Genomic DNA, 72,089 nt, shown 5'->3' with positions numbered 1-72,089 from the left:
TCAAATCATACACAAAAACCATCGACCAAATAAAAGGTCTTTACAGAGATGAAAGAAATCCGAATGAAAAATAACAACATAACAAACAAACACAACGGAATATGCTGACAACTTAATTAGAACTAAAACGAAAGAAAGGAAAACTTACCCAAAAAGGTTTGAAATCAAAACGACCCAAATTCTGATTCAACTTCGAACTCTTGAGGCCGAACAAACTTTAATCAGGGTGTTCTCACATGAGAACACCTTGATTAAGGTCTTTTAGACCTCAAACCCTTGTCCAGACCGGCCGGATTCCCCAGGTGCATGTGTTCTAAGGTCTGGATTTCCAGATCTGATTTTTAGGAAGTTGTGGGTAGATTCGGACCAAACCAAGCTTGGTTTGGTCACGAGGAAGGTCAGGGGAGTGGCTGATACAAAGATGGTGAGGTTTGGTGTAGATCGAGTTTTGTCTCGAATCTTCAAATCCAGATTCGAGACGATAGGAGATGATTCGAGGTTCGTGGTTAGTGGATTCGTGTTCAGGGGAGTGAGGGGGTCTTAGGGTGTTCAGGGGGTGGTCACCGGCGTTCGTGCCGCCGGCTTTAATGGCGAAGGAGACTAGGGCGGCTGCTAGGGTTCGGGGGGTTTCAGGTTTGAGTTTGGGGACGATGAAGGGTGGGGTTGGTATAGGGGGTGCGGGGTAAGGGCTGAGTTTATATATGGGGAGGTTGATCGGATCTGAGCCGTTAGATCATATGATCTCAACGGCTTGGATCTGAGGGTGGGAAATGAGACGGGGTCGTTTGGTAGTTAAACGGGGTCGTTTGGTAGTTAAACGGGGTCGTTTGGTTTAAGTGAGGGGTTGGGTCGGATTGGTTATTGGGTCGGGTTTGAACACGGGTTGCTGAAAATGATCCTGGACCGTTGGATTGGATTGATTGGAACGGCTGAGATGGATTGGCCTGAAACGGTGTCGTTTCAGGAGGTGTCTGGGCAACCGGATTTGGACTGGGCCTGAGTGCTGGTTGGGCCAGTTATTTTGTTTAATTTTTGGCCCAAACCGATTTCCTTCACTTTTGTTTTCTAATTTCATTTTTTTCTTTTAAAACAAAAAAAATAAAAATAAAAATAATAAATAACGAAATTAAAACTAAACAACAATGCAACATTTTAACACAATTACCACAAAAATTATTTAAGTAAGTTAAAAACCTAGAACAAACGATGCACACATATATATCTATTTTTTTGAATTTTCTTTTACTGACCGAATTATGGTTTAATCATCCTGACATACATATTTTGTTTGTTAATGATTAAATGCAAAAATGGACAGATCCACAAATGACTAACAACACATGTCACGAAAACTCAAACATTTGTACAGCGAAACCATTTGTTACTATTTTTATTTTCTTTTGGAGCGATTGCTCGTAAAGCAAAAATCACGTGCTTACAGCTGCCCCTCTTTGCACGAAGACACGAAGGGTTTTCGCGCAAAGATAAGCGAGCGATTTTTGCCCGTCCGAATACTCCGTGTGAAGCATTTTTTGAAAAAGATTTGACCGAACCTTTGCTTCAGAGGTTTCCTACATATCCTGGGCTGAAACAGGAATCAGGTCAATGTAGTTCGGGAAATTTTGGTAGCTGGGACTACCGTGTGACTGTATTGCTTGCTGCTGTTGTGCGCTGTCGCATGCTGCTGTAGGATGCTACTGCTCAACCGATCTCCCTGTTACATTGCTCTAAAAGGAAAAACAAGAAGTTAAGCTAGAGTATGAGATCTCATCCATCTCCAACTTGTTCTTGTTGTCTTGCTTTCTTGTCGGCTAACGCTTTCTTCTGACGCCTTTATTTTGTGAACTTGGAGATGATGCTGACCCTTCACCTTTTCTGAATGTCAGTTCTCATCACTTTGCTTGATTTGCTGGGAACATAGATTTCCTCCTTAAATTTTTCAATGGTTTCTTCAGCGGTATGGCTTTTCATCAGAATTGTCATGTTGGGCATGCCATAGCATTCTCAAACTGCTTCTTTTGAGACGCATTCCCTTTTCCTTTTGAATTGCGCGCTTGCCTCTGCAGTTGTCTGCTTCTCGGTGCTGGGGATTTTATTGTTTCCCGTTTGGGGATATCTGTTGTACCCTTCCGTCTTCAGGTGGGGTGACTGATTCCAAAATCTAGAGCTAGAAGTATTCCCGCATTATACTGGTGGGCGGCCTAGAACTTAAATGTATTCCCGCATTATACTGGTGGGCGACCTAGAACTTAAATGTATTCCCGCATTATGCTGGTGGGCGACCAAGAACTTAAATGTATTCCCGCATTATACTGGTGGGCGACCTAGAACTTAAAAGTATTCCCGCATTATACTGGTGGGCGACCTAGAACTTAAAATGTATTCCCGCATTATACTGGTGGGCGACCTAGAACTTAAATGTATTCCCGCATTATACTGGTGGGCGACCTAGAACTTAAAAGTATTCCCGCATTATACTGGTGGGCGACCTAGAACTTAAAAGTATTCCCGCATTATACTGGTGGGCGACCTAGAACTTAAATGTATTCCCGCATTATACTGGTGGGCGACCTAGAACTTAAATGTATTCCCGCATTATACTGGTGGGCGACCTAGAACTTAAAATGTATTCCCGCATTATACTGGTGGGCGACCTAGAACTTAAAATGTATTCCCGCATTATACTGGTGGGCGACCTAGAACTTAAAAGTATTCCCGCATTATACTGGTGGGCGACCTAGAACTTAAATGTATTCCCGCATTATACTGGTGGGCGACCTAGAACTTAAAAGTATTCCCGCATTATACTGGTGGGCGACCTAGAACTTAAAAGTATTCCCGCATTATACTGGTGGGCGACCTAGAACTTAAAATGTATTCCCGCATTATACTGGTGGGCGACCTAGAACTTAAAATGTATTCCCGCATTATACTGGTGGGCGACCTAGAACTTAAAATGTATTCCCGCATTATACTGGTGGGCGACCTAGAACTTAAAATGTATTCCCGCATTATACTGGTGGGCGACCTAGAACTTAAAAGTATTCCCGCATTATACTGGTGGGCGACCTAGAACTTAAAAGTATTCCCGCATTATACTGGTGGGCGACCTAGAACTTAAAAGTATTCCCGCATTATACTGGTGGGCGACCTAGAACTTAAATGTATTCCCGCATTATACTAGTGGGCGACCTAGAACTTAAAAGTATTCCCGCATTATACTGGTGGGCGACCTAGAACTTAAATGTATTCCCGCATTATACTGGTGGGCGACCTAGAACTTAAAAGTATTCCCGCATTATACTGGTGGGCGACCTAGAACTTAAATGTATTCCCGCATTATACTGGTGGGCGACCTAGAACTTAAATGTATTCCCGCATTATACTGGTGGGCGACCTAGAACTTAAAAGTATTCCCGCATTATACTGGTGGGCGACCTAGAACTTAAAAGTATTCCCGCATTATACTGGTGGGCGACCTAGAACTTAAAATGTATTCCCGCATTATACTGGTGGGCGACCTAGAACTTAAAAGTATTCCCGCATTATACTGGTGGGCGACCTAGAACTTAAAAGTATTCCCGCATTATACTGGTGGGTGACCTAGAACTTAAAATGTATTCCCGCATTATACTGGTGGGCGACCTAGAACTTAAAATGTATTCCTGCATTATACTGGTGGGCGACCTAGAACTTAAAATGTATTCCCGCATTATACTAGTGGGCGACCTAGAACTTAAAATGTATTCCCGCATTATACTGGTGGGCGACCTAGAACTTAAAAGTATTCCCGCATTATACTAGTGGGCGACCTAGAACTTAAAAGTATTCCCGCATTATACTGGTGGGCGACCTAGAACTTAAAAGTATTCCCGCATTATACTGGTGGGCGACCTAGAACTTAAATGTATTCCCGCATTATACTGGTGGGCGACCTAGAACTTAAAAGTATTCCCGCATTATACTGGTGGGCGACCTAGAACTTAAATGTATTCCCGCATTATACTGGTGGGCGACCTAGAACTTAAAAGTATTCCCGCATTATACTGGTGGGCGACCTAGAACTTAAATGTATTCCCGCATTATACTGGTGGGCGACCTAGAACTTAAATGTATTCCCGCATTATACTGGTGGGCGACCTAGAACTTAAAAGTATTCCCGCATTATACTGGTGGGCGACCTAGAACTTAAAAGTATTCCCGCATTATACTGGTGGGCGACCTAGAACTTAAATGTATTCCCGCATTATATTGGTGGGCGACCTAGAACTTAAAAGTATTCCCGCATTATACTGGTGGGCGACCTAGAACTTAAAAGTATTCCCGCATTATACTGGTGGGCGACCTAGAACTTAAAAGTATTCCCGCATTATACTGGTGGGCGACCTAGAACTTAAATGTATTCCCGCATTATATTGGTGGGCGACCTAGAACTTAAAAGTATTCCCGCATTATACTGGTGGGCGACCTAGAACTTAAAAGTATTCCCGCATTATACTGGTGGGCGACCTAGAACTTAAAAGTATTCCCGCATTATACTGGTGGGCGACCTAGAACTTAAATGTATTCCCGCATTATACTGGTGGGCGACCTAGAACTTAAAAGTATTCCCGCATTATACTGGTGGGCGACCTAGAACTTAAAAGTATTCCCGCATTATACTGGTGGGCGACCTAGAACTTAAATGTATTGAGATTGTTTCCCCGTTTTTTTCGAGAAAATTTTCGACAATCGGCAAAAATTTTTCTGCCCCGGTTTTTGGTGACTTCCATGGCGTTGCATCTTGCTGCCCTCATCAATCCTCTGTTCCCCTGCAACAGACAAAAGGATTTGGTCAGTTTTAATCGTGGTGGTAGAGGGTGCCTTTCTGGCGAGCAATTTTTCTCTCTTCCTCTTTTCTTGCTCTTTGTCCCCATAATTGGTTGGCGGGCAAAGTTGCCTGTTGGGGGTCTCTAGCCTGCTGGGGATTGGTTTTCAATTTATCCCCTTTTCTGCTTTCTCTTTAAACACATGATGTGGGAGTCTGCTTCTAACTCCCGAAACCACTCCCTTTTGGAGCTTACTTCTTCCAAAATTTCCGGGCACAATCACTGCATTGCCTGGGACCGGCCCTTAAGACTGTTTGTATTATCCTGCATTGGGATGAATTCCCCTTCGGTTTCTGGTAGTAAGCTTTGAAAAATCCTTTCAAGACACATTTTAGGAAAAGAAATAAAGATATGGAAAAGAGAAAAACTTTCTGAACCAATATTTTGTGGGAGGAGACAATCCAAAGAACTTATCTGGAGGACACAACTGGTCCCCGTGATCATGGCGTGCACCATAGATTCCGACCCAGTCTATTTGTATCAATTGATCTGCTCGATGGTTTGACTTGCTGGGGATGATAAAGGAGTGTTCATTTCGTTTCGAATGTGGTAGCTTTGCTGATCTGTCTTGTCGCCTCATAGTGCCCTTCGAGGGGTTTTCACTAATGAGACTCTCTCTTTTCTCTCATCTCCCGGCGCCTTATGGTGCCTGTGAAGGTTTTCACCAATAAGACTCTCTCATTTCATATCCCTCATCTTACATCGCCTCTCGGTGCCTGTGAAGGTTTTCACCGATAAGACTCTCTCATTTTATTTCTTTCGAGGATCCGGGGTGTTGTAGATACGACCCTCTCTTCCGGGGATTCTTTTGACTATCAACTCATTCCCAGTCTTACGATCCTCTTCTTTGCTGGGGATCAGTGTATTATTCTCGGCCTTATTTGCCGGATTTGGCATCTCTCGAACATTGATCGGGAGGTCTTTTGGATGTTGATGTTGGTTTTGGTGTGGGATTGAAGAAAGGCTACAAAAATGAAAACAATTTGAAGGGTGATGTGCTACAACTTTTGGAATCAAACCTTTGTTGGAACTTAAAACATAACCTCTGCCCCAGTTTTCTTGCTTGGGGAATTTATTTTTTATGCTTATGTTGAGCTATGTGCGTTACGCACATTGTGCCTATTATGCACACTATGTACATTATGCATCCTATATTTGCTATGATGCATACTATGACCGAGCCGTGAGGCGCCTACGTATCCTCTTTGAGGAATCAGGTCAAACGTAGTTCCCACGGTTTTATATTCCTTGATTTTTCTTTTCTTTCTTTTCATTTTCTTTTCCTTTTCTTTTTCTTTTTCTTTTCTTTTCCTTTCTTTTCTTTTTTTTTTTCATATCTTTCCCATTAGTGATTCCAAAAGAGGGGTATTGAAAGAATTGCTTAAGGCTCAAAGGGGGAAGCGAGGGTTAAAAGTGTTTGGATAGAAGAAAGAATTGCCTCCGTCATCTCATTATTCAACAAATGCCAAATACAAACAAATAAACCAAAAATTGCCATAATTAAAGAAGTTACGCATAATATCTCTTGACTGCATCTGAATTGATAGCCATGTCGACACATCTACCTTCGACATCTGTCAAACACAAAGCACCGTTGGACAATATTCTGGTCACGATATAAGGCCCTTGCCAATTTGGGGCGAATTTGCCTTTTGCCTCGACCTGATGTGGGAGGATCTTCTTTAATACCTGCTGCCCTACTTCAAATTTCCTAGGGCGCACCTTCTTATTATACGCTCTTGCCATTCTCTTCTGGTACAGCTGACCATGGCACACTGCTGCCAATCTTTTCTCATCTATCAGGCTCAACTGTTCCAAGCGAGCTTTGATCCATTCATCATCATCAATTCCGGCTTCAGCGACAATTCGGAGGGACGGAATTTCGACCTCCGCTGGTATCACGGCCTCAGTTCCATACACCAACAAATAAGGAGTTGTGCCTATGGAAGTCCGGACGGTAGTGCGGTAACCCAACAAGGCAAAGGGTAATTTCTCGTGCCATTGTCTGGACCCTTCCACCATTTTTCGCAGTATCTTCTTGATATTCTTATTGGCTGCTTCGACTGCTCCATTTGCCTTAGGACGATATGGGGTGGAATTGCGGTGTGTAATCTTGAATTGTTGGCATACCTCTCTCATCAAGCTGCTATTAAGATTCGCACCGTTATCCGTGATGATCACTTTTGGGATCCCAAATCTGCAGATGATATGGGAGTGAACAAAGTCCACCACTGCCTTCTTGGTTACTGATTTGAAGGTTTTAGCCTCAACCCATTTGGTGAAGTAATCAATGGTCACTAGAATGAACCTATGACCGTTGGACGCTGCTGGCTCGATGGGCCCAATGACATCCATGCCCCATGCTACAAACGGCCAGGGTGCTGACATCGTATGTAACTCTGTTGGCGGAGAATGAATCAAGTCTCCATGTATCTGGCACTGATGGCATTTCCTCACGAAAGTGATACAGTCGTGTTCCATGGTGAGCCAATAACACCCTGTTCGAAGGATTTTTCTTGCCAATACATATCCACTCATGTGTGGCCCACAAACTCCAGCATGTACTTCTGCCATAACTGTCGTTGCCTGCCCGGCATCTATGCATCTCAACAATCCCAAATCCGGGGTTCTTTTGTACAATACCCCTCCACTGAGGAAGAAACCATTCGACAACCGCCGAAGGGCTCTTTTTTGGTCTCCAGAGGCATGTTCTGGATATATCCCCATCCTGAGGTATTCTTTGATATCATGAAACCAGGGTTCGCCATCCGCTTCTTCTTCTATGGCATTGCAGTAGGCGTGCTGATCACGGACCTGGATGTGTAGAGGATCAACATACATTTTGTCAGGGTGGTGCAGCATTGATGCCAAGGTGGCCAAGGCATCCGCAACCTCATTGTGAACTCTCGGGATGTGTTTGAACTTTACCGATCGAAATTGCTTGCTCAGATCATGCAAGCATTGTCGGTATGGTATGAGCTTTAGATCTCGTGTTTCCCATTCACCCTGAATTTGATGTACCAAGAGGTCCGAGTCTCCCAAGACCAAGACGTCTTGGACATCCATGTCAGCAGCCAAGCGCAGACCCAGAATGCAAGCCTCATATTCGGCCATATTGTTGGTGCAATAGAAGCGTAGTTGAGCCGTAACAGGATAATGCCGTCCTGTTTCAGAAATGAGTACTGCTCCTATTCCAACCCCTTTTGCGTTTGCAGCTCCATCGAAGAAAAGCTTCCAACCCGGTTCCTCAGGTAATTCCAACTCATTCGTATGCATCACCTCTTCGTCAGGAAAATACGTTCTTAAAGGCTCGTATTTTTCATCAACGGTATTCTCTGCCAAATGGTCTGCCAGTGCCTGGGCTTTCATGTCCGTCCTTGTTACGTAGATGATATCAAACTCTGTGAGCAGAATTTGCCACTTTGCCAACCTTCCCGTGGGCATAGGTTTCTGAAAGATATACTTCAATGGGTCCAAGCGGGATATGAGATAAGTAGTATATGAAGACAGGTAGTGCTTCAACTTCTGAGCTACCCAAGTTAGGGCGCAGCACGTTTTCTCGAGTTGAGTGTACTTGACCTCATGCACTGTGAATTTCTTGCTAAGATAGTAGATGGCTTGCTCCTTCCTCCCTGTGTCGTCATGCTGCCCCAACACACAACCAAATAAATTTTCCAAGACCGTCAGGTAAAGAATTAAGGGCTTCTCGGGCTTAGGCGGGACCAATACAGGTGGATTAGACAGATACCCTTTGATTTGGTCGAAAGCCTCCTGACACTCTGCTGTCCAACCTACCGCAGCATCCTTTCTCAGCAACCGAAATATGGGCTCGCAAGTTGCTGTGAGTTGAGCGATGAACCTGCTGATGTAATTGAGTCTGCCCAGCAAACTCATTACCTCTGTTTTGTTCCTTGGCGGTGGCAAATCTCGGATGGATTCAATTTTGGATGGGTCTAACTCAATCCCCCGTCGACTGACGATGAATCCTAGCAACTTTCCTGATGGAACCCCGAATGCGCATTTGGCCGGGTTAAGCTTGATATCATACCTCCGGAGTCTTTGGAAAAATCTCCTTAGGTCTGCTACATGGTCCTCCTGACGCCAAGATTTGATGATCACATCATCGACGTACACCTCAATTTCCTTGTGTATCATGTCATGAAACACCGCAGTCATTGCTCGCATGTATGTTGCCCCAGCGTTCTTTAACCCGAACGGCATTACCCGATAGCAGTAGGTTCCCCATGGCGTAATAAACGTTGTCTTCTCAGCATCCTCCTCATCCATTAGGATCTGATGATAACCTGCATAGCAATCCACAAAGGATCCAATCTCGCGCCCTGCGCAATTGTCGATTAAGATATGAATGTTGGGCAGCGGAAAATTGTCCTTGGGACTTGCTTTGTTGAGGTTGCGGTAATCAACGCACACCCTGATTTTTCCATCCTTCTTTGGGACTGGTACCACATTGGCCAACCACTCGGGATATCGAGTGACCCGAATGACCTTCGCTTGTAACTGCTTAATCACTTCTTCCTTGATCTTTACACTCATTTCTGTTTTAAATTTCCTTAGTTTTTGCTTGACCGGAGGGTATGCCGGGTCAGTGGGTAATTTGTGAACCACTAAATTGGTGCTTAATCCAGGCATATCATCATATGACCAGGCAAAAACGTCTTTGAATTCCCTGAGAGTTTTGATCAATTCTGCTCTGACATTCGGCTCAATGTGGATGCTAATTTTGGTCTCTTGGACGTTATCAGCGTCTCCTAGATTCACAGCCTCGGTGTCATTTAAGTTAGGCTTGGGTTTCTCTTCAAATTGGCACAGTTCTCTGTTTATTTCTTCGAAGGCTTCACCTTCGTCACATTCAGATTCATCGTCACAAACGACCTTTTGCATCATTGAGTCGGTTTCAGATTGATTTATTAGACTAGGTCGAAGATCCGCTGTGCATGCCATGTCATTAGAACCAGTAAAAAGAGAACTGTTCAGAAAGAAAAAGAACAAGACAAAAATTAAAATGAGACAAAAGAAGAGAACTTTATTAAATTTGCGGGATAAAAGGGTTCACACTTTTACAAAAACGAAAGTAAAATTTGGATTACACCCTTGAATAATCCGATCAAACAAACAAACAAACAAAACATTAATCAAAGCCTACTACCAAGACTCCCCTCGGACAGGAAGAGGAGTAACCGTCCAATTGTTGGTCTTGGCCTCAGGCCCCACAAATTGTATCTCTGCTCTGCTGGAACCTTCTCCAGCTTCCACCATACTGACATCCGTGAATAGCCTCTCAAAACTCTGATTCAGGTCTTCATTTATACCGATCAAAGGTCCTCGAATCTTTGGGATCGCTGACCCCTTGGCACTTGCTTTAACAAAAGACCTTGAGAGGCGTGGCACTGGTTTAGGCAGAAACCAGACCCTCTTCTTCATTCTTCGCGCCTCCTTCCTGTCTGCTGCGGTTGGTTTGAACCCCAACCCGAAGGTTTCCAGATTCTTAGGAAGGGAAACAGGTTGGACTATCCCTTGAAGTTCAACTCCCAGGCCTTTTCCCGGCACAAATCCATTACCCAGCATTTCTGATACCATCATGACTGTTGCGGCAGCTACCCTAGGGTGCGGGATGATTTCTCCTTCAGAAATTTTGTTGGCCGACCCTGTATCGAGAATCTGGTAGACCCAGGGACCCTTGTCATCAGTGGTCTCTATGAAAGGCACAATGGTTCCGCTCATGGTGCATGTTGTATCCTCGCCGTGCAACACGACCTCTTGTCTTTCCCACTCGAACTTCACTGTCTGATGTAGGGTGGAAGGCACCGCTTTAGCTGCATGAATCCAGGGTCGTCCTAACAGCAAGTTGTAAGATACCGTGGCGTCCAATACCTGGAATTCCATGGTAAACAGGACCGGACCAATGGTCAGTTCAAGTACAACATCCCCCACAGTGGCTGTTCCGTTTCCGTCAAACCCCCGGACACAGATGCTATTCTCCCGGATTCTTCCACGGTCAATCTTTAACTGGTCCAGGGTGGATAATGGACAAATATTGGCGCTTGAGCCGTTATCCACCAATACTCGGGTTACCACCGAGTCTTCACATTTGACAGCTAGGTATAGAGCTTTATTGTGCTCCGTTCCTTCCACCGGCAGGTCATCATCTGAGAATGTCACTCTGTTCACCTCGAAAATCTTGCTGGCAATGGTTTCCAGGTGGTTTACAGAAATCTCACTGGGTACATGGGCCTCGTTCAATATCTTTAACAGGGCCCGACGATGTTCCTCGGAATGGAGGAGTAATGACAATAGTGAGATCTGGGCAGGTGTTTTTCTCAGCTGCTCAACCACAGAATAGTCTTGTACTTTCATCTTCCTCAGGAATTCTTCAGCCTCTTCTTCTGACACTGGCTTCTTGGTTGCCACTGGGTTGGTTTTTCTTAACTCCACCGGAGCAAAACATCGACCTGATCGAGTCAGCCCTTGCGCTTCACAACTGACTTCTTCCACCTGTTTTCCTTGGTACGTCACCACTGCCTTTTCATATTTCCAGGGCACAGCCCTGCTGTCAATCATCGGCAGTTGGACCACCGGCTTTATGGTCACCCGTTCTCTACATACCCCTTTCAACATGACTGCCGGTGTGGGCAGGATCCCTGGTATTACCAACTTGCTTGGCTCGGGTTTGCTTGCTATGATGGACGGGCTCTTCCCCAATATCACTACCGGCTTGACGCCTTCTCCCTGCGACTGTACACTTGTTCCTCCACTGGTTAAGACTTCTTTCGGGGCGGCTTGGATCATCATCACTGTTTGTGAGGGTTTTCTTAATTCTCCTCCCTCACACACCAACTCAATCATGTGAGTTTCGTGGTGCGCTGGCAGTGGGTTTTGGTTGATGTTAGGAGCCTCCGGTGTCTGGACCTCGATCTTATTGGTGTCAATAAGATCCTGTATGGCATGCCTTAACTTCCAGCACTTCTCGGTATCGTGCCCGAGCATCCCTGAACAGTATTCACAACTGATTGAACGATCCAAATTCTGAGGCGGGGGATTTGGTTCCCGAGTATGGACAGGACTAACCAAACCCAATTGCCGCAGCTTGTGGAACACAGCGGTGTAGGTTTCTCCCAGTTCGGTGAAGGTTCTTTGCTTCCGCAACCTGTCATTCCTAGCATCTGGATTTCCCCGGAAACCTGCCCCTGAAGGGTTTCTATATGCCCTTGGTGGAGGGTAGGTGTTTTGTGGCGGTGCATATATGTTCTGGGGAGCCGGTGCGCGCCATTGTGGGCGAACCGGAGGCTGAGTGTATACCTGGGCTTGGTGTACGGAACAATGTGGTTCTCGAGGTGGATAGAAATTTTGTGGTGGGTTGTATGGGTAGTTTGACCTGTGAGGCCTGGGTTGGTTGTAGTGCGGCCTGCCAGCCCTGGACCAACTGCCTGCCTCGATCGTGGCAACCTCTTCTTTCTTTCTTCTTAGCGCACCTCCCGTGCCGCTTTGAATAGCCTGGGTTGTGGCCTTAAGTGCCGAATAGTTTAAGATCTTGTCCGACCTCAAACCTTCTTCTATCATGACCCCTATTTTGACCACCTCATTGAAAGATTTTCCAACCGTTGTCACCAAGTGACCAAAGTAGGTTGGATCCAATGTCTGCAAAAAATAGTCCACCATCTCTCCCTCTCTCATGGGAGGATCGACTCTAGCTGCTTGTTCTCTCCAGCGGAACCCGAACTCGCGAAAACTTTCCCCGGGTTTCTTCCCAGTTCTCAATAACGTGAGACGGTCAGGGACTATCTCTAGATTGTACTGGAAATGACCTGCAAAAGCCTGCGCCAGATCATCCCACGTGTACCACCTGCTGAAATCCTGCCTGGTATACCATTCCAGTGCAGATCCGCTCAGACTTTGGCCGAAATAAGCTATCAAAAGCTCATCCTTGCCTCCTGCCCCTCTCATTTTGCTACAGAATCCCCGCAAATGTGCCATGGGATCACCGTGCCCTTCATATAAATCAAACTTGGGCATCTTGAACCCAGCCGGGAGTTGGACATCTGGGAAAGGGCACAGATCTTTGTATGCCACGCTGACTTGATTGCCCAGCCCGTGCAAGTTCCTGAAGGATTGCTCCAGGCTTTTGAACTTTCTCAACACTTCATCCTGTTCAGGGGCCTTAACCGGCTTCTCAACCTCTGCCGGTACTTCCAAATGGGGATTGTAAGCCTGTGGTTCGGGTGCATGGAATGTAGGCTCAGGGGGATAGTATTGTGTATCATGAGCCTGAAACAATGGCTCACTGGTCGTTCGCTGCAAAGGGGCTGATGCAGGTCCCACAAAAATGGGAATATTGGGTGTTGGGAGAGGTTGATGGGGTGGTGGAGCTTGGGAATCATGAGGGCTTCTTTCTTGATGATAGAGGGGATTTGGGCGGCTTGTGGAAGGGCCAGAGTGAGGGTACTCCGGCACGTGTCCCAGTGTCTCAGGGCTCTTTTGCGTTTTGGCCAGGGCTAGCTGCATTGCATGCATCTCTAGTCCCATCCTTTCAATCTTTTCCATTGCCTCTTTTAGCAACTGGCTCATCGGCCTTTCTTCCTCATTGCTATTCTCCGAAGTAGTCATGCTTGTTGCTACCGGTCCTTTGGATCTGGTTTGGTATGAATGTGTTGCCAGAATTCTTTAACAACTAACTGTCTGATATCAGACAACAACAAACTTTGTTAGTGTTAGAGCTTAACAGATTTGATCATAACACAGAGGATGCAATGCACCTAGGCAGTTAACCGTTTCTACATGCTTTGCTTCAAACCACATGCATTATCCCGGACCCTGCGTTTTATTTTATTTACATTTTCTTTTCTTTATTTATTAAAAGCGGTCGAATCTTATGGGGATTGCCTACGTATCACGTCCCCGCGCGAATCAGACCAGGCGTAGTTCTGCCTCAAAGCAAAGACACACAGTAATTCTTCTGGAGTCACTTAATTTCATTATCAAAATTTGCTATTACACAGTACTTAAAATAAAAATAGCAGAAGTACAGACTCCACGGTTTTAAACTTGGTTTAACGAAAAGAAAACAACATATGGGAAAACAACCAAAGCCAAATAAACAGGACTTGACCAAAACTAATTCTCCAATTTAAGGGCCCGCGAGGCATCATTCGGCCTTTTCGCGGCTCTAGGTGTAAGGTCTCTTTGTAGGCTCTTCAACTCGTTCATAATCCGGCAGACGCAGCCCATGATGGAAACAAGGAGGGTCTTCCGAGGTGTTCGCTCACATGCCAAGCATTTCATGTAGATGTAATGCCCTATTTCATCAATCCTTGCTCGAATGTTATCTCTTTCACTGAGCAACTGCCTGATTTGTTGGTTCTTTAACCCCAGTGCCTGAGCATCGTCGGCAAGTCGATCCTGAAACAACCCTATTTGTCTTTCCATGCAGGCCATTGCATCGTAGCACTGTCTTCTGTCGGCCTGGGCGTCTCGTGCTTGTTTGACGATCCGATCATGTAGAGTGGAGCTCGTCTCCCTTAATATTCTGACGCTCATTTCATAATCCCTTATGACCTGTTGCAAACGCTGCTTCCGGGCCATTGTGTACTTTGCCCCTCTGACCTTCATCCTGGTTATGCAAGCTCTTGATTGTTCTAATTCTTCTTGGCTTTGGATGACCTGATTTCTCAAACTTGCTATCAATCTTTCATCAGAGCGACGCTTCTGTCGGTCAACGTTACTCTTACTGGCTTGGCGAAGGCGGGCCTTCAAGGTTTGGTTTTCTTGGGCTAACTTGTTTCTTTCAGCCTGCTCCGAGGCGACTTGCACATTGTTCTCAAATACAAGCCTTTCAACTTGTTGCTTTAGCTTCCCGATTTCGACCCGGTAACCTTTCTCCCTTTTTAACCATCCCCATTGCTCTTGTGAATCATTGGTGAAGTGTTGGACGTGGGCCCTTTTAGCAGGTCTTTGCCGAGTCTGAAACCTTCTTTCGAACCAAGCATCGTACTTTGGGTCTACCTCACCTTTAGCTAGCTCTCGTACCATGGTTTTGGGCTCCAAGAATCTACATTCATGCCACAGTTTTCTAATCTTCCCCTCGGGGAATATGACTCCCGGGCTTAATTCCAAGGCATGCTTGCTCAGATTTTCATCATTAGGGACTACTTGAAACCTGCCCAGTTGTCGTAATACCCGATGAGGGGCATATGGCTGGATGCTGCGAAGCCCCATTAAGAGAACATGACATTCTTCAGCCGACATGTAGATAACCTCAGTATCAGTCAACCAACCAAATGCCCATTCAATTTGGTCAGATGTTGTTGACCTTAACCGTGTAAACCATTCTTCGACACCTTCAGGAAATCTGGCGCCTGTCATGCGCTTCTTGAATCCGCTGATACAATTCCTCTCGGTCAACCCGTGGTTCATGTATCCTACTCGGTGATGGAGGTGTTCCTGCATCCATAGCTGAAGTAACAGGTTGCAACCTTGGAAGAACGTACCTCCTTCTCGGCAATATAGTCAGAGCCCGGTAGATTTCGGACAAAATCAAAGGAACCACAGTACTATTGGTTCTTTTGATTGCCACGTCGGCCATCCCTACCAGACCTATCTCTATCTTTTTGTCCTTCCTTGGGCAGACCATGACTCCCAAGAATGCTGTGATAAAAGCCAAAGTACGTCTTGCTTCCCATTTGTTTCTGTTCCCGCCGTGAGTTAGCCCAAGGTTCGGTTCCTCGAAACCCTGCGGGGTTCCGTACCGCTGATACAAGAAATGGAGATCACAACACCCTCTCGATAAATCGTCATGTTGTACCTTTCGACTAATGCTTAGTAGATCCAGAAACGCATGCGGGGACACTGGCCTTGGCGAAAGCAAATATTGCCCTCTTAACTTCTCATTCAGTCCCGCATATCCGGCAACTTCCTCAAGTGTCGGTGAAAGTTCAAAGTCAACAAAACGGAATACATTGCAGGTGGGGTCCCAAAATGGTATTAGAGCTTCAAGAATATCTGTCCTCGGCTCAACACCCAACAAATTTACAAAACCTCCCAATATTCTTCCTATTACCCCTTTGCTATCGGCTTCCAAGTCATTCCACCACATGTGGAGTTGTAGAGGGACCTCGCTGAGGGCTGAGAATGGTTCATTTTGCTCTGTGTTCATCCTGCACATTTATTAGGGTGACCTTTTAGGTGAAAACAAAAACCTTTATTTTGACTCTAACCAAAAATCTTTGGACAAAAACAAAAAAATTTATTTATATACATGTGTATACATATATACATATATGCTTTATGGTATATCATTTTTGGTAAAAATGGAAAAAGAGTTGGACCCGATGAGGGTTGCCTACGTATCTCACATCCGGTGAGAATCAAACCGACGTAGTTCGGGTGATAAACTAACTGGTTTATTTATTTCTAATTTTTTTTATTATTTATTTTTTTATTTTTTTATTTATTTTTTTATTTTTTTATTTATTTTTTTTGTAAAAATTTCCCAACATTCAAAACCGGTCATCATGCATGTTTGAAGCAAATAAATGCACAAGCAGTGAGTAGGATGCATCAGGATGGCCTTTTCTATTTCAGGTTGCTATTCCTAGACGGACCCAACCCCTGTGTTGAGTCCCCTAAGTCAAATGCACATGATGCAAATAAACGTTCCTACTAGGGATCCGGCATGTGGCTTTGTTATACTAGGTTCAGAACCTGGGTGTTTGTTCTAGACCTGGCTTACCCGAGCGGACAGCTCGAGCCGAGGGGGGGCAGCGTACCGGGAATACAGAAGCTTCACCGGCTTAGCAACTTATCCGAACCTCGTTCTAAATTGGGATTTGACACTATACAGAAAAGAAGTCATACGAAGTATGCCCTTCTTCATGATTTAGAAGACTCAGAAAGTATAGGGGTTTCGGCACAGTTTATATACAGTTCAGATAATATTAAAGCGGTAAAAGCATCATTTAGCACATTAAGCATATATCATGTAAAAATCAGATAATAAATAAAGCCAAATAACAACAATTATTCTAAGCTCGAAATCTTAACCCTGAACCAATGGTTCTGGGTATCATCCCCAGCGGAGTCGCCAGAGCTGTCACACCTCCTTTTTCCGCGCCCGGGAGGCGTAGGGGGAGTTTTTCCAATTAAAGGACAATCGAAACGGGATTTGTTTATTTATTTCAGAGTCGCCACTTGGGAGATTTAGGGTGTCCCAAGTCACCAATTTTAATCCCGAATCGAGGAAAAAATAATGACTCTATATTACAGTCTGCGTACCAGAAATCCGGATAAGGAATTCTGTTAACCCGGGAGAAGGTGTTAGGCATTCCCGAGTTCCGTGGTTCTAGCACGGTCGCTCAACTGTTATATTCGGCTTATTTATCTGATTTTTAATACAATTATGAACCATGTGCAAATTTTATCTTTTAACCACTTTATTAATTATTATTATTAGGAATGTGAACGTCGCTTAAAACATGTCTTTGGACTGCGTCACATGAAATGCACCCACAATCCGGAACATATCTTATTTGACGTTTTGGGATTTGGATTTGGGTCGCATGAAATGCACACCCCAAGTTTTAAGAAAGTAAATTATTAAACACGCGCCTAAAAAGACTATCGCGTTATTATTTTTGGGAAGGCCACGAAATTCACTAAGCGGCCCTCCTGAATTCTAAGTAATTTAAAACAAGTATTTACTGAGGGCCCCGCAATTTGTATTTTTATTCGGCGAGGCTCATCTCATTCTTATTTTAAAAGGATATCCTATAGCAACTACGTTTCTTGTCGTGTTTGTCTCTATCAATCGAAAGCAGTAGATAGTCCTAATTAATTAATGCTTGCAAGTTATTTTATAACAGAATTCGGAAATGCTAAAATCAGGAACAAGGCTGCGTGCACAGTCAGTCGAATAAATAATCATGGGCCCAAATTCGACCCATGCGTGATGGGCCAAACCTGGGCCACTGCTTGCTCGAAGCAGGCCGGCTAGGCCTGTTTTGGCCTGAACTCGACCTTTATGGGGTTGAGATTGCAAGTTTGGTGCTCTTTGTCTTAACAGGTGGTTTACTAGTTATATGAGACCATTAATCCGAAAAGGAAGAACTTAATCCAGGATGTACAGTGTTCATACTTGGTATACATTACAACATATACTGCAAAGTAAACTAAAATCTGAGATGCAACCTATCTCATTGAACATATTATCACCTATCAGCATACATATGTAAGCTACCATTTAGCTAACTTATATTGATATACACTAGGCATACAGGCTGCTTCGATTGTCAACACAAGAATGAAAATTATCATACAATACATGATATCTAGTATAACAGTATATATATGAAAATCAACTTCAAATCTTTTTCATTTTTTTTTTGCATTCATGCTCAATGTTCCAATTACATTTGATAGTGCCTTGGTTATGTACCTGATGTAGAGGAACAGAAGAAGAAGGAAAAGGATCAGCTGAGTAGCACACAGCAAACAACAGCAATCAGCAGATTCACAGCAACAACACAGCAACAAACAACCAGCCAATAATGATGAAGCTCAGCAAAGAGTCGAACAACAAATGGACAATCCCAGTGGTGTCCACAGTCCACAGACAAACAACAATATTTCCCAGAACCAAAGAGAAACCAGCAAATAGTCGAATACCAAACCAGTGATCCCAGAAAAACAGAGTGGGAAACAACAGAGATAGCAGAGTGTTCAATGCAGCAAACACTAACAGTTCAACAACCAACACACAGCTCAGTCAATGCAGACGACAGAACTTGGCCAAGGCAGCTTGACCAATATGAGTTCTTATTCAACTTTCAGATGGTGTTTGGTTACAATCTATTTGGAAACTAACTTATGTTTTCAGCTTTCTTTGAACTCAGTAAACCTTTCTTTAGACTAAAAGTTTCAGCTTTAAGACTAAAAATTCCAGCCTTTTTTCTCTTTTCTGAAGACTAAAAAGTCCAGCCTAAGACTCAAAAAACTCCCCCTCTAGGCCAAATGAACCAGTGCAGCTGAGCTGCCTGCCCTGCCAATTGGCAGAATACCCATACCCTTTAAACCCATGCCTAAGCATCTTTGGTGCCAGCCCCTTTGTTCCCTACGCCTGGTCTTTGTTTAATCAAGAGTTATGGGCATCATTTTATTATTCATTTCAAGTCCCATACTCTTATGTCTTGCTCCCCATTGGTATTAGTTTAATCCTAAATTAGTACCCTACTTGTCAGCTCATTTAAACTAATCTTTCTGCCCTTTTTAACACCCCAGAATGCCCTTGTTAACCCTGGATTATTACTGCCCTGCCTATTGCAGCATCAGGGCATTTTTGAACTGATGAAAGTTCAAATTCAAGACTGCCTGGACTGAACCTTTTCAGTCAGTTTCACAATGCAAACAAACCATTTCAAACAATGTTGGGGCATTCAGTCAGTGGCAAGGTTCAATTAATCATGCGACATTATTATCTCATTCGATTCATTAGTTATAGAAAACTGATCGACGACATTGATCGAGTCGACTATACTAATTATAACAGGTAATAATCAGTCGTTCAAATAAACGACACATACGGGGACCTAAAGGGCTTCGGACAACTTGGTCAGTCACTAAGAACCTATATAAGTTATTCATGCGACGACTATATTAATCGGACATGCTTATCATAGGATGCATTCAAATCATACACAAAAACCATCGACCAAATAAAAGGTCTTTACAGAGATGAAAGAAATCCGAATGAAAAATAACAACATAACAAACAAACACAACGGAATATGCTGACAACTTAATTAGAACTAAAACGAAAGAAAGGAAAACTTACCCAAAAAGGTTTGAAATCAAAACGACCCAAATTCTGATTCAACTTCGAACTCTTGAGGCCGAACAAACTTTAATCAGGGTGTTCTCACATGAGAACACCTTGATTAAGGTCTTTTAGACCTCAAACCCTTGTCCAGACCGGCCGGATTCCCCAGGTGCATGTGTTCTAAGGTCTGGATTTCCAGATCTGATTTTTAGGGAGTTGTGGGTAAATTCGGACCAAACCAAGCTTGGTTTGGTCACGAGGAAGGTCAGGGGAGTAGCTGATACAAAGATGGTGAGGTTTGGTGTAGATCGAGTTTTGTCTCGAATCTTCAAATCCAGATTCGAGACGATAGGAGATGATTCGAGGTTCGTGGTTAGTGGATTCGTGTTCAGGGGAGTGAGGGGGTCTTAGGGTGTTCAGGGGGTGGTCACCGGCGTTCGTGCCGCCGGCTTTAATGGCGAAAGGAGACTAGGGCGGCTGCTAGGGTTCGGGGGGTTTCAGGTTTGAGTTTGGGGACGATGAAGGGTGGGGTTGGTATAGGGGGTGCGGGGTAAGGGCTGAGTTTATATATGGGGAGGTTGATCGGATCTGAGCCGTTAGATCATATGATCTCAACGGCTTGGATCTGAGGGTGGGAAATGAGACGGGGTCATTTGGTAGTTAAACGGGGTCGTTTGGTTTAAGTGAGGGGTTGGGTCGGATTGGTTATTGGGTCGGGTTTGAACACGGGTTGCTGAAAATGATCCTGGACCGTTGGATTGGATTGATTGGAACGGCTGAGATGGATTGGCCTGAAACGGTGTCGTTTCAGGAGGTGTCTGGGCAACCGGATTTGGACTGGGTCTGAGTGCTGGTTGGGCCAGTTATTTTGTTTAATTTTTGGCCCAAACCGATTTCCTTCACTTTTGTTTTCTAATTTCATTTTTTTTCTTTTAAAACAAAAAATAATAAAAATAAAAATAATAAATAACGAAATTAAAACTAAACAAGAATGCAACATTTTAACACAATTACCACAAAAATTATTTAAGTAAGTTGAAAACCTAGAACAAACGATGCACACATATATATCTATTTTTTTTGAATTTTCTTTTACTGACCGAATTATGGTTTAATCATCCTGACATACATATTTTGTTTGTTAATGATTAAATGCAAAAATGGACAGATCCACAAATGACTAACAACACATGTCACGAAAACTCAAACATTTGTACAGCGAAACCATTTGTTACTATTTTTATTTTCTTTTGGAGCGATTGCTCGTAAAGCAAAAATCACGTGCTTACAAAAAGGCTATCAATTGTGCAATGAAAACCACTTCTAGATAAAATGCTGGCCAAAATCAAATCATGAACCACTAGATATCTGTCATATACAGGCAGACTTCGGCTTGTGAAATTTGTGCTCTTCTCTATTTAAATATTCTAGTCACAAGTATTTGTTCTTCCCAAAAAGGTTGCTCAACAGGTGGAATCAACTTGTAAAAACTTTCTATGGACAGGTGGAAATGAGCTTAACAAAAAAGCATTGATTGCATGGGATAGATTATGTCTTGCTAAAACTGCAGGTGATTTGAGTATCCTAGACATATATGTGTGTAATTGGGCAACTATTGGGAAACTACTATGGAACATATGTAGAAAGAAAGATTGTTTGTGGGTGGAATGGATTCATTCATACTATACAAAGAGAGGTATTGTATGGGAAATCAAGACTACTCAAGCTTCATGGATTGTGCAGAAGATCATCAAAGTAAAGACACTATTCGAGCAGATAGGACTGACTGACACAAATGTGGCAGCTATGAGCAACTACTCAATAAAGAAAATATATGGACTCTATCGAGGAGAATTTCAGAAAATTCCATAGAGAAGGTTGGTATGAAACAATGCAGGGTTACTTAAATGGCTATTCATCCTATTGTTGGCTCTTCACAGGAGACTACAAACAAAGAAAAGGATTGCATGCTGGGCAAATATAGAGGACATGGAATGTGTTCTGTGCTCAAAAGACAATGAAGATATCGATCACCTACTGATTGAATGTGACTATGCTAAACAAGTATGGTCCAAACTGTTAGTATGGCAAAGAATTTAGAGGGAGGTAAGCAACTGCAGTATGAAGTAGCATGGGCACTTGAGAATGCAAAAGGGAAAACTGCTGAACAGGAACTATATCGGATGACACTAGCTGGGGGAGTATACCATTTATGGCAAGAAAGAAATGCAAGGATCTTCAAGGCTCAAAGAAGAACTGCGAATCAAGTGATAAAGCAACTGATAAGAGAATTACGTATGAGAGCACGTAGATTTTGTAGACTAGAAAACTGTATGCAGTCACTAAACTTCTATCCATAAGAAGCTGCATAGTGAAATAGAGTAGTTTGCAGAGGTGAGTGTCAGTAAGCTTGAGACTAATGTCCAAGCTGTTGTTCTTTTGGATTTTCGGATGGCTGTAAATTTTGTTTGAGGAAATATAAATATATAATTACCAAAAAAGAAAAATACCCATCTTTAAAATCTTGTAAAAAAAATAATAGAGTAAAATATAATCAATCACCTTACTTGTAATATTATTTTCCTTATTAATATTTAAATAGCTTTAAAAAGTATATATACGGACTTTTGAGACATTACATGGTATCTTACCGAACGTTTCACGACCCCGGTTCGCTCTCCGTGAACCATCATGAAGGCACCTAGTCTCTACGACTAGGTAAGCCTAAATGCGGAAAGATAAATCAATTTACGGAATAAAATAATTTAAAGCGGAAATAGAGTAATAAAACGGCGTTTAAAAGTGTTGATCGGCATACACAATATTAACTCTCAAAAACTAATATATTTTCCCAAAACCCATAAATCCATGAATCACAAGCTACGAATATAATAAAAATAATCTAACTCTGGAATGTCTACATCAACAGAAAAGATAGAAGGGTTATCACTACAAGATAGAATGGAAAGGGACTCCTCGGTCTGCGGACGCGGCAGATATACCTCGAAGTTTCTGGAGCAGTCGTCTTACCTCAAGGGTGATAGGGCTGAGTCAAAGTACTCGGATCTGCACATGAAAAACATGCGCAGAAAGGGCATGAGTACACCACAGCGGTACTCAGTAAGTGTCAAGCCTAACCTCGGTCGGGCAGAGACAAGGAAGGTCAGAGCCCTACTGAGATAGAATAAAAATATAAAGTATGACAGAATAAGATAAGCAGTACAGTTGAAAGCTAACAATAAGAATTTAATATAGGAAAATAAGGAACTCAATAACTGAAACAGAGGCAAAAACAATCACAAGGAAATACCACTCTTCACAAGGATAATAACTGAGGATCTCTCAGTATCCCGAGGATCTTTTAGTACCGTCAATATATACCAGGGATCTCTTGGTATCTCGAGGATCTCTCGGTATCCTCAATATGTGCTAGGGATCTCTTGGTATCCTCAATATGTGCTAGGGATCTCTTGGTATCCTCAATATACGTGCTAGGGATCTCTCGGTATCCCGCATCTCAGCTCAAATCATAAATACGTGCAGGGGATCTCCTGGAATTTTCGTCCCGTAGTCCCAAAGTAAAACACGCAGCAACAACACAAGGAATACTCAATTAAGCTCAATTTCATATCAAGTAAATAGATAATTCTAACCTAACATGCTTCTCATAATGCAATTAAGGCAGTTTAAGCAAATAAGCAATTTAGCCAATTAAACATGCTTTTCTAAGCTAACAACAGGCTTAAATTGCAAGTAGTATAAAACAGGAAAAAGGAACACAATTGAAATTACTTAAAGAAAATTGGATTTTCAATAGCTCAAGTACGCACTCGTCACCTCACGTACAAGGCATTTCAGTTATCAAATATATACCAAATCCTAAGGGGAAGGTCCCCCACACAAGGTTAGGCAAGCCACTTACCTCGAACCAGCTCAAATCAATCTGAAACCACGCTTTTGCCACGAGTACTCGACTCCAAATGGCTCAAATCTATTCAATTCAATTTCATAATATAAATAACACTTCAAGTAACTGATTCTACAGAGAAATTCTAAGTTAATACACGAAATTAGGTAAAATGACTAAAATGTCCCTTGGGCCCACATCTCGGAATAAGGTAAAATTTACATTTCCAGAATCCTCACACTCTTATGAGTTCAGTCATACCAAAAGTACCAAAATCGGACCTCAAATGGTCCCCCAAATAATCACTCAAAAGTCTCTAATTAATTAAGCCCTAACTCCCAAATTACCACTGATTTTCCTTAAATTTTCATGTTTATAATGATAAAATTCACCTCAATAACAAGTTTAGGTTCCAAGAATCCTATCTCCTCAAAGTTCCCTTGAATTCCCTCTCAAAAACCTCCCCAAAAGCTCACTTCCCGGATGAAAATGGTGAAAGAATAGCTCAAATTCGCGAAGACAACTATTTATATGTTCTGACCAACAATCCTGTATCTGTGGTCCATCCATCGCATCTGTGATATCACTTCTGCAGTTGGGAAACCGCTTATGCGGTTCTCACTTTAAACCTCTCCGCCGCACCTACGACCCAGAATCTGCATCTGCGGTCTCGCAGGTGCGGTACATATGTCGCTTCTGTGGTTCCTGGCCCCTTCCTCATTTGCGGCTTCTGCGGCTGCATTCTGCATCTGTGGGAGTTGCACATGTGGCCTCTCAACCGCAGATGTGGTTATCACAGCAGTCATAGCTTCAGTTGCAACTCCAAACTCCAAATCCTTCTGTCAACCATCCGAAATCATCACGGGGCCCCCGGGACCTCAACCAAAAGCATAAACAAGTCCAATACCCCTATCCAAACTTATACAAATCCTTAAAACACCTAAAACAATATTGAAACGACGAATCAACCACGAATTCAAGTCTAAGAACTCCAAAACTCTAAAAATACGCATTCGATCAAAAAGTCTATCAGCCCTCGTCCGAATGACCTGAAATTTTTGCACACACCTCACATTCAACACTATGGAGCTATTCCAACTTTCGGAATTCCATTCCGACCCTCTGATCAAAATCTCACTATCGAACCGGAAACTTCAAAATTCGACTTTCAGCATTTCAAGATTAAATTAGCTACATACCTCCAAAACACAATCCGAACACTCCCCTAAGCCCGAAATCACCCAACGGAGCCAACGGAACCATCGAAATTCCATTTCGAGGCCATCTTCACATTGTTCCAACTACGGTCAAATTTCAAACACTTAAGCTCTCATTTAGGGACTAAGTGTCCTAAAACTCTCCGAAACTCAAAATCGATCATCCCGACAAATCAAAATAGTAGAAATAAACACGGGGAAAGCAGTTAATAGGGGATCAGGGTGTAAATTCTTATAACGACCGGTTGGGTCGTCACATCCTCCTATACTTAAACATTCATTCGTCATCGAACGAGTATAGAGACATACCTGAAGTAGTGAAAAGATGAGGGTAGCAGCTGTGCATATCCTGCTCGGTCTCCCAGGTCACCTCCTCGACCGGCTGATCCCGCTACTGAACCTTCACTGATGCAATTTTCTTTGTCCTCAGCTTTCTAACTTACCTGTCCAATATTGCCACTGGCTCCTCAACATAGGATAGATCCTTGTCCAACTGGACTAAACTGAAATCCAACACGTGCGACGGATTATCGTGATACCTCCGGAGCATCGAAACATGAAATACGGGATGAACTCCTGCCAAGCTGGGAGGTAAGGCAAGCTCATAAGCAATCTCCCCAACACGCCTCAATATCTCAAAAGGGCCAATAAACCTCGGACTCAACTGTCCTTTCTTCCCAAATATTATAACGCCCTTCATAGGTGAAACCCGAAGCAGAACCCGCTCTCCAACCATATAGGAAACATCATGAACCTTCCGGTCCGCATAACTCTTCTATATGGACTGGGATGTATGGAGTCTATCCTGAATCACATTAGCCTTCTCCAAAGCATCTTGAACCAAGTCTGTGCCCAACAATCTAGCCCCACCCGGCTCAAACCAACCCACCGGGGATCTACATCGTCTACCATATAAAGCCTCGTACGGTGCCATCTGAATGTTGAACTGATAGTTTTTGTTGTAAGAAAACTCCGCCAATGGCAAGAACTAATCCCAAGACCCTCCAAACTCAATCACACACGCACGGAGCATATCCTCAAGAATCTAAATAGTGCGCTCGGATTGTCCGTCTATCTGAGGGTGAAATGTCGTACTCAACTCCACCCGAGTACCCAACTCATATTGAACGGCCCTCCAGAAACGTGATGTGAACTGAGTACCTCTATTTGAAATGATGGAAACTGGAATACCATGCAGACGAACAATCTCCCAGATATAAATCTCCGCTAGACGCTCCGAAGAATAGGTAGTACACACAGGGATGAAGTGCGCGGACTTGGTCAGCCGATCCACAATCACCCAAATAGCATTGAACTTTCTCAAAGTACGTGGGAGCCCAACTACAAATTCCATGGTGATCCGCTCCCACTTCCATTCCGGAATCTCTATCTGTTGAAGCAACCCACCCGGTCTCTGGTGCTCATACTTCACCTGCTGACAGTTGAGGCACCGAGCTAAAAATCCAACTATATCTTTCTTCATCCACCTCTACCAATAGTGTTGTCTCAATTCCTGATACATCTTCAGGTACCTGGATGAATGGAATGCCGTGAACTATGGGACTCCTCTAGAATCAACTCCTGAAACTCATCAACATTGGGTACACAAATCCGACCATGCATCCTCAATACTCTGTCATCACCAATAGTCACATCTTTGGCATCACCATGCTGAACCTTATCCTTGAGGACAAGCAAATGAAGGTCATCATACTGACGCCCCCTGATACGACCAAATAAGGACATGCAAGCTAGAACCCGACTGGGCTCCAAAAGATCAAATCTCACAAACTAGCTGGCTAAGGCCTGACATCCATCGCCATAGGTCTCTCTGATGCTGGTAAATAAGCCAAACTCCCCAAAATCTCAGCTCGGCGACTCAAGGCATCGGCCATCATATTGGCCTTGCCCGGATGATACAGAATTGTGATATCATAGTCCTTTAGCAACTCTAACCATCTCCTCTGGCGCAAATTTAGATCCTTTTGCTTGAACAGGTGCTGCAAGCTCCAATGATCAGTATAAATCTCACAGGGGACACCGTACAATTAATGACACCAAATCTTCAGGGCATGAACAATGGCAGCTAACTCAAGGTCGTGGACAGGGTAATTCTTCTCGTGCACCTTCAACTGTCTGGATGTGTAGGCAATCACCCTACCACCCTACATCAACACCGCTCCAAGCCTGATCATCGAGGCATCACAATAGACCGTGTAAGACCCTGAACCTGTAGGCAATATCAAACTGGGGTTGTAGTCAAAGCTGTCTTGAGCTTTTAAAAGCTCACCTCACACTCCTCCGTCCACTGGAACGGAGCACCCTTCTGGATTAGTCTGGTCATAGGGACTGCAATTGATGAAAATCCCTCAACAAAACAACGGTTGTAACCCACCAACCAAGGAAATTGTGGATCTCGGTAGATGAGGATGGTCTGGACCAACTCTGCACGGCCTCTATTTTCTTTGGATCCACCTGAATACCCTCACTCGATACCACGTGGCCTAAGAATGCCACAGAATCCAACCAAAACTCACATTTCGAGAATTTAGCATATAACTTCTTCTCTCTCAGAGTCTGAAGCACAGTCCTCGGGTGTTGCTCATGATCTTCCCGACTCCAGAAATATAGCAGAATATCATCAATAAAGACAATGACGAATGAGTTAAGATATGGCCGGAACATATTGTGCATCAAATGCATAAAGGTTTTTGGGGCATTGGTCAGCCCAAATGACATAACAAGGAACTCGTAATGACCATACCGAGACCTGAAAGCAGTCTTCGGGATATCTGGCTCCCGAGTCTTCAACTGATGGTAACCTGAGCGCAAGTCAATTTTAGAAAACACCCGTGCACCTGAAGCTGGTCAAACAGATTATCAATACGGGTCAAAAGATAACAGTTCTTCACTGTAACCTTATTCAACTGGCGATAATCAATACACATACGCATAGAACCATCCTTTTTCTTCACAGACAAGACAAGAGCACCCCAAGGTGATACACTGGGCCGAATGAAATCCTTATCAAGCAATTCCTGTAACTGATCCTTCAAATCCTTCAACTCAGGAGGAGCCATACGATACGGAGGAATAGAAATGGGCTAAGTGATCGGCAACAGATCAATGCCAAAATCAATATCTCTATCAGACGAAATGCCAGGAAGATCAGCTAGAAACACATCGGGAAAATCCCGTACTACTGGGACTGAATCAACTGAAGGGGTATGAATAGTGACATCTCTCGCATAAGCTAAATACGCTTCACATCCCTTCTCAACCATACGCTGAGCTTTAAAAAAAGAAATAACTCTACTGGGAGTATGATCTAAAGTACCCCTCCACTCAACACGCGGTACACCTGGCATAGCCAACGTCACGATTTTGGCGTGACAATCAAGAATAGCATAATGGGGTGACAACCAGTCCATGCCCAAGATAATATCAAAATCTACCATGCTGAGCAACAATAAATCGACTCTGGTCTCAAAACCACTAAGAGCAACCAAACACGACCGATAAATGCGGTCCACAATAAGAGAATCTCCCACAGGAGTAGAAACATAAACAGGAAAACTCAAGGAATCCCGAGGTACACCCAAATGCGGAGAAAAATAAGAAGACAGATAAGAGTAAGTGGAGCCTGGATCGAATAGAACCGATGCATCTCTGTGACAAACCAGTATAATACGTGTGATGACAGAATCGGGGGCAACAGCCTCGGTACGGGCAGGAAGGGCATATTATCGGGCCTGGCCTCCCCCTCTAGGGCGACCTCTACCTCCCCGACCTCCACCTCTAGTTGGCTGAGCAGGTGGGGTAGCAACTGGAGCTGTAACCATAGCCTGAGAGCTCTGCGGGGCGCATTGTGGATGAGAAGTCTATGGAGGCGCACTCCCCCCAAAGTCTAGGGCAATCCCTCACCACATGGTATGTGTCACCACACTCAAAATAAGCTCTGGGAGGACGTGGTGGTTGTGACTGGCTTGGGCCAGGTCTGCTAGACTGACCTCTGAAAGCACCCCACGCAGGAGGCGTGCTAGATACCAGAGGTGCATAATAAGGCTCCTGAGGTCTAGGAGGAGCTGGAATACCACTGGCTGCTAGAAGAGTTGAATGAACAGAGCGACTCATATAACCCCTACCATAACGACCTGCAGCTGGGGCACGGGCACTAGAATAATAGCCCGACTCTCGAGACCTCTTAGCCTCCCTCTCCTCTCTCTCCCTAGCATGCATACCCTCAATACTCCTAGCAATGATCACCACCTGCTGATAAGAAATATCCATCTCCAACTCACGAGCAGTGTTAGACCTGATGTTGGGAATAAGGCCCTCAATAAACCAGTAAACCTTCTCGCGAACAGTAGAAACCAAGGCTGGTGCATGTCTAGCCAAACTAGTGTAAGGGACAACATACTCTAAGACAGTCATATCACCCTGGCGCAAATGCTCAAACTCTGCGCGTCATGCGTCCCTGAGGCTCTGAGGAACATACTCCCTCGAGAACAGATCTGAAAACTGAGTCCAAGTTAGTGAAGCTTCCCCATCCGGACTGGCTAACTCATAGGTGCGCCACCAATCATAGGCGGCTCCTCGAAGCTGGAAAGTAGTGAAGGAAACCTCGCTCGACCGTGATATACCTATGGTATGGAGAATGCGGTAACACTCATCTAGAAATCCCAGAGCATCATCCAATGCTAGATCTCTAAATAAGGAGGCTTGTACTTCTTGAACCTCTCAAGCCTCAGCTGCTCATCCTCGGAAACCGCTGCCCTGTCCTCGGGCTGATCTCGGACTGTAGGTTGTACAAGAATAATCTTCGGGACCTGCTCAACATGCACTCACTGCTCAGGAGTGCGTGCGGCCGGAGTCTATGCTCCTCCCCCAGCCTGAGATGCAGTTGCAGCAAGGGGAAGCAACCTTGCCTGAGCCAAAGTGGTGTACATGCTCATGAACTGTGCCAGAGCCTCTTGAAGTGTTGGAGTAGTAGTAGCAGTAGGCGTATCAGGTACCTAGAAACTGCTGGTGGTACCTCGGTGGCAGCTTGCGCAGGTGCTCTGGCTGCACCACGTGCGCGTCCTTGGCCTCTACCCCGGCCCCGGCCATTGACGCTGCAGTAGGGGGTGCGGGTGCCTGATCATCTCGGGTAGCGCATGTCCTCACCATCTGTGAGAGAATAGAAGACAGAAGTTTAGAATTGTGACATCAAATCTCACACGACAAAAAAATCAAATGAAGTGGAATTTTCCTAACAGTTGCATAGCCTCTCCTAGATAAGTACAGACACCTCCGTACCGATCAGCGAGACTTTAATAAACCAGCTTATGATTCATGACTCCTATGAACCTAGAGCTCTGATACCAACTTGTCACGACCCCGGTTTGCCCTCCGTGAACCATCGTGACGGCACCTAGTCTCTACGACTAGGTAAGCCTAAATGCGGAAAGATAAAGCAATTTACGGAAAAAAATAATTTAAAGCAGAAATAGAGTAATGAAACAGCGTTTAAAAGTGCCGCTCAGCATATACAATATTAACTCGCAAAAACTAATACATTTTTTCAAAACCTGGAAACCCATGAATCACAAGCTACGAATATAATAAAAATGCTCTAACTTCAGAATGTCTACATCAATAGAAAAGATAGAAGGGCTATCACTACAAGATAGAATGGAAAGGGACTCCTAGGTCTGCGGATGCGGCAGATATACCTCGAAGTCTCTGGAGCAGTCGCCTCGCCTTAAGGGTGATAGGGCTGAGTCAAAGTACCTGGATCTGCACATGAAAAACATGCGCAAAAAGGGCATGAGTACACCACAGCGGTACTCAGTAAGTGCCAAGCCTAACCTCGGTCGGGTAGTGACGAGGAAGGTCAGGGTCCTAGTGAGATAGAATAAAAATATAAAGTATGACAGAATAAGATAAGCAATACAGTTGAAAACTAACAATAAGAATTTAATACAGAAAAATAAGGAACTCAATAACTGAAACAGAGGCAAAAACAATCACAAGGAAATACCACTCTTCACAAGGATAATAGCCGGGGATCTCTCAGTATCCCTAGGATCTCTTAGTACCGTCAATATATACCAGGGATCTTTTGGTATCCCAAGGATCTCTAGGTATCCTCAATATGTGCTAGGGATCTCTCGGTATCCCGAGGATCTCTTGGTATCCCAAGGATCTCTTGGTATCCTCAATATACGTGCTAGGGATCTCTCGGTATTTTCGTCCCTATGTACGTGAGGATCTCCCTGGATTTCCGTCCCGGTAGTCCCCAAATTAAAACACGCAGCAACAACACAAGTAATACTCAATTAAGCTCAATTTCGTACCAAGTAAACAGATAATTCTAACCTAACATGCTTCACATAATGCAATTAAGGCAGTTTCAGCAAAAAAGCAATTAAACATGCTTTTCTAAGCTAACAACAGGTTTAAATTACAAGTAGTATAAAACAGGAAAAAGGAACACAATTGAAATTACTTAAAGAAACCCAGATTTTCAACAATTCGCTCAAGTACTCACTCGTCACCTCACGTACAAGGCATTTCAGTTATCAAATATATACCAAACCCTAAGGGGAAGGCCCCCCACATAAGGTTAGGCAAACCACTTACCTCGAACCAGCTCAAATCAATCTGAAACCACGCTCTTGCCACGAGTACTCGACTCCAAATGGAACAAATCTATTCAATTCAATTTCATAATGTAAGTAACACTTCAAGTAACTGATTCTACAAAGAAATTTTAAGCTAATACGCGAAATTAGATAAAATGACCAAAACGCACCTTGGGCCCACATCTCGGAATCAGGTAAAATTTACATTTCCAAAATCCTCACACTCTCACGAGTTCAGTCATACCAAAAGTACTAAAATCGGACCTCAAATGGTCCCTCAAATCATCAGTCAAAGGTCTCTAATTAGTCAAGCCCTAACCCCCAAATTACCAGTAATTTTCCTTAAATTTCATATTTATAATGATAAATATCACCTCAATAATGAGTTTAGGTTCCAAGAATCTTACCTCCTCGAAGTTCCCTTGAATTCCCTCTCAAAAACCTCCCCAAAAGCTCACTTCCCGGATGAAAATGGTGAAAGAATAGCTCAAATTCGCGAATGCAACTATTTATATGTTCTATCCAGCAATCCCGCATTTGCGGTCCACCCATCGCATCTGCGATACCGCTTCTGTGATTCTCACTTAAAACCTCTCTGCCGCACCTGTGACCCAGAATCCGCATCTGTGGTCTCGCAGGTGCGGTACATATGCCGCTTCTACGGTTACTGTCCCCTTCCTCATCTGCTGCTTCTGCGGGAGTCGCACCTGCGGCCTCTTAACCTCAGATGCGGTTATGACGGCAGTCATAGATTCAGCTGCAACTCCAAACTCCAAATCCTTCCGTCAACCATCCGAAATTATCCCGGGGCCCTCGGGACCTCAACCAAAAGCACAAACAAGTCTAATACCCCTGCCCAAACTTATACCAATCCTTAAAATACTTAAAACAACATCGAAACGACGAATCAACCACGAATTCAAGTCTAAGAACTCCAAAACTCTAAAAATACGCTATCAACCCTCGTCTGAATGACCTGAAATTTTTGCACACACGTCACACTCAACACTACGGAGCTACTCCAACTTCCGGAATTCCATTCTGACCCTCGGATCAAAATCTCACTATCAAACCGGAAACTTCAAAATTCGACTTCGGCATTTCAAGCCTAAATTAGCTACGGACCTCCAAAATACAATACGAACACGTCCCTATTCCCCAAATCACCCAACGGAGCCAACGGAACCATCGGAATTCTATTCCGAGTCTGTTTTGACTACGGTCAAATTTCCAACACTTAAACTCTCATTTAGGGACTAAGTGTCCCAAAACTCTCTGAAACTCAAAACCGAACATCCCGGCAAATCAAAATAGCATAAATAAACACAGAGAAAGCAGTTAATAGGGGATCGGGGCGTAAATTCTTAAGACGACCGGCCGGATCGTCACAGAACGTCTCTATGATCAACAATACGTTTTACTTTAACTAAATTAATTTGATAAAAGTAATTATGACTTTGAAAAATCAAGAAGGCGTTAATTAATATTTTCCCATATCTATCCTTGATCCAGTAAATGATTCATAAAATATGAGGATATAGAAAGAGTAATTTAAGAAGATATAAAGGATAATTTAGTTAAATAACACTTCTAAGTAAAATTTTGTATTATCAATACCATGGGAAGCATGTGCTATCCCTTACTCTATATATATATAACCCAGTATAATTCTACTAGTGGGGTATGGGGAGGATAGTGTGTACGTAGACCTTACCCCTACCCTAGGTAGAGAGGTTGTTTCCGATAGAAACTCGGCATCCTTCCCTCCAAGAACTACCCACCTTGCTCTTGGGGTGACTCGAACTCACAATATCTTGATTGGATGTGGAGGGTGCTTACCATCAAAGCAATCCCCTCTTGTCACTATATATATATATATAAGCAATAAGTCAAAAAACCGATGAAAATGCATGGTTTTAAAACTCTTATGAACCAGCTCATCTCAATAAGTGATTGTTCGAGATTTACAAAGACGAGAGCTTTGTTACTCTCAACTCCTCATCACCTAAAACCAGCTTCACACAAAAATAAAAGCGTCGGGTTTTTTTTTAATTAAAAAGATTAAGCAATTCTTATGTGTATGAGGCAAGAAGTACAAAACTCGCAATTGCTTTGTGGCAAATGCAACTTTAGGACGAACAGTAATTTTGACATTGAGCATATATGTAGTGTATATATGTGTTTGTCAGAAAGCATCCACTAATATAGTATATCTCAATGAACGTTATGTCGAAATTCATTATTCTAAAAGTATAATAAGTTATGTACTAGAATTTTAAAAGTTAGAACCTATCAAGTTTAAATTCTAATCCCTTTTTATATACAAATAATTGGTGCATTCAACACGGATTTGGGAGTAAGTGGCGGATCTAGTGCATAGTTTATGAGTTCCTCGGAACCCAGTAACTTTTGTGCAGATCGTATTTCTATTAAGAAGTCCACTAACTATCTATAAAAATTTTACTGTGAACCCATTTACTATACTTGAAATCGATGTAGGAATCCATAAAGTTTAAATCTTAAATCCGTTTCCATTGGTCGTAAGGTTCTTAAAGCATGAGGTGATGGATAGAGTTGGAGTATGTACTAGTACTGTAGTATATTCACATGTTACAGGATTTTGTGTTGATATGAACTCTAGCTCTCATTGCACTGCATGTGCATGCACAAATTCAGCAAACAACCACCAATATGCTTCATATTTACTCCTATATCTGATCTGATTCAATTAATTTCTGGTACAGCTGCTTAGCATTTAATTTGCACTTGAATTATAACCCATCTATTCTAGTATATATTCTCATTCGAATTTAATATTCTTAGAACCGAAATATTTTGATACAGCAATAGTTTTGTTACAGATAAGTATGGCAGTGCCGCTAAATTAATTATAGTATATATACTATTCTTTTCTTTGTTAATATATTAATACCTGGATATCCTGAATTCCTGATATAGTTATATATATATGCAGTGATGGCTCTATTTTGTTGAATACGAACTTAAAAAAATGCAAAACATATAAAGAAACAAATGAGATTGAAATAATTAAATTCACAAAGTAGGGTCCCAAGTGCAGAAAATGTCTATTCATCCTGTGGACACGTAACAGAAAAAACAAAAAAAAAATTACAAAAAATAAATAAAAGGATGGGAAAAGATATGTCTGTGCGTCATGTATAATGTGACCCATAAGTTCTATTAGTATTTTATATTATCCGGCCTTCAAATTGCCTTCTTTTTTTTTCTTTCTTTTTTTTATGTATTCTAATCCAGGACGCTAATTAAGGTATGCTTCAGGTGCTCCCAAAATATTTTGGTGCACTGCCTGGTACTAATTTAAGAGCTGTACAAAATCAATATGGTCAGTGAAAGCTGCTTGCAATTTTAATAAGTTAAAAAGCATATTTTGATTAATTGCTACTTTTTCTAGCTATTTACTTATTAATATCATACCTTCATTGGACGCAATTGATTACCAGTTTTTTAAACGATTTCTTCTCAAACTTAAATTGCATATTGAACATATATGGAATGAATCTTACACTATTACACCAGACTTAGAAGCAACGAAGTAAACGACATCAAGTTTAATAATTTAATTTGCTCATGAAATACGTAGAAAGTTATTTCAGAAATTCCAGACGTATTCTTTTTCTTATCCGTAGAAGCATCCCGTTTCAGAACTTTGGCCGCTCAAGGCCTATTACACGTTTGGAATTATAGGTTCGTAATTTTATATTTGTTGAAACTTAAATAATTTGTAAATAGATATATACACTCTGATATCTCTATAAAAAATATTGTGTTTGGTTGAACCCATAGCAAGAAGAGAACATCCGCCTCTATCACACATGTGACATATACTTTATATAATCGTTTCACTCAACATGAGATAGTTAAAATGTGCTTTGAGGATGGCATTGGATAAAAAAATCGAACAAAATGGATTTCCTTGGTGTTATTCGCTTACACTTATAATTCAGATAAATATAGCAGTATCAATTGTTCGATTGTTTGTAATGAAATAGATTCAGATTATCGAGCCAGTAGATCTGCAACAGTACAACTAATAAGCATTGCCTTTGTTATTCTGCAATTTATCTTTCATTAAAAGAAAACGAAAATAATAAACTTCAATATTAGAATAAACGTACTTTAAAATTCATAGCAATGATGCACTTTCAAAGCAAGAAAAATAGAAATACACCCATCACTCAGTTTATTTTGTGAATTATTCTCTCGTGCTCGCCCTTGTTGATTGCAGCTAATTTGAACAGAATATTTGTCCCAACATATCTAGATGAGTTTATATTTAAAATGAAGAGCAAGTCTTCTCCAGATCAAACATAAAATAGTATACTATTTCTTGAATTAGTAATTTGATAATAATCTTAGCTTTAGTTTGGAGATTCGCTATAATCCTCCATTCTGATTGGTTCTAAAGAGCTTCACAGCCCAAAATGGACAAGGAACGATGCAGACACCAAAGACTCAAGCAGAAACTTGTTCTGCTACTATAATAATCGAGGGGACTATCGACTATTGGTTTGGGGTGTAATGGGCATGGATGCCCGGTATCTGTGTTGATATGACCTGGCAAGTACCCGGGGAATAGTCGAGGTGCCTGAAGATACCAGCTTTTATACAAAATTAAAAAATGAAAAAGTGAGATGTGGCCTCATAGTTTCTTCAATTAACATTAACAAGCCACGGTAGGTGTCAAAGAAATATGGAGTCATCTACTCTTGGACACTGAAAGATGGCAGCAATTTTGCCCCATAAGCTCAATAGAAAATAGAGTACCGCCCAACATATAAGAGATAGTAATAATTCAAGCTTCAGCTGTTTTAAGATCGACCCTAGGTACGTTATATACAATGGCTACATGTGTATAAGTAGATGAAAAATAGGACAAGATCCACAAAGGTAATCCATCCACCAATGTTTTTAGAAAATTAATAGCGAGCTGCTGATTCAACCAGATCTTTGTAATCATCAGAGATGTAAGACTCCACTTTTACAGATCCCTTTCCTGGAGATAGGTATTTCACCCCAACTAGCTTCAGACCTGCAACAGAAACACATAGTTTACATTAAATCTGCTGTTTTTTCCCTCAGATTAAATAGAGAAACTGCCAGTCAAAAGATGAGTTCATTGTGTTTGGTATAAACACAGTTTAGAATAGCCACAGAGTATACACTACTATACTATGCTTTCCCTGGACAGTTACAGTAGAAATAATGTCCAAAAGATGCTGGCTGATGTTGGCTACTGATAATCAGTTTAGAGAAACTTCAATTTTGTGGACCCTATATGGAATTCAGCAAGTGGGCTGATATATGAAATACGTCTAATATATTATCTCAATGATGAATTTCAAGCAAGAAACTCTTAAGGGTTAAATTAGCCAATTTCTTTCGACTCGAGTTTTTACATTATTCTAAGCTAGTAGAAGGTCCCCAACTAGAAGAGACTTAACTAAGTAACTAAACACATCCCTCAACTGAAATCTCCTAAACTGAAATGATTAGTTTCTAATTACTTCAAACTTGTGTGGACAATTTATGGGATTATACGAAATATGTCAACCATATAATCCCAGTGATGATTTTGAAGCACGAAAATAGTAAGGCTCAAATTACCTAGTTTCTTGCGATTCAAGTTCCTAAAACTAGTTTGAGCAAGTAGGTCACCAACTAGAAGAGCCTTAACGAAGTTAATCTCCAACTGGAAGAGACACAACTAAATTACTCCCAAAAAAAATTTAAGACTTAGATTCTGATACCCTAACTTGCATACTCTATCAGATATGTGTCAACCTTTTTTTCTCTTTTGATAGGTTATCAGACATGTAAGTAACCTAGTTACCATGTTTCTCTAGACTTTTTGTACATATTTTCTTTCCCTGTCTTGTTGAATTCTACGCAAGACGTGCACATGTCACCACCTACCTCTCCAATAGGTCGTAAGTTTGATAAACATCCCAGCTGGAGGACAAGAAAATCTCTTCCAGTAGTTACCTACTTACCTTCCCAAGACTATAAGTATGACGTCTAGCATGGCGCAGGCTAGCTCCCTCCCTCCCTCTCTCTCAAACCAAAAAAAAAAACTAGATTAAGAATCAAACTGAATTATCACTTGAGTCTAACAAATGAATCCAAATTGAAGAAAGAAAAAACAAAAACCAGCAAAGTAACAATAGTATACAATTTACAAGAAAATACTCACTATCATTAATCCATCCATATAATAACCTTTCGCCTTTCCAATATTCCAAAGGCCTTGTCTTCATTCGTTTGCTTCGTCTAACCCCATCTTGAAATGACGTGCCAGCATCTGTCGAATTCATGAAATTCTTTATATAACAAACAAAATCAAGAGTTCTAACAAACACATGCGCATAGGTGCAAGAGTAAACACCTGCTAGACTTGGCCTAGAACGAAGAGCTTTACTTTCACGCCTTCCGCCAGCAGGTCGTTTTGCTTTCGGTTGTTTATCTTTTGCCTAAAGCATCAGAAATGTTGTATCACACATCAATGTACTCACTACAGCTAAAGAAATACACTGCAGAGAACACATGCACATACATGTAAACCTAGTAGTAGAAATCGTGGGCTAAAGATTCTGTAGTGTTACTTGATACCATTCAATATCCACGGTCATATCAGAATTATTGTCGCTTACACAAATTGGTTGTCAAAATTTTACACTGATAATATCCTAAGGGTCATTCCAGTAGACAACTTAAAATGTCCAACCCCGGGACAGAAATCAACACATTTGGTATAAATTAGATCAGTAGCGTTATTGCATTTTAAGAGAATCAGATATCATGGCTATCAAAAGCAGTTAATGCTTGTGTTACACTGGGGAATTGCTACATGTTGTTGCACAAACCATCTCCACCAATAGTGTTTATTCATCTGCAGATTTGTTGACGCACAAGCACTAAAGCGTTACACTCTTTCTATATGACAGGTTCCAATTGGAGGAGTCAAATGATTCTTCCTTTGACTTTGATTTTTTCAGAGCTTTTAATAATAAAAAGAACCAATGCGTAACTCCACAGCTCCACGCAGAAATGTAGATATTTTGAACCCTTATAATTCAAAATCCACCAATTTGTTAGGACAGGGAGGATATATGAACTTCTCTGAAGAAGTGTGTCTACTCTTGTGATCCAAAAAATTACTTTTCCGAGAAAAATGGGCAAATCCACCAAAGGACATTGCGTTTTGAGTTTGCTGGTAAAATAAAAAGGAGTACTGAAGAAAGGAAACAACCTTGGCATGATGCTGAGGGCTCATATCTGGCAATTTAGATCTGACTTCTGTAGAATGGACTTCAACTGCAACTGAGCTCAATTGATCTGTAAAAATATATCTAGTTTCTCAACTTCTTACCAAATATCAGATTGTTATTACTAGTTACGATAAACAAAGTAGCATGGCTCAAACCACTAGCTATCAAATTCAAGAAAGACTACATAAATTTAGAAAGTACAGGCACTTTATCAGTGGAAGTCGTCGGAGGTGAAACCCAAGTTTATTTGCTTGAAAAGGAAACTATGATTACTTAATAACATAAAGAGTGATGAAAGCTCGACAAACCTTTGAAAAGAAAAAAAGGAAAAAGGTGATCAATGTGAGAATGATTTTAGCAGCTGCAGGTTATATTTGGAGGCGGCAGGTTACTAATTTAGAAGTCTGTAAAGCAAGCGCAACTATAAGCTGGGTTAAGTGGAAGAGCTGACCGACTCTAAACAGCAGGATCCTTTTGGTTGCTAAAATGCATAAACAATTGACAAGTTCACTACAACCATATTTATGTATCTCACATCTCACCTGCAGCTACAGAAACTAGAAAAGTACCTAAAGAGAAATGGCACCAAACATCTAGAAAACCAATTCGTGAAGTTCAAACAAGTCCTTGTCAGTACAAGAAACAAGATCTAAATCCTGCAAGATATTTTAGCATCTAAATGGGAAAGATTTGACTCGTGACTCAAGCTTTATTGGTTGAAAAAAGGAAAATAAGGAAGTCAATACTAAAAGAAATTGGGAGAAAAGGAGCAAGAGAGAGTTGCATAATCACCAACAAGTATAAAGTCTGAAGATTAAAATAGATTTAGCCAATCTTTGAGGATGCAGATTCTGTGCAAATATGACTACAGAGATGATGCAAATTCAAACATAGTGTTGGTTCGTAATAACTTTTCAGGTCGCGCAACCAGGCTCATATTATTACGGCGCGTAGTATTCTTTTCTTTCAACATGTGCAATTTAAGATATTTACTGCTTGTCGTACAAAATAAATGGCATTAGAGAAATAGCGGTCATGGGGTTTGACAAACCTTTCAATTTCTTGACAATATTGAAGTAGGAAGTGGAATCAAGGATTACTTCCAATTCAAACTTTAAACTATACTATAGGTATCACTGTGCGATATGAACACCATACACTATTTGCAGATAATTTACTGTGACCATCCCAAGTACTTCACTAGTGAAGCATTAAAGAAACCTCAATGCTTTTTAACCATGATACAACACTTCTAAATAGAATTCAAAAGCAAAAGGTATCACTATGTGACATAACATCTTATGCTATCAGTACAAGGGTTACTTTAATCATCCCAAGTGCTTTGCTAGTGAAACATTATAGAAACCTTAATTTTCTCATACAATATAGCATCAATACATCAATAACTTAGCATGCATCGCTATCAAACTTATGTCTTGTTAATTAGAAACTAGAACCTGATATGATGCTCAAAGATAGAAACGAAGTGCAAACATAGTAGAGAAATCTTGTTATTTTTGGTATATTTTCAACAGCGATGATTGGATCTTTCGCAAGAGAACCATATCTTTTTGTAAGGTTCTCTATATGGTATACAACTTGTGTGCGGGGTTATCCCAAACTTTTCAATAAGACTACCACCTTTGCAAAATTTAAAAAATAAAAAAAATGAAGTTCAAAAGTCATGATTCTTGACAACCATAAGTTTCAAATTCTCCATATCAAGTCTGTAAAGATGCATCACATGCATCTTCCCATTGGAAAAAGGGAGATGAAAAGGAAAAGAAAAGAAAAAGTTATAAGAGATCGTCTCAAAGCAACCTAAGGTATTGCATCTCATTGCAGTACAATTTTTGGCAAACATGGGAAGTTATTTGTTTCCTAGTACTAAATTTCCAATACTTCATACCTCAATCTGTATCCTGTAGCTCACCAATCAAATGTTCAGTTTCCAAAACCATGCATCACCCAGTAAGAGTTGGACATTCAAGTGGGTCAAAAAACAGAAAGTTGACTACCGATGATTCCATGGAAAACTCAAGCGATGTGTTAAACGCAAAAAAGACGGAGATTATTCTGAAAGACATGCAAAAACTTGGCTATACGAAAGAATCTACATAGGAAACAGACAAGCTCAAATGTAGCATCTTCAGAAATAATGAAGTTGACGTGAAATAAGAAATCATTTAAAAAAGAATCTTACCACTAGTTACATCTTTGACAGAATCCTCAAAGTGGTGATCTTGTTCTGCAGAATTTGCTCTTTGTGGTGGCATATCGTCAACCTGATATTGATGTATGAATGAAAAATAGACTTGAAATTGTAACTCCTGGAATGATGTATCAAATGTAGTATAATGGCAAAAAGCGGATAGTCTTGCCTGCCCATCAATTTCAAATGATCCAAAATCCGCAGCAACTGTTTCAACGGAACAATTGTGTGTATCATCAGCTTCTCCTTGTGCTTGAGGAGAAGATAGTGTTTCTGCAAGCACTTCTCCGTCCTGCATCTTTTGACAGCTAAAGTAAGATTCAGTCTCAAGCCCTTGCTGATCCTTCGAAACATCATTTACAACTGAAACATCTTTCACTTTATCAAGCGCATCAGACTCGTAGTGGGAATCCATATTTCTCATATTCAAGTTGATGTCAGTATTGATCTCAATATCATAACCATTTTCTAGCTCCTCTCCAGATTGAGATCCATTTGACCCAGTTTTTACATTATCTTTGCCTGAATCGTTTTCCATCAACTGCTCATGTGAAAAGTCTGAACCACTTAAAGGAACCATAATATTCGTATCGTCAGAACCAGCAATGTTTTCTGTCTCGCCATGGGATTCAGTAGGTCCAGCATTATTACTTATACATTGCGGGTTCATCTTCATAGACCAACCTGGTGGATGGTCTGATTGTGAATCATTGTTATACAGATCAATGTTTAGAGGCGAAAAAGGATCTCTCAGTGGATTTGACCGAAAAATTTTCTGTTTTAACAAAGACAATGAAGCATGTGGACTTTTTGGCGGAGTGGGTGATGCTAAATTATTGGTGGGACTTTCTTCATGTTGTCTGCGAGTGGAAGCAGTTCCCTCAGTTGCACTTTTAACAAGATCCCGTATGTCCTGTGAAAACTTCCAAGGCTTCCGAATCCTCTCTCCAAAAGCCTTACCATCTACTTTCCCAGTCATAGGGAACTCAGGAATACATAAGGGGCCTAGTTCAATTGGCTTGATCCCCAACCGCTCCTGCAAATTGGATAATGCCATCTCCCCAATTAGATCTTCGCCATTACTAGACAATAATTCATTCAAAATACCATTGATTTCTGTTTTCTCTAGTGACCCTGTCAAATTGAAACCCAATCATCATCTCTGAAATACACTCCTTCTATAAGGAAAAAGGATGGCATCTCTGAAATACATTTTGTTCATAGAGAAGTTAAAAATAGAATATAGAAATCAAAAGGTATCTCTCTTGATTAGTTAAAACCACTAACCTGGAGAATCTGCTTCTTGTAGTTCAACATTGAGGCCAGGAAGCTCTTCTGGCAACTGAGAATTCTGGCAAGCCCGAGTATCACTCCCCAATGTCTTTTGAGATGATATAAATGCATCATCATTCTCAGACTGGATGGATGAGAAGCGGTGCTTGTACCTCACCGATTTGCTGAGACAGAAAGAGTAAAACTTTAAACAAGTGCAACAGCAAGTTGAGAGGATGATCATAAGGTAAGATAGGTATTTCCATGTTAAAACACATAGAGTGACTAAATATACTTCAAGATGCCTGGTCGACGACGGCGTGCATTGGCGGGTGGATCATTCACATCGTCATTGATACTGATGCCTTTCAGTCTCTTCAGTTCCTTTTCAGCTTCTGTAAATTGACCATGTGTAAAATGATTATTCTCTTTCTCCAAGTATACAACAACAACAACAACAACAACAACAACAACAACAACTCAGTATAATCCCACTTAGTGGGGTCTGGGGAGGGTAGTGTGTACGCAGACCTTACCTCTACCCTGTGGTAGAGAGGCTGTTTCCAAATAGACCCCCGGCATCCTTCCCGCCAAGAACTTCCCACTTTGCTCTTGGGGAGACTCGAACTCACAACCTCTTGGTTGGAAGTGGAGGTTTCTCCAAGTATAATAGACTGTTTTTAGTTGCAGACGTGATCAACACTCAATCAAATATTCAACAAACAGCGAAAGATAAAAATATTACCTTCCCACCTTTCAGCAGCTGCAAAAAAATCCACTGGATCTTCCAGTTGATCCATGTCTAAAGACTCTAATGTAGAACCCAATATGACAGGAGGAGGTTGACTGCAAAAGCATAGCAAGATATGCCAAGAACGTCATTTCAAGAGGATCTAATTTGAGAATAAACGAAACAATATCTATAATTTACCTTGTACTAGGCTTGAAAGAAAACCGAGGCTTTCTGCGACCAAGGCCTGGTCTTCTCTCTTTGGGCTGCTCCTTGCCCTTCATGGCAAGATCCCCATCAACGCCCATACATTTTGTGTTCAAAAGTTCCGCAGCATTATCAACAATGGCCCTGGCCTCTTCAAAGAGCTTCGCAGAACTCTTAGTTTCCTTTTATGATCATAATAATGAAGGAACAAAACTTTATGAACATGACATCATTCAAAAATCAACTAACCAAACCAAATCAATGAAAATCAAATGGACAAATTACACTATTTATGTTGTCACATACAACCACCAAGAGAAATCCAGGTTTCTCATAGTCGGTCAAATACTAAAACATAGACAAAAAATAAATAAATAAATAAAGTCGTGAAAATTTCCAGGCTGAAGGTATACGCAGTCACAGGCGAAAAAGTGAATTTGTAAATTTTGCATATAGTACAAAGTGAACTATACTAATTTTAAGTTGAAGTTGGAGTTCGCACAAACGAATTGAAGAATAGTGAAATGAATTGTAACGATATTATCACTTTAAATTAACTGATCAGATCTGTAATAGAGCTAGAACTAGTATATAGTATATAAAGGAAGGAGAAAACAAAAGAGTTACCAAGGATTTCATGAAATTATGAACTGACTCGAGGTTTTTAGGGTCTACTGATACATCTGTGCAAACCCTAATTGTTTTGGGGAATAGAGAGAGGCCGACGAGGCCGTGGAGAGGATCCACCGGACCGGACGTCGGTGCTTCGTTCGCCATTTTCTCACAAGGAGTAGCGGAAGTTTCAGGAACCTGAAAAAGGAGATGAGTGCTTCTTCGCGTGAGTATTATGTGAAGTAAATGATAATTTTTTAAAAAAATTTAAATTTTTTTTTTTTAAGTTTTGAAAATGAGGTCTGAGCGGGGTTGATCGGGGACGAGAACGACTGACGAGGGATGAAATATAGGAGAATTTCACATAATAGGCTCCCCATTTCTTAATTTTATAGCTCATATTTTAATTTACAATCAACTAACCCAAAAATAAATAGGCTAACATTTAACATTCAAGTCCAATATATTCTCAAAATTACCATTTAATTTTTAAAAAAGATTGCTCAAGTTTTTAAGTTAATTTTCAAATCAGTAACTGTGACTCAAATATTAGTTCAACAAACCAAATCCATTTGGGTTCTGAAAATTAGATTTTTAACAAGCTTAAATATGTGGGTTTAAATTCCGAATTTAATTTTGTGAGAAATTTAGAGTGGGTGTATTTAGACTTGTTAGAAATAGTATAAGGAGGTTGTATATAAAATTTGAAGTTATTTAATGGAGATTTGGACTGGTTTTGAACAAAAATTGCAACTGGAAATCATCGAAGAAGTTCGTCTACACACGTTTGTATAAAGGTGTATAAAAGTGTATAATAGTGTATAAGATGTGTTTATACACTATTATACAAGATTATACATAATTATACAAAAAACTAACTTCGTCTTCTTCCTTGCGTTTTTTCTGAAATTTAACTCAAATCTTGCTCAAATCTACTCCAAATCACTTCAAATTTAAACTTTGAACTCCTTTTGATATTTTCAATCAATTGGAACAACACCCAATACAAACAACTAAGAATTACAAGAAATTCTATTTTCTAAAGCAAAGATTTGAATGGCCTTTAATGGTGGACTTCTACTCTTTAATTTTTTTGCATTGCAACCAGGTGATATAGTGGGAGAAGCAGTAATGGAGGATGGCCCCTTGAAGCATATGTAAAAAATGTGAGAAGAAGAGAGTGAAAATAATGGTTGTGAGAACACATATTTAACTCCATAGCTTTTAGAAGCAATGGTTGTAAGAACACAGATTTTGAATTTGCAAGAGCTAGTATTTTTGAAATATGTACAATATGGGCTAAGTGGGGTGAAACTTAAAAACATATGCCATTTTTTGTTATGGTGTGAATTTATGTGTATTTTCTTGTAATTCTTTCTGAAATATATGAGCCCGTTAGGACATAAAAAAATACAAAAAAATATTTGCTTTTTTCCAAAAAAAAAAATCTTTTTTCACAATCAACATTTATTCATACAATTTTTACTTGAATATACATTTTAGAAATTTTTAAAAAATTTAAAAACTCCAAAAAACTATTTTTCAAAATTTCCACTCACAAAACTTCAAAAACAACTCAAAATCATATTCATGTCCAAAAGAGAGCCAACATAAATTTTTTTTTATAATACTAGTAGATATATTATAAACTAGATTACGTTCAGTTGGTTACAGATAGTAAAAAAATAACCACACACTGGTGGATTGTCACATGCAATACATTGATTGCCTAAGGTTCTTAGCCTATTACATGCATCAGTAGATAAAGTTTTACAAAAAGATAGGCTCCATTTTCTTCCAAAGACAGCTGATTCATCACAAAAGGGGGAGGTGTTGCATGGAGTTTTGGATACTGAGGGAAGAGCTACTTGTAGTTTTCCTTTGCGGCGTCCTTTGCAAGCATGTGCACCACTTGATTGCCTTCCCGTAAATTATGTCGTAATAGGAGGTCCTTCTGGTGGTGCATTAATGATCTGCAAGCAAAAACAAGATTAGAAAAAACTAAATGGTCTTATTGTATCGCCATGATTGCTTCAGTTGAGTCGGTCTCCACTTTCGGCGGAAAAAGGTTGTATTTCTTTGCAATTTGTAGCCCTTCGTGAATTGTTTGTAGCTCTGTATGAAGAGGAGAAGTAGTTGTGTGTTGCATTTGGAAGCCAAGGATCCACTTACCGTGTGATTTCTGATCACACCTCCAACACCAGATTTTTGTGCGTCAACTTTGTATGCACCATCAGTGTTTAGTTTCTACTAGTGTTTTAGGGGTTTATGCCAACTTATATTACCAGACATTTTTAGTTGAGTTGGGCCACCCTTTGTGCTTAGGAAATTATATTCAGAAGCTTGGCCCATCAAAGTTGTTGGTTTTGGGAGGAAGTTTGTGTTGTTGAAGTTATTCTTGTTCCTGTTAGTCCAGATTCCCCATATAATAAAGGGAAGAAGATTACCCCATTCCATAGTTGACGAGATGGTTATTGTGTTCAAATCTTTTAGGTTGATCAGCCAATGATTATGTCCAACGATATTTTGGACGTTGATGCCTAAGGATTTCCAGATGTTCACAACTTTAGGGCATAACACGAAGATGTGTATAATATCTTCTTTATTTGTTCGACATATAGTGCATTGAGGATCAATATTAATACCAATGTAGTGAAGATACTGACGAGTAGGAATTCTATTGTGGAGGCATTCCCAAAGGAGGAATTTTATTTTATTCGCGCAATATAACTGCCATATCCAACTGAAATCATGTGTTGCTGGGTTAGTGTTGTTGATTAATTGATAGTAGTTTTGGTGGTGAATTGGCCATTGTTATTAAGGCTCCATATTGGCTTGTCACAGATTCCATAACTAAGGGTAGGGGTGTACATAGGTCGGGTTGGTTCGAATTTTGTAATTACCAAACCAAACCAATTGTAAGGGGTTATTAAATCTAAAGACCAAACCAAATCAATAAAACTCGGGTTTTTCAATCTTGGGTTGGTAATTCGGATTTTTTCGGGTTTTTTCCGGTAAAATCTTCATAGCACAAAATATATAACTTGTGCTCAAACTATTTCTTTAATCCTAGTAAGATACAACTATATAAGGTATTTTTCAAGAAAATAATACAAAATATGAGATGTGTCATGGCATTATCCTAAAATATTCAACAATAAAGACAATAAAATTATGTAATATAAATATTGTTAATTATAAAAAATAAACATAATCTAGAAGTACTAAATCACGTTAAAATAAGCAAATTAATAAGGGAGTATTAGTTACATGACTAAACGCTAAAGAAAAAATAAAAATAGGTTATGCATTTTTATATAAATTATTGCAAAACAAAAAATAAATATTCAATACATTGTCATTCGTAGTATTGAATTGAATGTCATTTGTTAGCATTAGTATCGATTTGATTTTGGTTTGGACTTTTGTAGCATTATTTAAGTTACTAATATTAATGGCTATAAAACTTATTGGAACATTCAAAAGTTCTAAGTCCAACTTTGAAATGATACTTTAAAAGATAAAATTATGAAAAAGTTTAAAAAATATTTATAAAATACATCACAATAAGTATATTTATATATTAAATATATTTAAAAAATTTATATATGTAATGTCGGGTTGGTTTGGTTTCGGTTTGACTTTCTTTAGTTAAAACCAAACCAAACCAATTATGGTCGGGTTTTTTTCTCTAACACTAAACCAAATCAAACCAAACCATAGTCCGATTACTTGAAAAACCAAGATATTTGCCAAATGATTTGCTAATCTTGATGTTAAAGCCATTTGCAATGTCTCTGGCCATAGTTATAGGACAATTATTGGAGAAGATTTTTTTATTTTTGAAGGTTGATTTTTTGTCCTGATAACTCGCAAAAGGATTTTAAGCAGTTTTCAATTAGTTTTATAATTTTTTAAATCTTCTCTAGCCATAAGGGTAAGGTCATCGGCAAAAAATAAATGGGATACGCCCATGTCCTTGTTGTTAAGTGAATTGGATCCCACATACAAGTATCCACTCGATTGAGAATTGTTTGGAATAACATTTCCATACATAAGATGAAGATGTAGGGGGAGAGAGGGCATCATTGTCTAATGCCCCTACTAGGACAAAAGAATTTAGTTGTTGTACCATTGATTATGATAGCAATCTGACTAGTACATATGCAATTCATTATTAAGCCTTTCATCCTCGGTGGAAAGTTGAAATAGGTTAGTAGAGCCAACATAAATTAGTTGTTCTTCTTTCTTTGCACATGCCCCCAAAAAATGGTTAAACACCTCTCACTCATCCATGATTTTCTTCCATCTCTATTTTGATCCTCGACACCGCTAGTAATAAATTTCACAAACAGAGGGGTTGTTTGGTACGTTGTATAGGAGAATTAATCAGTGCATAAAAATTTGTATTGAGTTTATATTGCGTTTGGTTGTGTTTGATAAATTTGAATAAATAATCCATATATTATTAGGTACAACAATTCAAGTATAAATTTATACGTAGACTTGTGTGGAATACCTCTGTCACGACTCTAACCCCGAACCCGGTCGTGATGGCCCCTCTCGTGAAGACAAGGCCAGCCAGTTTGATCCAAAATTACCCTTTACACAGTTAATCAACACAATTATAGTCTACACATGGTTTAAATAATACTGAATAACGGAAATATAGATAACAATGCGGAAATCCAGCCCGACACAACCCTAACCAGGGTGTCACAAGTCACGAGCATCTACGAGTCATAATACAAGTCTGCTAGATCCAATAACTAGTACAATGTTCGATAGGAATAGAAATGACAAGATAATGGAGACACGGGGCTGCGGACATCAACAACTACCTCGTAATCCCTGAAAGCCGCCTGGAACTGGAGGAATCAGCACTCATGAGTGGAAACCAGCAACACCTGAATCTGCACACACGGTGCAAGGAGTAATGTGAGTAATCCGACCCAGTGAGTAACAAATATAAATAATGATTGAAAGTAAGGAATCACGTAAAACACAAGGCACATACTGAAGTAGTAAAATCACTTAAAACAGTAAAACAGTGAAAATTCAAGTGAAAATCCCTTTCTCAACAAGTAAAATAAGTAATTGACAGGTAAGTAAATAAATAGAAATTTGCCCCTCGTGCACAGTATTAACAAATCCGCCCCTCGGACAACATCTCAGAACAGTACCAGCTACTCGGGCTCAAATCTCAGAACAATACCAGCCCCTCGGGCTCAATCTCACATCACAATGAGTACCCGCACTCATTAGGGGTGTACAGACTCCTAGAGGGGCCCCTTACGGCCCAAGCGCAATATCAAGCCACCTTGTGGCATCATAAACAGGCTCTCGGCCTCATATCAATATCAAGCCACCTCGTGGCGCACAATCTCAGGCCCTCGACCTCAGGCCAAAAGTATCCTCACAATACAGGCCCTTGGCCTTACTCAGTCAAAAATTACATAAGCCACTCGGACAACAGTAAAACATAATGCTCAACTCAAAATATTATTTAAAATATCATTTCAAGTGTTAAAGCAGAGTAAACATGGCTGAGTTTTGAAACAGTGGAAAATAATATGACTGAGTTAAGTATAAAGTCAAAACAGTGATGAAATATCAACAAAAATTTCTGAAGGGTTTAAATAGCTGGCACTAGGCCCAAATATGGCTTTCAGCCCAAATAATGATGATAGCAACTAGTTTTCAATCAAATACTAGGTAAAATCATCAATCGAGACGGACCAAGTCACAATACTCAATAGTGCACGACCCCACGCTCGTCATCAAGCGTGTGCCTTACCTCAATATAGCACTACGATGTGCGATACAGGGTTTCAAACCCTCAGGACATCATTTACAATCATTACTCACCTCGAACCGGCTAAATCTCTAGCTCGCGACGCCTTTACCCCTCAAACTGGCCTCCACGCGCGTCAAATCTATCCAAAATCAGAACGTGGACGTCAAAATATGCTAAGGGAACAAAGCCCAAGCGAAAATAATCAAAATATGACACAATTCCCAAAATTACCAAAAACTCGAGCCCCGGGCCCACATCTCAAAATCGGGTAAAATTTATATTTTCAGAATTCTCATACCCTCACGAGTCTAACCATACCAAAATTATCCAATTCTGGTACCATTTGGTCATTCAAATCATCATTTTATATTTTTGGAAGATTCCACAAATTTTTTTCCCAAATTCCATCCCAAATCACGAATTAAATGATGAATTTAATGATAGATTTATGTACTCTAGACAAATCTGAGTTAGAATCACTTACCCCGATAAATTTCTTGAAAAACCTTCGAAAAATTGCCAAAATCCGAGCTTTCTAGGTCAAAATATTAAATAAAACCCAAAACCTCATATTTATAGAGTACCCCACGGATTTCCACCTTTGCGGACCGCAAAAAAACGACCGCGGTCCGCACAAAACCAGTGCGGTCCGCACAAAAAACGACTGCGGCCGCACAAGTTTTTATCTAAAGTGACAGGCTTTAGTATTTTAGCCATAACTTTCGCTACATATGTCCAAATTGCGATATCTTTATCTTTCGGGAAACTAGACACAAAGGGTTACAACTTTCGTTTTTGAATCATCTCAAAATTCCTTATAGATCAAAAGATATGAGCTTCCGAAGTAAGGCCAGTGAAATGTTTCCCACCGCGGCCGCACTGCATTTTGTGCGATCCGCACAGCACCTACTGCGGATGCACTTCATTTCGTGCGGACCTCGCTGGTGGGTTCCGAGGCCTGCAACCCTTCTGGACCTGCTACAACTATGATTTTCGGCCTAAAACATCCCGGAACCTACCCGGAACCCCCGGAACTTCAAACCAATTGTACCAACACATCCCATGACATCGTTTAAACTTGTTCAAAACTTCGGAACGCTCACAATAACATCAAATCACCAATTTAACATAGGATTCAAGTCTAAGAACTCCAAGAACTCTTAAATTATGCTTTCGATCAAAAGGTCTATCAAATCTCGTCCGAATGACCTGAAATTTTGCACACACATCTCAAATGACACAACGAAGCTACTGCAACTCTCGGAATTCCATTCCGACCCCTATATCAAAATCTCGTCTATCAACCGGAAATCGCCAAAATATCAACTTCGCCAATTCAAGCCCAAATCTTCTCTACAACTCCAAAACCCATTCTGATCGCGCACCTAAGTCACAAATCACCTAACGGAGCTAACCAAACCATAAAAATTCCAATCTGAGATCAAATACACACAAGTCAAATCTTGGTCAAACCTTTCAAATTTTAAGCGTTCAATTGAGACTGTTCTTCCAAATTCATTCTGATTAACCTGAAACCCAACACCAACGATTTACATAAGTTATAATACACCACACGGGCAAGTAATACCCGAAAACTGGAGAGCAGAGTGCAAAATCTCAAAACGACCGATCGGGTCGTTACATCCTCCTCACTTAAACACTCGTTCGTCCTCGAACATGCCCAGAGTTGTTCAAAAAGCCAACCAATTGCTGAATAATTTTACCATGCATATACCCGGGGGTGATCTCATGTAAAGGTGTTAAACGGGCTGGGTTGTACCGGTTCCGGACTGGCCCAGACCGGTAGAACCCGGAACCGGCCCAGACCGGTAATAAAGGGCTGGGCTGGGTAGGGGGTTTGGGGTGGTGGCGCGGTTCAGTTGGCCCAAACGGGTAACCGGAACCGATTGAACCCGTTAGAGTGAATAGTAACTCTTACCGGATTAACCGGCCCGGTTCTAACGGCTAGCTTTTTTTAAAAAAAACGGACTTGGGGGCCCCACAGACCGTTGGCGACTATCAGACCATGTTTTGGTCCGTTGGACAACGGAAATATTGCACAAATAGCCTATTTTTCTTTTAATTTTTAACCCTTTTTCAATTTACAAAACTAACCTTCTTTAAAACTATAAATACCCCCCCCTTCTTCTTCATTTCTTCACTCAATACTCATTTCTCTATCTCAATTTCTCTCATTCTCTCATTCTCCAATTTTCAAGACTTCAAGTCTTCAATCTAATTTTATTTGGCTCTCTTTTCTTGAATTTAATTTATCGTGTTTTGTCATTCGGAATTTGAAGTTTGAACTTTGAACAATTGAAGTTTAAAATTGAAATACTTGCTTGACGTTTGTTCGTGGTAACATCGAAATTGCCTAATCAAGTGCTCAATTTATTGGCGAATTCGGTGCACTCCCTCCAACTCTTTTTCTTATTTACTATTTTAATTGCATATTTAATTTTAGCTTATACTTTAATTTTTACCATATGTTTAATGTTGCTAAAAGACCGTGTAAAAGAGTTACTGGTAGGGAAAATAAAAAAAAAGATAGTCCTCCAGGATCTAGTAGTAATAGTAATAACTCATTATCATTTACACATGTTTCTGAATCATCGCATAATGATAATTTAGATATAGATTATGAACAATTACAAGAAGATTTTGGAATAGAAGATAATGAAATAGGAATGGAAGATGAGATACCAGCTACACCTACTAGTGTTGGAGTTGGTAGTGTTGGGGTTGCTACAAGGGGTGGTGGTCGTGGCACTAGAAGCAGACCACCTGTGGCTCCGACTACTAATCGTAGAAAAAGAAGTAAGGTTTGGAATTTTTTTGAAATAATAGAAGGTACTGATAGAGTTAAATGCAAACTTTGTAAAGGTGATTTTAAATATTTGACTGGAGGAAATTTAGGGGAGACTGGGACGCTTAGTAGACATATGAGAACTGAGCATCCCAGAGAATGGGGCGCTGATGGTGATGGAAATCAAACAACTCTTAACCCTACTACTGGAGGTCTAGTGAAATATGATAAAATGAAGGATCGTGATGAGTTAGCAAAAATGATTGCTTTGGGTTGTCTACCTTTTTCTTTTGCTTCTTTATCATATCTTATTATGTATATTCAAAGGATTTATAATCCTTTATTTAAAAGTATCCCTAGAAGTACGTGTAGAGCTGATATCTTTAGACTTCATGGACAATATCAAATATACATACGTTATTTGTTTAGCCACCTTCCTTGTAGAGTTTCTCTAACTTCTGATATTGGCCATGTTGTTAATGAAAATGATTATTTGACAATTACATGTCATTGGATAGATGATACTACTTGTATGCAAAAACGTATTATCGCTTTTAGATATGAAGAAGATCAGAGTCATACTGCTGCATTTATAAGTAGTAATATTTGTGAAGTTGTTGAATTTTATAATCTAAATCAAAAAGTATTGTGTATGTCTTTTGATAATGCTTCTAACAATAATGCCACAATTTCAATATTAAAACTGCATTTGCAACCACCTCTTGAGGAAACTTTTCATGTTAGATGTGCAAATCATGTTTATAATTTAATTGTTAAAAGTGGCTTTGATTTATTTTCGACTGAGATTACTCATGTTAGAAGAGCAGTTGGTGTTATTCAAGGAAATAATAGACAATCTAGAATAAAGGAATTTAAGAATAAGTGTGTCCAGTATAACCTTAAACCCAGATTCATGCCAGACGAAATTGTTACTAGATGGAATTATACATATATATTTTTAAAATGTTGCTACAAATATAGATTCCCAATAACTGAAGTTGCTAATGCGCATTGTACTGATCCAAACCGTATGCTAACAGGTGGTACTTGGGAGTTCATTAATGATGTTGTTGAGTTTTCTGGAGCATATTACCCTACTGTTACTATGGCTTTAGTACATATAGCTGAAATTTCTTTTCTACTCTTTGAATTTAAGAAGAAAGAAAAATATAGGGATGTTGTTGAAAAAATGCAAGCAAAATTCAAAAAATATTTCTTTCCAATTCCTCCGATTTACTTAATTGGTGTTGTTTTAAATCCTTCTATTCAGATGTCTGATTGTCATCAATTAATGAATGCTTTATATACTTATATGGAGATTGGACCAACTGAAACCCCAAATTTATATACTTGTATGAACAAGCTAAATGAATATTTACAACAATTATATAATTATTATGCAAATGTAATTGATGATTATGCTCTTAGTGTAGGCAATGTTAATCCAACTATGCATTGTACCACTTCTACTATTGTGGATGATAAAGAAGTCCTTGATAGTTTTAATATTTTTTCTACATTTTCTAACACTCAAACCAGTAGCAGGAACATTGATGAACTTCAATTCTACTTGCAGAAGCAAAAAGAGCCTCGCACAAAGGAATTTTCACCGTTGGGATGGTGGCATGAGAATGGAAAGCAATTTCATGTTCTTTTCGCTATGGCTCGGGACGTGTTGAATGTACCAATTTCTACTGTTACATCGGAGAGTAAATTTAGCCAAGCAAGACAATAACTTGGAGACACCCGCCACTCATTAGGAAGCAATGCTTTGGAAGTTTTAGTATGTTTCAGAGATTGGATTAGATCGGAACGAAGAAATCAAAGATGTGAAGATGTTGATAGCCCAGAAGACGAGGAACTTGGAGATATATTAACACATGGTAATTCATCCGAATTTAACACTCCAGAAGAAGGTCAATCAGTTCATATTGATTATGATGAACTTACTAAGGCAATGCAAAACCTTTGAATTTACTATTTTACTTGTTGAAAAAATGTAAACCTTTCAATTTGTAAGTTTGAAACTTTGAAATTTGAATTAAGAAATAAAAGTAGCACTTGCAATAAGTGCATTTTTTCCCCATGCATTTTTCCCCATCTCCCTTGTATTCTTTATGTTAGTACTTTGTAATGCACTTATTGCACTTACTACAATATTTATACAAAATTCCCAAAAAAAAATTAAAATTACACTAAACCCGGCCCTCTCAACTCGTAACCCGTACGGTTCAGTTTTTACCCGGATGAACCCGAACCCGTTAAACCCGTTAAGAACCAACCCGGAACCGCCCGGACCGTAACCCGTATGGGTCCAAAAAATGGAGGCCCGGATCGGCCCGGTTAGCCCGTTAAACACCCACAATCTCACGTCACCATATCTCATATAAGTCCGATAACACAATGCAACTAAATTTTCACAATCCAACCTAACCCAAAAACCTTAGAACCCTATTTCTACTTCTGAAATCATCCACAAGATCAGAATCTCACATTTATATTCAGAATAAGCCCGAACCAGATGTAATAACCCATACCTACAACCTCAGGTGCAATTACATAATAAACAACGTAACTCAAACACTCGTAGAGATAACTTCTACTCACAACAGCTGCCCACAACAACCGAATACCGGTAGAAAACCTCTTATCAACTAAAGTCTCATTCCAACACTTTCATATACTACCAACGATAAATGAAACACGCAATAAACCATAACTATTTCTCAGATCAACCATTCATGAAGCCACTTCTCCTTTGGCAAATACCATAACAAATTTTCGAGTCGAACCTCGATATTATCCTTCCAACATGCTGAAATCGAATCCGTTCGTATTCATTAATGATCCCAACGATCTCCTCTAATCCAACACACCACTCTGGTGACATGACACATCAATATAGGCCTAAGCCATAACTTGCCTAATACGCGCACCAATAAGCAACGGTCCGAACATACCCAAATCATGAAAATGACTCAAATAAAAGAGTTGTACCTCAAGCTCACCAGTACCACCACAACACAAGGCTGAGAACCCCTCTCACATCATAGGAACATAACACACAAATCTAACCTGCAAGATCATACCTCCACATATATTCGCTGCAATGCGCGACCTTATCCAAACACTGCTCCACATGGAACACCTCAAGTCACTCTGCTCGAAATTGACAACCACGCGTAATTGATGTCTATAATCAAAGTAAATCATCATAACCACGGTAAAGCAAGTATATAACACAGCACAACCCGAAAGGGCATAACAGATGCGCCATCCGCCAAGCAATATCCAATATTCCTCCCGCTCGAATCCTGCTGAGAGACCCCAATAACATCACACCATATGTGCCGATAACCAACAAATCTGAATGCCTCGCAACATGGAAAGGTAACTCATAGGCCTCCCCGGATTACTAATAAGCTCAATAACTGACGAATCAACACCTCTCTCAATAATATAATTCAGAGCCAACCAAGCCAACTCAAGTTAGAACAAGCATCCACATTGGCCTACCAACGAACTCCTTATCAAGGTGAAGTTGCTCTTTCCACATCTTTAACTCTACCGGTGCCATGCGATACGGTGCCTGACATCAAATTAATACCGAAATCAACAACCCTGCCCGGCGACATGCCCGACCACAAGAAACACATCTGAAAAGTCCCTCACCACCGGAACTGAATCAATGGTAGAAGTCTCTACACTGACATCCATCACAGAAGCCCAAATAAGAAAGACAATCCTTCCCAGCTGTCCGCTGGGTCTTCGAAATATAAAACCACTCCACTAGGGCATAATCCTACGGACCTCGCCACTCAATCCGTGCCATTTTCGACATGGCCAACAGTGTGTCCAGAATGACACAACACGGAGACAACCAGTCTGAACCCAATATCCCATCCAAAATCTAACATACCAAACACAAAAGATCCACTTGAGTCTCCAAACCCCGATAGTCACTAAATAGTGTCGATACACATGACTCACAACCACAACATAGCCTAAATGTGAGAACTTCCACGTCTCCAAATTCATATGGCACATGAATCAATATACATGATCCCAATTCTGCCGTATGAATGCATACCACACCTCAAATACCCAATCATTCCACAAAAGATACTCTAAAATTCCCCTATGTCACCAAGCAAACTCGAATATCAACAGTCGATCTAACAAGAAAGCACCGCAATTCTACTGAAGTACCATCAACTTAATCACATTGCCTTTTGTGAAACATATACCCTCGTCAAATCACTACCATTTAGCAATACCATTTCCTTAATCATCTGGAGATCACCCCTCTAATCATCTGAAGCTTATTTCTCTAATCATCTGAAACTGCCCGTGCTGCCTAAGAATTTTATGACTTTCCGTTCAAAACTGAACTGTAACCTTACACACGCGAATCTCATTCCTCCACAACATACCGTATATACCATACCATCCTAGGATAACATGAGAACTTCATCTCCCTTCCGAGCCACAAACATCTACGTACTCCACTAGTCAAGAACTTTCCATTGATCCCATCTAGAAGGAAATCACTATGCATCCCATGCTCCTCATGCCCATAGAAAATATACATCTCCAACCGAGATAGAAACCATAAAGAACTCTCCGAGTTCCCCTTGCACAAACCAGACCTGCCAGGACTGAATTCTTCTAACTTGACCAAGCTACGCAAGCCATCAAAACCTAAGAGCATTGCCGTGAAATACCTATAGGAACTCATTACCCCGTGCACACCCAAGGAACTAATCATATCCTTACCATACCGATCCGGCCTACTACCCAGCTATCCCATCTATCCGAGTTTCCTTCTGATTTACCTTCAACTTGATATCCCCTCTTGTTGTAGCACCACAATTCCTCAACCCAGACTTACCACACGAGACCCAAGCATAAAACCATACTATCTAAGGCTCATAAGCCGCTGAGTACTCTCTTAAATGTTTCCAAAAGCACCACGTTCAAAATACCTACCTCGAAGGGACTTCCTGCGAATCTGGAACCATTACCTTCCTAATACTGATATATAGAATCCCATAGTTAATGTATAGAGTACCACATGTCTTGACATCTTCCAAATGAAAACTCAGTTCCTAACCACATATACAACTTTAAAATACCCAATTGTTACATGTAGAATCTTGAACACATTAGAACTATTCTTGAGAGTCATTCACTCTATTCAAACTACAATTAGTCTGATCAAATGAACCAAACAACCCGTTCCTCATTGGCACTCCGACACCGCAGAATGTAACCTCATCCCAATACAACCAAGCAACTTCCTACTCTATGCACCGAGCATTCTTGCCAATAACAACTCAAGACATCCTGTGATTCTCACACACCTATGAAGCATAATATAATCTTCGTCAAATTTTCCTTTACCCGAGCCATCCTCGGTCTCAACCTCCGTAGGCCATAATTGATTCATCGAAACGTCTCAAACCGGAACCAACATAGCACATAACCGTGCAATCGCTTAATCAATAGCAGACTCCCCCACTTGGCTCGGAGTCGTAGACCAAAACACACACAATAACTCATAACGCATATACTCTATTACTGCCACAATACCATAATGAGATTAAACTCAAACCTTCATAAGCTCGTGAAACACATACCATCTGGTACCTTGAATCTTCTGCAAATCTCGCATTCATCCTTGCAACAGTCAAGCCCACTCTCTTAAGCGACTCAAAATTCAAATTTCAACACTTATATTTCACTTGTAAATGGGACCTTCTAAAAGACACATAAGGATCACACAACCTCGGAACACTTCGTAGGAGATAACCCACCTGCCTTGTCTTTAACTAACATTTCTGTATACCTTCCACTGTCACAAATATTACGCAGTCACTTAGCATTCCTAAGTTTGAACTCATACCGCAACATGAAATTTACTTCACTCTCAACTAGGACACATGAAAAGACTCTTCGCACACCCATAATTTGGGGCTATACCTCAAATCAAGACGAAATTCCAGCACCTAATAGTCTTTCTATCCTCCAGCAGACCCTCCTCGTTGCTTCCAATTCATAAGAATACATCTCGCAGTCACAACATACTCATCGCATAGCCATGCAGTCGTCACTTCCACTAATAGGGACATTACCGAACATATCAGTTTGAAGACACTTGCTAACACAATCAACACCTCGGTGCTCAAGCTATATGCAAAGATCCGGCCTCAAGTCCTCCAGACTGGCCCAACATCAACTCACAGAGATTACGTCTCGCCCCTCAATCGGGGAATCATAAGCCATCGATGTCTATCTGATACTGAGCGCTTATGCGCGCACACGAACGCGTGGAAGGAATTCAAAGAGTTACATTTCAAGCTGAATCAAAGGACGCACGATAAGAATTCAAGAATGTGAAGTTTTCCTAAAGGTTCTACAACCTCTCAAGGATAAATACAAACGTCTTCATACCGATCCGCAAGACTCTACTAAACCTGCTCATGACTCATAAGACCTATGTAATCTAGGCTCTGATACCAACTTTTCATGACCCTAACCCCGAACCCGGTCGTGATGGCGCCTCTCGTGAAGACAAGGCCAGAGAGTTTGACCCAAAATCACCTTTTACACAGTTAATCAACACAATTATAGTCTAAACATGGTTTAAATAATACTGAATAGTGGAAATATAGATAACAATGCGGAAATCCAGTCCGACATAGCCCTAACCGGGGTATCACAAGTCATGAGCATTTACAAGTCATAATACAAGTCTGCTAGATCCAATAACTAGTACAGTGTTCGATAGGAATATAAATGACAAGATAATGGAGACACGGGGTTGCGGACGTCAACATCTACCTCGTAATCCCTGAAAGCCGCTTGGAACTGGAGGAATCAGCACTTACGAGAGGAAACCAGCGATGCCTAAATCTGCACACACGGTGCAGGGAGTAATGTGAGTACTCCGACCCAGTGAGTAACAAATATAAATAATGACTGAAAGTAAGAAATCATGTAAAACACAAGCCATTCCATATTGAAGCAGTAAAATCACTTAAAACAGTAAAACAATGAAAATTCAAGTGAAAATCCCTTTCTCAACAAGTAAAACAAGTAATTGACAAGTAAGTAAACAAATAGAAATTTACCCCTCGGGCACAATATCAACAAATCTGCCCCTCGGGCAATATCTCAAAACAGTACCAGCCCCTCGGGCTTAAATCTCAAAACAATACCAGCCCCTCAAGCTCAATCTCACATCACAATGGGTACTCGCGCTCACTGGGGGTATACAGACTCCTAGAGGGGCCCCTTATGGCCCAAGCGCAATATCAAGCCACCTCGTGGCATCATAAACAGGCTCTCGCCCTCATATCAATATCAAGCCACCTCGTGGCGCACAATCTCAGGCCCTCGGCCTCATTACCATAATCAGTATCTCACTGCTACGGCGTGTAGCCCGACCCAAAAGTATCCTCACCATACAGGCCCTCGGCCTTATTCAGTCAAAAATCACATAAGCCACTCGGGCAACAGTCAAACATAATGCTCAGCCCAAAATATTATTTAAAATATCATTTCAAGTATTAAAGCAGAGTAAACATGGTTGAGTTTTGAAAATAGTGGAAAATAACATGACTGAGTTCAAGTATAAAGTCAAAACAGTGAGGAAATATCAATAAAAATCCCCGAATGGTTCAAATAGCTAGCATTAGGCCCAACTATGGCTTTCAGCCCAAATAATGATGATAGCAAATAGTTTTTAATCAAATGCGAGGTAAAATCATCAATCGGGACGGACCAAGTCACAATACCCAATAATGCACGACCCCACGCTCGTCATCAAGCGTGTGCCTCACCTCAATATAGCACTACAATGTGCGATGCAGGGTTTCAAACCCTCAGGACATTATTTACAATCATTACTCACCTCGAACCGGCTAAATCTCTAGCTCGCGACGCCTTTACCCCTCAAATCGGCCTCCACACACGTCGAATCTATCCAAAATCAGAACGTGGACGTCAAAATATGCTAAGGGAACAAAGCCTAAGCGAAAACAATCAAAATATGACACAATTCTCGAAATTACCAAAACCTGAGCCCCGGGACCACGTCTCGGAATCCGGTAAAATTTACATTTTCAAAATCCTCATACCCTCACGAGACTAACCATACCAAAATTATCCAATTCTGATACCATTTGGTCCTTCAAATCATCATTTTATATTTTTGGAAGATTCCACAAATTTTCTTCCCAAATTCCATCCCTAATCATGAATTAATGATGAATTCAATGATATATTCATGTACTCTAGCCAAATTTGAGTTAGAATCACTTACCCCGATGAATTTCTTGAAAAACCTTCGAAAAATTGCCAAAATCTGAACTCTCTAGGTCAAAATATTAAATAAAACTCAAAACCTCGTATTTATAGAGTACCCCACGGATTTTCACCTCTCCTAACCGCACAAAAACGACTGCGGTCCGCACAAAATCAGTGCGGTCCGCACAAAATCAGTGTGGTCCGCACGAAAACGACTGCGGCCGCACAAGTTTTTATCTGCAGTGACAGATTTTAGTATTTTGGCTATAACTTTCGCTACATATATCTAAATTGTGATATCTTTACCTTTCTGGAAACTAGACACGAAGGGCTACAACTTTTATTTTTAAATCATCTCAAAATTCCTTGTAGATCAAAATATATGAGCTTTCGAAGTAGGACCAGTGAAATGTTCCCCACCGCGGCCGCACTGCATTTTGTGCGGTCCGCACAGCACCTACCACAGATGCACTTTACGTTGTGCGGACCGCGCTGGTGGGTTCCGAGGCCTACAACCCTTCTGGACCTGCTACACCTATGATTTTTGGCCTAAAACATCCCGGAACCTACCCAGAACCCCCGGAACTTCAAACCAATTATACCAACATATCCCATGACATCGTTCAAACTTGTTCAAAACTTCGGAACGCTCACAACAACATCAAATCATCAATTTAACATAGGATTCAAGCCTAAGAACTCCAAGCACTCTTAAATAATGCTTTCGATCAAAAAGTCTATCAAATCTCGTCCGAATGACCTAAAATTTTGCACACACATCCCAAATGACACAACGAAGCTACTGCAACTCTCGGAATTCCATTCCGACCCCTATATCAAAATCTCGCCTATCAACTGAAAATCACCAAAATATCAACTTCGTCAATTCAAGCCTAAATTTTCTCTACAACTCCAAAACTCATTCCGATCGCGCTCCTAAGTCACAAATCACCTAACGAAGCTAACCAAACCATAAAAATTCCAATCTAAGATCAAATACACATAAGTTAAATCTTGGTCAAACCTTTCAAATTGTAAGCTTTCAACTGAGACTGTTCTTCCAAATTCATTCTGATTAACCTGAAACCCAACACCAACGATTTACATAAGTCATAATACACCACACGGGCAAGTTATGCCCGAGAACTGGCGAGCGGAATGCAAAAGCTCAAAACGACCGGTCGGGTCGTTACAACCTCATACCAGGATTAACAATACATGGATAAAATTTTAAAATGACAAAATCTATCTTTTTTTTTAATATAATTAAACGCTTTCCAATTACGTCTTTTTCAGAAAGTTGAAATTGAATAGGGCGTCTACTTTTCTCTTGCGATGAACAAGAGATGATGTCGAAGTACTGCAAGCATCTTTCCCTATATTTTAGCCTTTCACTGTGATTCTCAAGGTTAAAACTTTTATCAAATGCTGCTTAAATGGATTATTGAAGGAATTATTTTGTCATTGTATTTGAATTTAAAAATTTTGTACTTTGAGCTTGTGCTATTTTATTTTATTTTTACAATGAATATGTGCTGAAATCTAAAAACAACTAAACATATTTTGATTTACTTAAACATGTTCATCGTATATATATCTTTGATTTCTCGATTTTGTTAAGCATAATGCATGTTGTATGAAGCTATTTTTAACTGAGTTATTTAGACATAAGTAAGAAGGTCAAGTCAATAATTGAAGATAGTTCTTTGATATAGTTGGTACGGCTGGTTTTCGTGTTTGGACTGTACACGTCGCAGATCTCACTGTATTCTGTTGAAGTTGCACGCATATAACTTTGAGAGCGAGTCTTTTTCTTTTTATTGTATTTTCTTGTTGGGTAATGATGAATGTTAATTATGTCGCTCTAGAAATAATAGATAGATAAAACACCTTATCTTCATTGTGTCAAGATGATATTGTTGAAAATTAAACCAAGATTAATTAGTATTCCTAAGTTGTTTAGGATTTGATATTTGGTAGTTTATTAAATTCATGTCTTGTTAGGATTTGTTTATCAATTTTATATTGGAATACGTTTTTGTTTTTTTGTAGTATTATATATAGAGGTGCTACTACATATTTTCTATTGTGGAGAGGTAACTACGATGTAGAGAGATTCAAGAGTTTATGAGTTATGAAAAAGCCTCCTACCAAGTTTTCTCCCTAGTTTAATAAATTTCTTCTATATAACTTTTCCTAAATTTTTTGCTTATGCCTAAATTATTCTTGGGGTATTTCAATCCTTCAAATTAGTATCGAAGCCTGTGTGAGATCATATCAGAGCCGGTAGGAGATTCAAAAAAAAAGTATGGATATTCTATTACCTAATTGTCCTATTTTTGTGTTTGATGGCAAAAATAATTTTGAAACTTGGTATCAGCAGATGAAGATTTTTTTTAAGGCTATTGGATTATGGTCCACCATTGATGAAGGATTTGACAAACCCCTAGAAGGCACAACGTTGACGGGTGATGCATCTACGCAATTGGAGAAGAAGAGACATTTAGATTATAAGGCACGCTACTATCTCGCCATTAAGGTCAAATTGTATGTATCTAAAAAATATTTGCATGCAAAGTCATCAAAGGAGGCTTGGACAATCTTGGTGAAGTCATATCGAAAATTTGCTGACATAAAGAAGGAGAAATTGCAAGAGTTTAGGAGTCAATTTGAGTTGGCTCGTATGAGACCAACAAAGTCTATCAAAGAATTTTTTACAAGAATTGAAGAAATAGTCAATGGTCTAAGGACCAACGGAGAAGTATTGGAAGAAGTTAAAATTATTGAAAAAATATTGTAGCCTCTAAGTTTAAAGTTTAGCAACAAGAAAGTTATTCTTGAGGCTACTAAAGATCTTAGCACTCTCAGACTTGATGATATAGAAGGGGAATTGGTGAAATACGAGAGATCACTGCATAAACAGAAAGATGAGGCATTGGAGGAGGTATCACAAGAAAAGGATGAACAATCAAAAGGAAAAGAAGGCACATCAAAGATGATGAAAATAAATCAAGAAGGCCAATATTCAGAAACAGCGGAGAAAAGAAGAGAAGGTACAAGCAATTTTTGTTGTGATAGAGATTCTATTGAATGCGAAGGGAAGTCAAATAATATTCAAATTGATCTGCCAAAAATTTCTTCGGTTGTTAAAAAGGAAGATGTGGTTGCAAGGGACGTTCGTCCAAAAGAAGTTGGTGTTTCACCTAAAAAGTTATTTGATAGTATTGAAGATGAACTTATTAACGAAAGAAGCAAGATGGTTCATCAAGAGAAAGTTTCTAAAGATCCACCCAAGTTTGAGCAGAAATAGTTTGGGATCCAGAACCGCAACAACGCATGATTATAGATATTGAAGATAAAATAAATTTTGTGTCATTGTTCGAGATTACATGTTTTAAGGAGCAAGATGAAATATCTATTGGTGGCATTACTCTACAACCTATAGAATGTTCAATTGGAGTTGAATGGGTGTACAAGTCCAACTACAAGGCAACAAAATATGCTGATAATATTTGTCACACCTTCTTTTTACTACCCCGGACAAGGGTATAAGGAAGTTTTTTCCAATTTAAGTGACAATCGAAACGGGATTATTTATTTATTCAGAGTCGCCACTTGGGATAATTTATGATGTCCCAAGTCATTGGTTTAAAATTCCGAATCGAGGAAGGTTGACTTTATTTAGGGTCCGCGAATACAAAAATCCGAGTAAGGAATTTTGTTAACCCGGAAGAAGGTGTTAGGCGCTCCCGAGTTCTGTGGTTCTAGCACGGTTGCTCAACTATTAACAATTGGCCTAATTATCTGATTTAATTACACATTTTAAACCTACGTCCCCTTTTAACTTTTTAGCCGCTTTTAATATTTCAGGAAATTTCAAGGTAATTTAAAACACATCTTAGACCACACTACATGAAATGCACCCGCGGTTCACGATACGTTCTATTTAACCTTGTTGGAAATTAGAAGTCGGATCACATGAAATGTACACTCGGATTTGGAAATTGTGTATCGCAACTACGTCACGGGAACTGTACCCGTAGTCGTGATAATTATTTAATTAACGCGCCTAAAGCAAGCTACGATGTTTATGAATACTAATGGCCTAGGCATGATCCTAACAGACATGGTAATAAAAGTAAAATAAAACTACATGAAATAAAATTTATTTCATTCTCATCCCCTTATTAATTTCTTATTTCATGCATTTGACCAAGCCCAATTCCTAAAGGATGTGAACAAATTAATTACTAATGGGCTCGTCCCTTTCCCCAACTCCCACGACCCAACAATCATTCAAAATAAATATATACCGATCATGACAAATGAGATATCTAGACATATAAACATCCAAAATACAAGAAGTGAGTCTAAGAATACTAGAATAACGATGGATTAAACAAAATATGATATTGGCCCTTCTACATCAGACTAAGTCATGAGGACAAAAACGTAGCTACATAACTTGTATATTTCATGGTTTCTGAACCCACGCTAAAGTTGCCAACATGCATGTAAAATGGTTTTATCTTCTAATAGTTTCCAAACATAAACATCTAAACAAAAATCTAGTTAACAATCACTAAGAGATTTTCAGATCTGGTCTCATAGTTGAATGGGAGTGGATTCAAAAGTCACAAACTTGAAACTTATACTGACAGACAAGGAAATCCTTTTATACTAAAAAAAATGACCAAGAACATAGCCAACACACAACCAATACCTTAGTTCTTTCATTCCACCACAAAACAAAGAAGCTAACAGATGGTAATTAAAAATGTCAACTAGACACCAACAAGAGAAACAACGGTAAAGATTTCACGTTAAATGTAAACAAAACCAAACACAGAAATGAAACCGGTCTTAAAGCAAATGTTATTAACAAAACATTTTACTATAGAATCAATCAATCGCACAAGTTCTTGAACCAATTCAGCTTAGGCTTGATTCATATTCTCATCAACAACAAAACATGAAACAAAGGGTAGAAGATTGCACATGCTTAGCAATTTTTCTCTAACTACAGAATGAAGAAAATCAGCTCCAAACGTGGAGTCTGCAGTCTAGACAGAACAGAAAACCGCAAATAGACACCTCGGACAGCGTATCAACGAACAACTCGATGGATCGGACACCGACAAACTCGAGCAGAAGCACGACCCAAGGAGCAAAAGACTATGGACTGAAACTTCTGACTTAGGTCTATTCAAAGCAAGAAAACAAGATCTCAATTGAAGTTTTAGAATGGCAACACTTCGTTCTCAGTTGCTTCTGTCCGTTCCTTCTATGAGTGTATGGGCAACTGCAAACGAGATGGGGGGAGTGTCGTTGTTGATTTGGTGGTGAAGGGAGGAGTTGGCGGAGATGGGACGGGACTGGGTTGCCGCGGCTGAAGATTTAGGTGTGAAGAAGAAGCCTGGAGTTCAGGGGTCATTTAGGTTATTGTGTTCTTGTGAGAGGATGAGGTGTGAGGAAGATGAAGTTTTCAGGGGGTGGGGTTCTTGTGTTATCAACGGCGCTGATTTCGCTTATGCATCTAGGTCTGATTTTTTGTGTGTATTTTCACTGATAAATCCCTTAGGCATTTTTTGGTTAGCTTCTTTTTATAGGTTTAGGGTTTTAGGATTATATTTAGGTTAAGGGATATAGGCCTAGGAGTTTTGGGCTAGATCCAAAAATTAGACCTAAAAATGGGATGTTTGAGCCCAAATTTATTCTTTCCTCGCGAACGAAATTAAAAATACGATCTCATTTATTAATTAATCCTACTTAAGTAAAATAACTGTTAAAATAAGACTGACCATTAAAACAAAACTATTTTTGGTATTTTTCAAGATTAAAAATGACTACAAACATTAATGAAACTATTTTTTTTGTAGTTTTTATTTTCTTGTAATAAAATAAATTAAAAGAGTCAAAATTAATTGAAATAACAATACTATGCCTAAATTAAATATTTACATGCTAAAATATAAAAAAATTGGGGAGGGTCAAAAATCACATGTCTACAGCTGCCCCTCTTTGACTGAAAATACGAAGTATTTTCAGACAAAGAACCACTAGACAAGTTTTTTGACTTGACCCTTATTTGGAGAGACTAAAACTAAGAGAAAAGGGGAATGTGACCGAGCCCTGGTATTTGAGCTGCCTACATATCCCTGGCTATAAAGGAATCAGGCCACGTGTAGTTCAGGAGTGAGTGAGATGATGGAGTATACCGAGGTGGAGAGCCGATTGAGGTGCCATTCCACCGAGGTTCCGGTCCGCGGTCCTGCTATTACATCAAAAATGAAAAAGACTAGCTAAGCCTGTCAACTACGAGTTACAAGATTCCTATCTATAAGTCTTCTAAAGCTTGATATTGAGTCTTGAATGGTTCTTTATGCAGACTTTGGATTTGAACCTTGCGCTTGCTAGTTGCAGGTGCTAATTCATTCTTCTTCAACTTTTTGGATCAAAATCGGACATACCATGCTCGTGACTTTAGTCATGTCTTGAGCATCTCACATCTTTCATCTGCATTTGGATTCACTTCTTGCCTTTTTTTTGGATTGTGACTAACTTTTGTTGATCACCTCGGACTGTTGACTTGCATTCTTGCAGCGAGCTTCTTTTATTACTGACTTGAATTGCATTCGGAAGTGAATTCCCTTATTCTCTAGGTAGGCGCCTAATTGCCAATACTCGAACTGTCTTCCTTCGAAACTTGAACTGCCTTCTTCTTATTCTCCAAGTGGGTGCCTGATTACCATCATTTGCACTGTTTTCCTTGAGACTTGAACTGTTTCCCTTTGTTCTCCAGGTGGGCTCCTGATTGTTGTCTCCCTTTGAACATTGCTTCTTTCCCTTTGTTCTCCAGGTGGGCTCCTGATTTCCAACACTTGTACTGCTTTTCCCTTGACTCGTTTTCCCTTTGTTCTCCAGGTGGGCTCCTGATTGTTGAACTTGAACCGTCTTCCTTTGAACATTGTTGTTTTCCCTTTGTTCTCCAGGTGGGCTCCTAATTTCCAACTCTCGTACTGCTTTTCCCTTGACTCATTTTTCCTTTGTTCTCCAGGTGGGTTCCTGATTACCAACACTTGAATTGCTTTCCCTTTATTCTCCAGGTGGGCTCCTGATTTTCAACACTTGAATTGCTTTCCCTTTGTTCTCCAAGTGGGCTCCTGATTTCCGACACTTGAACTACTTTCCCTTTGTTTTCCAGGCGGGCTCCTGATTTCCAACACTTGAACCGCCTTCCTTTCCTCTGAAACTCGAATTGTTTTCCCTTTGTTTTCCAGGCGGGCGCCTGATTGCTGAACTCGACCCGCTTTCTTTTGAAACTTGAGCTGTTTTCCCTTGTTCTCCAGGTGGGCGCCTGATTGCAACAAAACAGACAAAACAAAAGAAATTTTTCTACCCTAGTTTCATATTGGGAATATCTGTGAGTGTTAACCAATTCTTGTTATCAAAATAAGTTCTAAGCCAAATTCCCTTATCCTGAAAAATTTCAAAACCAAGTCTTATCTCAAAAGTGAAAAACTTAAATGCTAAATTATACTTCCCAAAAGTAAAACTCTCGTCAGACCTTGTCACTTGCGAGGGTCTCATAACTTACTGAATCCCTTCATCCAGGAGGGCACTAGAAACTTACTGTCGAGCTTGTATGGCACCTGCTTTCCTCACAGAGGGTTTCTCTAGAACAAACAAAATTTCCTGCCCCTGTTTCAATCAAAGAAAACTTGTGAGTTTAAACATGGTGGTTGGTTTTCGACCTTGACTTTGAGGGCGATTGCTCCTTTACTTCCCATGATAACTTTGATTTCATCTCGAAAGACCTGACCTGTTTATTGACTGACCACTTTCTCTGTCACCCTAATCACGAAAAATACCTCTGATCCATTCAAACCCAATACCATTCATCAGTTGCATTATGCTCATGCATTGACATATATTAAACCTTTGTGTCTCACATGAATCCCAAAGCACGTTAATTGTTACCAACTCAGTGCGCATGCTGTTCTTTCCTGAATTATGTCACTTTGTGCTAGGCAGATCCCGTTTTGTGCAATTGAAAAGCTGGTGGCAAATTTTGAAGTTATTTCTCACTTGTTCTGACCAAACAGAATCAGGAAGATGAAGTAAACAAGACAAAAGGAACAAAGTAAAGGACAATGGAAAGAGATGATTCCTAACAAGAAAACTACAAAGTAGAAACTTATCATATGTGGATACCAACTCTAATGACCATGACATGCACCTTTGGATTAAGTGCCCTAATCTATCAAGCAAGTCTGATGTTCAACTCTTGTTATAACCCTAAACCGTGAAACTGGGCTTCGATGCTCCGATTATCCAATCTGATTCACAATCCTTATTCGACTTGTAGTGCCCGAAGGGTTTTCACCATCAAGCCTCTCTCATTTTGTTCTTTTTCTCAAATCACCATCGCCTTATGGTGTCTGTGAAGGTTTTCACCAATAAGACTCTCTCATTTTGCTCTTTTCTTCTTATTTCCTCTGATTTTGCAGATGACAAGGCATTAACCATGGTAAAAACATCATGTACTCTTGGTATGTCTAAACTCAGCACTCTGAAACATTATATGGGAGGTCTTGGTCTGTAATATGGCTTTTGGACAGGGTTGGAAAGAAAGGATATCATAAAGGCTCAAAATAACAAAGACAACGGGGTAAATTTATTTACAACTTTTGGAATCCATTCTAACAATCTTGCCCCATTTTCTAAAGCAAAGGAATTTGATTCTCTTTTTCCTTTTTCTTTTGGTGGAGTTACTAAGAAAGACTGCCCCACTTTTGACTTCGTGGGATTAGGAAATATTTTATTTGGTATGATCGAACCATAAAGCTGCCTACGTATCTTGTGGGGACAAGAATCAGGTCAAATGTAGTTCACGAGACTACTTTTTGTTACTATTTGCCTTTTTCCTTTTTTCTTTCTTTTCTTTTCTCTTTTTTTCTTTATCTCTATTTTTTCTCCTTTTTTTTGAATTTTCCTTTTGGAATGAACTTTCTAAAATAAACCTATGGGGACATGAATTTTTTTTCTTTTCGTATGACTCTAACTTGATTCCAAAAGATGGGAGGCCAAAGAAAATTAGCACAAGCTCAAAAGGGTATTGAATGATATAAGTGTTTGGGTAGCTGAAAGTGGGCCTCCCAATCCCTGAAAATGCCAAGTACAACACGTTCAACTTGAGAATGAAAAAGAAGACCATGCACAACATTTCTTTTGCAGCTTCGGCATTGATATCACTGATATCCCTTCCACTTTTTTTAGTGCCTTGTCAAGTACAGAACTCTCGTTGGGTTATTTCTCCTTCACAATGGATACCCTCCGTCTGTTTGGAGCAAAATCCCTTGGCTTTAACTTGTTACTTGAGATGCACTTGAACTCAAAACTGCCTGCTTCAAATTGTCTGGGAAGCACTCTCCTTTAACGAATTCTTATCATCCTATTAAATTTCCAAATTATCTGCCCCAGTTTCACATAGTTCGGGCTTCAAATGATTTCAAAATGCCTTTACTTATTTCCCTCAAATGTCCCTATCATCTTCAAAATTATTTTATTACTTCATGATTAAACTAACTATTAAGACCAGACCTAGAATTATGCATGCATGTCATGTCACTAGAGCCAACAGGAAAAGAACTATAAAAGGAAAAGAGAACTGAACAAAAATGACTAGAAATAACAGAAAACAGATAATTACATTAGACAGACGGTGAAAGGGTTTGAACAACAAAACAAACAAAACATATCAGGGTTACGACCTTGGAAAAACCTAAATAACACTAAAAGGGGTACTACGACTAAATGAACTAGGCAAATAAAGGATAGAACGGTTTGAGTCACAAGACAATATCTGGATTACAACCCTAAAATAAACCGGACAACAGAAATGACAAAAAAATGAACCACCAAGGCTCCTTCCTGGCTAGCCAAGAAAGGAGCGTCTTTCTAATTTCCACATCAATAGTATTAGGACCTTCACCAACTTCAATCACATTGTCTTCACCAAGTGGCTTATTGAATCCTTTGACCAACCCTTCGTCATTGCAAACCATCCCAACAATTTGTGCGTTGTCATGTACCTGTAGAGGATTATGTGTGACACTTGGGGTATTACTACCTTGGACCACAATTATTCCTTCTTGAATCATTCTTTCTATTTCCCTTTTCAAAGCACGACAACCTTCAACATTGTGCCTCTGGGCATTGGAATGGTATTCACACCTTTAGCAAGGTCAAAGCTTCTCACACGTGGGTCTGGAGTATAGCCGAGGAGTGGCTCAATCAGGCTAGAATGCTTTAACTTTTCAAACAAGCTTGCACATGACTCTCATATTGGTGTAAAATTATCTTTCAGCCTTTGTTCCCTTCTACACCCTTGGCTTGAATGTGGGTTATAGGGCACTTGAAAATTTTGTGGAGGCTGGTGGGGATTCTGCAATGCTCGTGCTCGCCTTTTGGAGTGACCTAGTGGCTAGACAGATGACCGAACGTTGTTCGGAGGATAATACTGGGGTGAATTATGTGGAGATCGAGGATGTTCATGAGGTCAGTATTGAGGCTGGAAGCGTTTAGCAAGAATGCCCGCTGGATCCTGTCGTTGGAGGGGCTCAGATTTCTATCAATGGGAGGACTGTCCCGAGCAACTTGTTCGTTCCATCTGAACCAAAATTTCCTAAAACTTTCCTTGGGTTTCTTTTCCATCTGAGATAGGGAGGAGCGGTCTAGGACAATGTTTATATTGTACTGAAAGTGTCGCACAAAATCTTGAGCCATGTCATCCCATGTATGCCACTTACCGACATCTTGACGAGTATGCCATTCCAAAGTTGCCCCAGTCAGACTCTCTCTGAAATACACCATCAGCAACTCATTTTTCCCGCCAACATTTCTCATTTTACTGCAATAACCTCTTAGATGGGCTACTGGATCTCCACGCCCATCATACAAATTAAACTTTGGCATCTTAAACCCTTTCAGCTTTCTGGATATCTCATCTTGCTCCACTGTCTTAGCAGGCTTTGCAGTCTCACCGGGAGGATCAAAATAAGGAGCGAAAGAGTATGGACCCGAGACCCTGAAAATGGTTCTGGAGCATAATGTTGGACATCGAGGATTTTGAACACAGTCTTGCTAGAGGATTGAGTAAAGGTAGCAGGTGGATGAGCTACAAAAACATGAGTGGTCAAAGGAGCGGGATATGAGGTGGTTCTAAAGGGTGGAGTGTGAAGAGGTCGTGGGGAGATATACTGGACTTGTGACAGTGGCGGAATGGTGACAAGGCTTTCAGTGTAGTTAGTGGGAACTATGGCGGAGGACGCCCAGTAATTCAGGCTTGGTATATTTCGGCCATCTATCCTTTCAACCTTAAGACCTCTTCTT

The 72,089-nt window shown here is 40.3% G+C and overlaps 1 protein-coding gene across 1 annotated transcript; it reads right to left on the bottom strand.

Annotated features, from left to right (window-relative positions):
* Nucleotides 1-36,121: 36,121 nt before the first annotated feature.
* NSCENP-C (uncharacterized LOC104228251) lies at nucleotides 36,122-44,100 on the bottom strand. Its single transcript, NM_001302599.1, has 11 exons — nucleotides 43,798-44,100; nucleotides 43,165-43,352; nucleotides 42,979-43,079; nucleotides 42,529-42,628; nucleotides 42,249-42,418; nucleotides 41,131-42,095; nucleotides 40,953-41,034; nucleotides 38,731-38,816; nucleotides 37,867-37,951; nucleotides 37,675-37,782; nucleotides 36,122-36,513 (listed from the first exon to the last, which is right to left on the bottom strand). Exons 1-11 carry the CDS (start codon nucleotides 43,945-43,947, stop codon nucleotides 36,401-36,403), a joined length of 2,148 nt encoding a protein of 715 aa, NP_001289528.1. The 5' UTR covers nucleotides 43,948-44,100; the 3' UTR covers nucleotides 36,122-36,400.
* Nucleotides 44,101-72,089: the final 27,989 nt, after the last annotated feature.

Source organism: Nicotiana sylvestris, chromosome 3 (assembly GCF_000393655.2).
Source record: "Nicotiana sylvestris chromosome 3, ASM39365v2, whole genome shotgun sequence".
NCBI classification, from domain to species: Eukaryota; Viridiplantae; Streptophyta; class Magnoliopsida; order Solanales; family Solanaceae; genus Nicotiana; species Nicotiana sylvestris.
This window is presented reverse-complemented; position numbering and strand designations above follow the sequence as displayed.

Bases quoted from the DNA above. Each gene is read 5' to 3' on its own strand.
- NSCENP-C (NM_001302599.1), bottom strand. From the start codon at position 43,947: ATGGCGAACGAAGCACCGACGTCCGGTCCGGTGGATCCTCTCCACGGC. The intron at 42,629-42,978 runs GTAATATTTTTA...GTCAATTTACAG, and splicing joins AGCTGCTGAAAGGTGGGAAG to AAGCTGAAAAGGAACTGAAG. The intron at 37,952-38,730 runs GTTGTTTCCTTT...CTGATGCTTTAG, and splicing joins GCCCTCAGCATCATGCCAAG to GCAAAAGATAAACAACCGAA.